Source organism: Ursus maritimus, unplaced genomic scaffold, assembly GCF_017311325.1.
Source record: "Ursus maritimus isolate PB19 unplaced genomic scaffold, ASM1731132v1 scaffold_10, whole genome shotgun sequence".
Taxonomy (NCBI): Eukaryota; Metazoa; Chordata; class Mammalia; order Carnivora; family Ursidae; genus Ursus; species Ursus maritimus.
The window spans coordinates 13,636,453-13,708,541 of NW_024423344.1; the positions used below are offsets into that span (position 1 = coordinate 13,636,453).

The 72,089-nt window shown below is 37.4% G+C and overlaps 1 protein-coding gene and 1 long non-coding RNA gene across 2 annotated transcripts; one reads left to right on the top strand and one right to left on the bottom strand.

Annotated features, from left to right (window-relative positions):
• Positions 1 to 22,206: 22,206 nt before the first annotated feature.
• On the bottom strand, positions 22,207 to 31,111 carry LOC103664363. The gene is made up of 3 exons (XR_569012.2): positions 30,954 to 31,111; positions 30,225 to 30,303; positions 22,207 to 22,343 (listed from the first exon to the last, which is right to left on the bottom strand). It is a non-coding gene; the product is annotated as an uncharacterized LOC103664363 (long non-coding RNA).
• Positions 31,112 to 31,159: 48 nt separating this feature from the next.
• On the top strand, positions 31,160 to 48,603 carry RFC3 (replication factor C subunit 3). The gene is made up of 9 exons (XM_008692225.2): positions 31,160 to 31,361; positions 33,833 to 33,970; positions 36,892 to 36,959; positions 38,655 to 38,752; positions 41,598 to 41,779; positions 42,894 to 43,030; positions 43,120 to 43,218; positions 46,741 to 46,810; positions 48,307 to 48,603. Exons 1-9 carry the CDS (start codon positions 31,275 to 31,277, stop codon positions 48,496 to 48,498), a joined length of 1,071 nt encoding a protein of 356 aa, XP_008690447.1. The 5' UTR covers positions 31,160 to 31,274; the 3' UTR covers positions 48,499 to 48,603.
• Positions 48,604 to 72,089: the final 23,486 nt, after the last annotated feature.

Here is a 72,089-nt window from a genome sequence, read left to right on the forward strand (position 1 = left end):
TCTTAGCAGGTCCTCCAAAATGACCAGTAACTCTCATCTCCCAGCCCAACCCTTGAAGAGAGTATCTGTCTGTCTCATCGCTTCGCTCTCCCAACCACAGTACATATCTTGTCAAATTCTCACCTTTGGCAAGTGTCCGTTTTTGGAAAGTTTCACATTTTATTGGCCCTTCAGGCTGTTTTATAAGCATGAATGATTATAATTTTTAACATTTAGCAGCTAAAGAAATACAGATAGACAAAATGTCCTTTCTTTTAATCTCACCACTCTCAGACACCTGCTATCTTGATGTATTCTAATTAAACTTTCATCATCGTTGTGCTTAAAGGAAAAGTCCTATTCCCAATGTAGGCGGTTTGCATTTATAAGTTCTGACAAGTTGCTTGGTACCAGACAGCCAAAAGTGATGAACAGTCTCAGCAGATTAAAATGTAAATTTGATTGAAGAAAACAACCTACAAAAATTTATGCTTCTGTACAATCTATGTGATTAAATGTTACTTGTTTCAAAGCTAATGTTTCTGACACTTTCAATTACAGCTTTTGGAAGTTTTATTCTACATCATTTAATCTATTTTAAATAACTCTCCCTTTTAAGATTCACACACAGTGATGCAGGCTTAGCATCAATCTCCAATGCAAATTTGGAAATAATCTCTGTCCAGTCTACAACAAGATTCATTTTATATGGAGATTACAGGGTTTAAAAAGCTAAACCTTCAATCTCCTTTCTTTTAACTAAGAAAATATTAGGTCTCAGCATAACTAGGATTGTCCTTTTTTAAAAACTATGTTTAGAAAATATATAACATAAATTTACTATCTTACCCACTTTTAAGTGTATAGCTCAGTAGTGCTAGCTATATTCACATTGCTGTGCAACAGATCTCTGGAAATGTTTTTTTTTTTTTTTAAGATTTTATTTATTTATTCGACAGTCAGATCTCTGGAAATTTTTTTTTTTTTTTTTAAGATTTTATTTATTTATTCGACAGAGATAGAGACAGCCAGCGAGAAAGGGAACACAAGCAGGGGAAGCGGGAGAGGAAGAAACAAGTTGCTAGCGGAGGAGCCCGATGTGGGGTTCGATCCCAGAACGCTGGGATCACGCCCTGAGCCGAAGGCAGACGCTTAACGACTGCACCACCCAGGTGCCCCTGGAAATGTTTTATCTTATGACACTGAAACTCTATATCCATTGAACCACAGCTCCCCATTTTCCTCTTCTCCAGCCCCTGGCAATCACCACTCTACTTTTGGTTTCTTTTCTTTTGACTACTTTAGATACTTCATAGAAGTGGAGTCATATAGTATCTGTCTTTGTGACTGGCTTATTTCACTTAGCAGAATGTCAAGATTCATGAGAGGGTCGGTAGCACAAAACAGGATTTCCTTTTATTTTTTAAGGCTGAATAATATTATGTTGTGTATATATCATTTTATTTATTCATTCATCTGTCAATGGACATTTGAGTTGCTTCTGTCTCCTGGTTATTGTGAATAGTGCTGCAATGAACGTGGGTGTGCAAACATCTCTTCAACATTCTGCTTTAAGTTCCTTTGGATAATACCCAGGAGTAGGACTGCTAGATCATATGATAATTCTATTTAACTTTTGGGGGAACCTCCATCCTGTTTTCTATAGAGCCTGCATCATTTTACATTTCCACCAAGCTATCGTCCTTTTTATGACAGATTATATTAACTAAATATTGAATGATGTTAGTAATTACTAGATACTAGTAAAGTCCCAATGATACAAGATCACCAGGCTAACATATAACTGAGCTTTCAGTAGTTTGCATTAGTTTCAAACAGTAAATTTAGTCACGTGCCATTTTGCGGCTGCCTAGCTTCGGTTTTGTTTTGATTCAGGGTTTTGGATTGTCATAGCACTGCTCTACCCTAGATGGATCTAAATGAGATTTCCATGTAATCCCAAGAAAATTGTAAGCCAAGGAAAGAAGGGATATTGCCATTTCCAAGTGGTTCCCTCAGTCTGAGGAAAATTAGACAGGAGCTTCTAGGGTTGGGGATGACCGATAATGCCCCCTGAAGTGAGCCCTGGAAGAAGCATTTAGTGTTTGCCTCCCTGTTTCAGGTCAGAAGGCTAAAGTAGGAAATCAAATGATTTTCAAGATTTAAGCATTCAAGATTAAAGCAAAAAGTAGAGGAAAACCAGAACTGCAGACACTCTTGTGGCCTGACTTTCTCTACTGTACTTCAAAACTGTCTTGAGAAAGCTCGATAAAATAGGCAAATGAATGCATTCATGTATTTGGCACATGAATTTGGGTACCGCCCCACCGAGGCACTGAGCTTGGCCCTGAGACCAAAAAGGAAAACAAAAACCAAACACTATCCTGAACTTCTATCTCCCACCAAAATGTCTAGTTTTCAAATCAGTACCCTCAGGAAGTATTTGTTGACAGATTGATTGAATGACTAAGCTGAGGTGATAGCATGAGGGAAACAAATAGGAACCACAGCATAGAGACTGAAGGAGATTGTTTAGACTATTATCCACCTAACAACAGAGCCTCGTCTTGTGAAAAACCTAACATTCATTCTTCAGTGGAAGCTTGTATTTGATAAAAAAACAAACAAAAACAGACAAACATAAAAACCAGGTCTCTGGTGACTAAACAGTCCCAGCCTGAAGGTTCAGGTCTCTGATACAATGACAATATAAATAAAGGGGAGCGATCTTTTCTTTGTGGTTTCATGTTGCTTAACTTACCATTCCCTGAACAGATTCTCTACCGGAGGCAGTGTGTGTAGGAGGTCACACCCTCACTGGATGTAGCAAGTAGACAGTGTACTGCAACTAATTTTCTTTCTTTTTTTTTTTTTAATTAAAGATTTTTATTTATTTATTTATTTGACAGAGACAGCCAGCAAGAGAGGGAACACAGGCAGGGGGAGTGGGAGAGGAAGCAGCGGGCTCCCAGCGGAGGAGCCTGACGTGGGGCTCGATCCCAGAACACCGGGATCACTCCCTGAGCCGAAGGCAGACGCTTAAAGACTGCACCACCCAGGCGCCCCTGCAACTAATTTTCAAATGCAGGAGTGCCTTAAAGAATGTCAGAGAAAGACGTGTACTGCCTCGGGACACATCAGGTAGAATCATAAACACTCACAACATCCTAGAGCAGCACCGAGCCTGGCCTTCTGCCTGAAGTCCTCTGGTAACTGCCCTTACATGCAAAAGGGATGTGGGGATTAGTTTCCTTAGAAAAACTGGTTTTTAGAACTCCTTAGTTGTTCTAATGGTGATTGATGTAGGAAGAATTGTACAAATATAAGTCCTTGGTCAGCCATCTTATAAAAGCATATTTTATTACCAGTGAACGGATTGTGAACAAGTATGCGTAAATCCATCAACAATACTAAAAAAAAAAAAAGTTTAAAAAGTCCATGTTTTGGTAGGGTTAACAGGGTCTCTGATTAAATATGAATTTCAGATACTTGATAAAAATATTTTGGTATAAGTATGCCCTATGAAATATGTGGGACATACCATATATATGAAAAGATTCTTTGTTACTTTTCTGTTTGTCTGGCTAAAGGTAGGAACAGATGTGATTGCAAATGAGCACAAAGAATCTTTTTGGGGTGATGAATATGTTCCAAAATTGGATTTTGGTGGTTTTACAACTGTAAATTTACTAAAAACAATTGAATTTTACACTTAAAATGGGTAAATTGTATGGTATGCAGCTAATCCTAAAAAAAAAAAAAGCTGTTAGAAAGTGCCTATGTTTTATTCAAGGTTAACTCAAGGTTAACATGGTTTTTGTTTGATGGTTGAGCTCCTTATTTCTTGTGGCATCATTGTGATGAGCAAATGGAGTGATAATAAATGGAGGGATTTTATAAATGCTAGAGTACTGTAAAAACACAAGGTAGCATACTAATACTTCTTTTGCTAATTGCAGTGTATATGTTGCTATTAAGATTACTTCATCTATAATAAACTCTTGCAAGATGTTATTCTCTAAACTTCAGATTTTGACTAATTCATAGTCACATCATGACGGGGATAGGGTCATCCCACCAGAAGTCATCTGATCTCTAGCACAGTTGTTCCAAAACACCACGGTTAATTAACAGAGAAAATAGTTATGCTTATCCTTTTTCACCTATCTTTTCATTTTGGACTATAATAAAAATGTACAGGTGGAATAAAAATATCAAGATAAGATTGTATCAAAATAACTGTGTAGGGGCGCCTGGGTGGCTCAGTCGGTTAATCGTCTGCCTTTGGCTCAGCTCATGATCCCAGGGTCCTGAGGCTCCCTGCTCAGCAAGGAGCTTGCTTTTCCCTCCCCCTCTTCCTGCTGCTCCCCCTACTTGTGCTCATTCTCTCTCTCTGTCAAATAAATAAATAAAATCTTAAAAGAACAATAAAATAACTGTGTAAAGATCTTTTATGATAGCCACCATGCCTCTCCTCCAGTTATCCAACAATTGTTTATTGCATGTCGACTGCATGTTGAGTAATATGCCAAAGATGCGGTGGTAATGAACAGGGAAAACGCTGCCCCTGTTCTTATAGAATTCCCAAAGATAAAGGACTCTCTAGAAATTTCTTGTTTTTCCATTTTGACCTATATTATTTATTCTTGTTCCTACACAGCTACTCGCTCGCTTAAAGGGTGAGTTAGAACAGGTTTTTTAAAATTACTAGAACAGTTCATCCATTATTCCCCATGAATCCCATTTACTGATTAAATTTTATTCTCCATTACATAAGAATTGTCAGTTATTGTTGAATGGGAAATCACTCCCTGTGGACTCCTCCAAGCTCTTATATTTACATATGGAGTTTCCCAGCCCATCCTTGTTGTAAAAGGCATTATCCTTTCAATGTATCTGATTGAAAATAACCCTGAGGTATTGTGGGACTGGAGAACTGCTGTGTCAAGGGAATGCTGTTTTATTCCATAGGACTCAGTGAAAGGAATCAGAAAGCTTCAGCTTCCTGTAGGCTCCCAAACAGTTATTTAACATTATCTGAGTGACAGTTAGACTTGGGATCTCTGAATTGATGTGATATGAAGTTAAAAGATCTCCAGTAGCAACTGACAAAACAATTATTATAATTTGCCTCCATGAGACAAAAGAGAAATCAAACTCCCGAAGGAACTGAAAATTTCCCCTAAGTAGGCATTTATTATAATTATTATTTTTATTGCTACTCTTGGTATTTCTAGTAGTTAATGTTGTTACCATGGAGTTTAAAACCAACTGGTGGCACTGATTGGCATGAAGATGAATGTTCTTAATAAAGAACACTCACTGAAAGAACGCTTTTCTTAGATCTGACGGGGGGAGAAGTTATTGCTTTTTTGTTCTAATGCACTTTTAAGTATTGTGTTTTCCAATTGCTCTATAAATTAAAAAATCTCCAAAGTAATAAATGTATTCTTCTTCAATACTCTTGCTTTTCTTAGTTTCATTTTTTTTTAATCTGAGATTAGTATTAATGCATGATATTTAATGTTGGTATCTTCCAAGTATTCTTCAAGGTACCATTTATCCTGTAGGAACCCAGCTTTCTTTTCTTTTCTTTTCTTTTCTTTTCTTTTCTTTTCTTTTCTTTTCTTTTCTTTTCTTTTCTTTTTTTTTCTCTTCTCTTTTCTCCTTTTCTTTCTTTCTTTCTTTCTTTTCTTTTCTTTTCTTTTCTTTTCTCTTTTCTCCTTTTCTTTCTTTCTTTCTTTCTTTCTTTCTTTCTTTCTTTCTTTCTTTCTCTCTTTCTTACTTTAATTTAAATTCAAGTTAGTTAACATACAGTGTATTATTAGGTTCAGGGTAGTTTGGTGATTCGTCAGTTGCATATAACACCCAGTGCCCAGTACATCAAGTGCCCTCCTTAATGCCCATCACCCAGTTATCCCATCCCCCCACAATTTAGAAAGCTATCTTGCCGATTCCCCTGATAACCCTCTCTTGGTATGATTTGGACAGAGTCCCATCATCCATGTTTACTGTCAGTCAAGGCTTAACTTTAATTACAGTAGCCACTAGGCATTTGTGGATTCACCATTCTCCATTATGGTTTTGACCTCAAAGGTTGATGACATGTGGAAATTTGCATACATTACGCCTGAGGCTTGTGTATGGGAATGTGTCACTTGGCCCCTGAGTGCATCTTGAATTGGCCTGGTAACCACATTTTTGGTTTCTTATTCTCTGCTCTTAAGAAATGACAAACTTGGGGCGCCTGGGTGGCACAGCGGTTAAGCGTCTGCCTTCGGCTCAGGGCATGATCCTGGCGTTATGGGATCGAGCCCCACATCAGGCTCCTCCGCTGTGAGCCTGCTTCTTCCTCTCCCATCCCCCTGCTTGTGTTCCCTCTCTCGCTGGCTGTCTCTGTCTCTGTCAAATAAATAAATAAAAATCTTTAAAAAAAAAAAAGAAATGACAAACTTTCTTCCTTTGTGGAAAAAAAGGAGACATCAAAGGAAAGTGAACTTCTAGTCCTGGAAATGCAAATAGAAAGAAAGGAAGGAAATTTTATTTACAATTTATGTTTTGCATAAGGAGTGGAATGTCAAGCTCAGTGTTGGCTCAGTTCTGTTGCAAAGGCAGGTGTCCACTAGTATACTGTACAAGTAAAAGAAAAGCAAGAAATAGATATGATGTTTATTTTGGAAGCAGAAACATTTTAAGTGCTATATCAATTACTTCAGTGCTAATTGGTCATTTCAATATTTCAGTTATATTTCGCTCTATTTTATGCAGTAGTGGTATTTACACATTTGCGTCTTTAGAACATATTTTGCTTAAATGTACATACTCTACTATGTATAACTTTGTAATTTGCTAATTCTTGTTTTATTTTTCTTGCATCCATGTTTATTGAAATAAAAACAATCAGAAGACAAAAGAACTTTAAAAATTCTTCAGAAGGTAGATCACCAAGGTGAAGAGATGAGTTCGTGACATTATTGAGGTTGTAAGAAATAATAAGCAGCTGTCTACTGCAAGACATTTTACTTTTGATATTACACTATCAAGTTCAAGTTTGGATACTTCAACAAATTTCTCAAAAGAGGCATTCTCTTTAGCTCCATAACTCCTGATGTATTTTTTAATTCCCTTTTCCCAGTCTCTTTAGTTGTTCTTGTAGAAAGAAGAGAAACCACTCAGAAATGGTTGTGTCTATGCATATTATCTTGGTGAGTGGGAGAGAGTCCTCAGCACAACTCAGTTTATTAAAGGAGCTCTTGTATTAGTTTCCTAGGGTTGTTGTATTATAAAGTACCAAACCAAAAATTAGGTGGCTTAAATAACAGAAATTTATTGTCTCACAGTTCTGGAGGCTAGAAGTCTGAAATCAAACTGTCAGCAAGCAAATGATGCTCTCTCTGACAACACCAGGGGAACGTCTTTCCTTGCTGCTTCTTGCTTCTGGTATTGGCCAGCCATCCTTGGCCTTCCTTGGCATCACTGTAGTCACATGGCTATCTTCTCCCTGTGTGTCTTCACATTATCTTTCCTTGGTGTATGTCTGTATCCGAATTTCCCCTTTCTATAAGAACACCTTGTTGTAAGTCATATTGGATTAAGGCCCACCATAATGGTCTCATCTTAACTTGATTAAATCTACAAAGACCCAGGAAGTGACATCATAAAGACGGTGGAGTAGGAACCCCCAGACACTCAAATGGTCAAAAACCACAAAGAGAGAATTTTGAAATCAGCAAAAGTGACTCATCACATGCAAAGGAACCTCTAAGGAAGTCCTTCAACATGAAAAAAAGATGCCAAACAACAAGAAATTATAAAGCTTACTAACAAAGCAATAATAATATAGACAAATGTAGAACACTGTGAAACTGTAACAGAAGTGTATACATCCTTTAGGAGTTAAAAGTCAAAAGTACAAAAGTAACTATAACTGTAAAATATGTTAATTGATACACAACATAAAAAAGCCATAATAGACAAATGGGACTACATCAAGCTAAAGAGCTTCTGCACAGCAAAGGAAACAACAGATTGAAAAGGCCTGGAATAGGAGAAAATGTTTGCAAACCATATTATCTGATAGGGGCTAATATCCAAAATGTATAAGAAACTGCTACAACTCAATAGAAAAAACAAAACAAAAAACCCAAATTATCTGAATTTTTAAAAAATGGACAAAGGACTTGAATAGGCATTTCTCTAAAGAAGACCTACAGATAGTCAACAGATATATGAAAAAATGCTTGACATCATTACTTATCAGTAAAATGCAAATCCAAAGTACACTGAGATATCACCTCATACCAGTCAGAGTGGCCACTATGAAAAACAAAATCAGAAACACCCAGAAAATAGCAAATACTGATGAGGATATGGAGAAATTTGAACTCTTGTGACTGGTGGTGGGAATATAAAATTATGAAAGCACTATGGAAAACAGGGTTTTCTCAAAAAATTATAAATAGAAATACCAAATGATCCAGCAGTCCTGCTTCTGAGTATTTATCAAATATAATTGAAGTCAGGATCTTGCACAGATATTAGTACTCTTTTGTTTAATACAGTACTATTCACAATGGCCAAGAGGTGGAAACAACTTAAATATCCATTGATGGATGAATGGATAAAGAAAATGTGGCACATATACACAGTGAAATATTATTCATCCATAAAAAGAATGAAATCTTGTTGTATTAATCCGGGTTCTTCAGAGAAATAGAACCAAAGAGACTTATTATAAGGAATTGGTTCACACAATTATGTAGGCTACGAAGTCTCAAGATATGCGTCCAGCAAGCTGGAGATACAGGAGAGCTGATGATGTATTTCTAGTCCGAATTCAAATGCCTAAGAACCCAGAGAGCTGATGTTGTAAATTTCAGTCAGAAAGCTGGAAGCCTCAAGACCTGAGAAGAGGCAATTTTTCAGTTTTAGTCTAAAGGCAGGAAAGAACTGATCTCCCAGATCCAGCAGCTAGCCAGGAGGAGCTCCCACTCATTCAGCCTTTCTGTTCTGCTCAGTTCTTCGGTGGATTGTATGGGGCCCACTGGATTAGCGAGGGCCCTCTGCTTTACTCTGTCTACTGATTCAAATGTTAATCGCATGCAGAAACACACTCACAGATACACACAGTCAAGGTGACACATAAAATTAACCATCACACCTGTCACGTACTACAACACGGATGAATCTTGAGGATGTGATGCTAAGTGGAATAAGCCAGTCAGAGAATGACAAATAATTCATGATTCCACTGATTGGAGGTATCGGAAATCGAAAAAATCATTAAAGCGGAAGGTAGAACAGTGTTTGCCAGAGGTTGGGTGGAGGGGAAAATTGGAAGTTGCTGTTCAATGGGTATAAAGTTTTAGTCATGCAAGGTGAAGAAGTTCTAGAGATCGGTCTACTGTACAAAGTTGTGCCTATAGTTAACAATACTGTTCTATGCACTTAAAATTTTGTTGAGAGGGTAGATTTCACATTATGTGGAGTTTTTTACCACAATTAAAAAAAGAGAGATGCGATGTGATGTGAATGAGTTTTGCAGTAACTATCTCCTCTTGTAGATTATTAAAGGTCCAGTTATGTTAAATCATTAAAATAAAGCCCATGAACCACCTCTAAAGTATCTGCGAAGACCCTATTTCTTAATAAGGTCACATCCTGAGGGAGTGGGAATTAGGGTTTTATCATATCTTTTGGGGGGGGAACACATTTCAACTTATAACGAGTTCGATTTGTCATTTTTTTTCATCACAAAATGCAGACTGAATTGTATCCTTCCAAATTAAGTATGTTAAAGCCCTAACCCCCAATGTGCCTGTGTTTGAAGATAGGACCTTTATGGAGGGAATGAAGGTTAACTAAGATCTTAAGACTAGGTAGGACCTTAGTCTGACAGGACTTGTGTCTTTATGAGAGGGGGGGAAGATTAGAGCACCCTCTCTCTTCACACATGCACAGAGAGGCCATGTGAAGACACAGTGAATAGGTAGCCCAATGCAAGCCAGGAAGAGAGGACTCACCAGATACTAACCCTGACGGCACCTTGATCTTGGACTTCTGCCTCCAGAAGTGTGAGGAAATTTATTTCTGCTGTTTAACCCACCCGGTTTGTGGCATTTCTTATGGCAACCCTAGCAGACCAATACAGCAACATGACCGATATAGCAAACATGACACCACTATGTTTGCTTTCTTATACCTTGCACATTTCTTGCAGTGCTCTTCAGATTTGAAGAAGCAGTTCAGTTTGAAAAAGGACAAAGCAAGGAAAGGGGGTAAAAGAGGAGGAACAATTTTCAGTCTTTTAACAATGTGTTACAGTTATGATTTCTTTTTCTATTCTGCCACTGTTAGTAATTTCGCAAAAAAGTCTCACACTCACGCGACCGATGGATTTGCAGATACAAATTATTTATTGTTTAAGGTGTCCATCAAATCAATTGCTGGGCAAAGAGAAGCAAAATGAAAGAGTTTTCCTTTTCTTTGCATATTCAATGTGACAGTGAGTAGAGGTTAAAAAGTGACAATTTGAATAAAATACCTATGCAGAATATCTGTAAATTTTACCTTACTATCTCTAATTTATAAGCTAATATTTAGCATTAGCATGATTATTTCCAATTAAAATATCTTCTTAGCATTCCTAGTTCCAACCTCTTGCTGAATCTAATTTTAAGTTGTTTTTTTCACACATAATATAGATAATGGTTTGGCAGTGTGTTAGGTAGAATTTTAAAGATGTTCCTTTGAGATTCCCATCCCCTAGTTATCCGATCAAAGACTAATCTAGGTACTTCTGTAAAGGAACTTTTGTAGGTATAATTAAGGTTAATAATCAGCTAAGCTACAATAAGGAGATGGTTCAGGATTGTCTCAGTGGGTGCCATCTAATCATGTGAACCCTTAATAAGTAGAATAGGAAGACATAAGGGTCAGTCGGAGAGATGCATCAGAAGAGGAAGACAGGAGAAATGGGCAAAAGGACACAGAGACCTTGAGAAGGACGCAACTGCCATTGCTGGCTGTGAAGGGAGCCAGGCTCCAGACATGGAGGCAGCCATGAGAACTATCTCCAGCTGACAGTCAGCAGGGAACCAGGGCCTGAGTCCTACACCTGCAAGAACTGCACACTACCAACATCCTGAATGAAACTGAGAAAGGATTCATCTCCAGAACTTCCAGAAAGGAATGCAGCCCTATTCACACCTTGATTTTGGCCTTTTAAAATTGGGAGCAGAGAACCACCTGAGCTATATGCAACAAGATTTCCGATGTACAGAATTGTGGGATAATAAATACGTGTCATCTTAGGCTGCTCCATTTGTGGTAATTTGTTACAACAGCTATAAAAAACTAGTACAGGCTGTTATAGAACTTTTTTCAGTTTCATAATGGTATAATTTTTTACCCATTTAATATTTAGCAATATATATTATTGCAAATTATAATCTCAGTTTCTTGACATACATAATTCAGGGATATGACAAAAAGAAAAAACAAGCAAAAGATCAGCAACATAATAAGAAAAAGAAAAGGAAACTCTTCTACTTTTCAAAAATTACCGTTAATAAAATGAAAAGGCAAGCCACATATTGGGAGACAAGCACAATACGTGTATCTCACAAAGGACTACATCCACAATATGTGAAGAATTCTTACAATTCAGTAAAATAAATCAACTCAACTAAAAATGGGCAAAAGATTTGAATAGACCCTTCACAAAGATATGTGAATGGTCAAGAAGCCCATGAAAAAATGCTTAATATCATTAGTCATAGGAAAAATGAAAATTAAAACCACGATGAGATACCACTTATACACGCAGTGACTACAAACAAACACACAAACAGGTAAACAAGGTGCCAAATGTTGGCAAAGATAAGAGCACCTGCAGCACTCGTATATTGCTGGTGGGAATGTAAAATGTTCCAACCACACTAGAAAACTATTTGGCACTTCCCGGTAAAGTTGAATATTCCCTTAACCTTATGTGAGCAATTTTACTCAGATATTTACTCAAGAAAAATGAAAACATATGTCCACAAAAGGCTTGTACCTCAAGGTTAGTAACATCTTTATTCGCATTAGCAAAAATTTGGAAACGACCCAAATGTCCATCAAAAGGTGTGTGGATAAATTGTGTTATAGCCATACAATGGAATATTTCTATTAAAAGGAAAAACTACTGAGACATGGAGCAACACAGATGAATCTCTAGGTATTATGTTAAATGGAAAAAGTCAGACACAGGAGACCACATACTCTCTGATTCCGTTTATATAAACCTCTAGAAAAGACAAATCTATAGTGATTGCAAGAAGACCAGTGTTCTTGGGACTGAGGGTGGGGGAGAGGAATGAAATGGGAAGGATCACAAGTGAACCCTTGGGTGATGGCAATACTTCATTTCTTCATGTGAGATATTTACGCATATGTTTATATTTGTCAATATGGACATATAAACATTTTATGGCATTTAAATTATACCTCAATATAGTTGATTTTTTAGAAAGAAAAATGGGAACCAAAAAATACTAGTAAGAGTAATGGTGATCACTGATTTGATAGTGAATAAAATTAAAAGCTTGATTTCCAAGCAAAATAAAAATCTGACCATAACTTTAAGGTCGGCATTCTGCTGGATTGTTCTATCCAGACAACCATTTGCAGAGACTGAGGTAATAAATCGGAAAGACTTTTTTTGCTTCTTTACCAAAAATTGGGCTCTGTTTTAAATCCTCCCCCTCCCTCCAAGCTTTTGTAGATTGACCCCTCCAAGCCTTAGGAACCACACATTTGGTATTATGAAACTGTGTGATGATTGTGGGTCACATAAAGAGAACAATGACGGGTTGGAGAAAAGATTCCCCAGGATTTCAGTTTAGACCCTTACCTGGAGCTATTTGCTGCTGAGATCCTGCAGCTGTCGTACCCAGAATCAATAGAATAAAATTACATCTGGGCACAGGGCCACAGGCCTGGGTCTGGAAGGCTCCTAATTAGTTTCTGGCCATACATCTAAGACGATTTCTGGACATAATGCATCATCTCTGTGTTGAGTCATCAGCTTGGAAATAAATTTTCTGGCTTCAAATCTTGTCCTGAAGCTATTTGACATCATTTCTTCTTCCTTTATATTGCTTGTGCTTAGTGTAAACGTGGATCTGGCCTTGCTAATACAATGTCAGCCGCTGCAGCAGTAGTTAAAGTACCTTTTCATCTGTTAACCTCAATTTCAGCATCATCTCTTTAGGGAGCGTTTCCCTGACTGCGTTAGCTAAAGCAGACATCCCTCACCCCATGCCACAATGTGACACATGATCACATTACCCAACATTATTGTCTTCGTTACACTCATCAATGTCTGAAATTATACTGGTGCTTATTTTTTTATCTGTCCCCTCCCACTAAAAGGATCCCAATGAGAAAAAGGGACCTAGTCAGCTTGTTCATGGAATCCTTAAAACAGTGCTCAGCTCAGAGCAGGCACTCAATGAATATTTTGGAGTGAATTTAACTACACAATTCAGGGAGAATTTTTTTTTAAAATTTATGTAGAATCTACATTTAATTTCTCTCAAACATCTCTATTCATATGCTTGATGAGTAAAAATCATTTAAAATAGAAAATTATACTCCATGTTGTCTGTCACCTACTGATGAGAGATCTATAAACAAAAGTTGCCAAAGTGCAAACTGCTTTTCTTTAAACTTTAATTCCTTTTAAAAGATCTTTTAAATTCTTTTTTTTTTAAAGATTTTATTTATTTATTTGACAGAGATAGAGACAGCCAGCGAGAGGGAACACAAGCAGGGGGAGTGGGAGAGGAAGAAGCAGGCTCATAGCGGAGGAGCCTGATGTGGGGCTCGATCCCACAATGCCGGGATCACGCCCTGAGCCGAAGGCAGATGCTTAACCGCTGTGCCACCCAGGCGCCCCTAGATCTTTTAAATTCTTAAAGTAAAAGTAAGGTTTGGTTTCAATGGTGTATTTAATACTATTTAGCTATGAAGCAGATATACACATTTACTTTATGTAGGCATCAAAGAACTTCAGTTGATTTTTTACCCTTTTCATGGTTCAGAGCTTCCTATTTCAAAACTGTAAATAAAAGTTAACTGAAATATGGAAATGTTCAGGGTAAAGTCACCAAGTGAATAAAATTGCAATACAGAGAGAAAAAGGTGTGCAAGCAAAGTAGGCAGCGTTCTGTCTTCCTTTGATTTATTGCTATAAGGGGAAGAGTAAAAGCAATGATGACCCAACAATTCCAAAAACCTTTATCATTTTAAACTAATGAAAAAGCACATTTTTATAACAGAAAAATTCAGCATGTAGAAAACTATAAAAACGGGACTCTCCGTCTCCACCAGCTTTTAAAAAAAGTGTGAACAGAATACACCGAGATCATTTATTTTCAGTAGAGTTTCCTCTTAGGTTTGTGGGTTAGATCAATCAACCCAAGTTTGGGTCTCATTGTCTCCGGCCCCCCTTGACATCACAAAACCTTGGTGTTCTCCCTGGGGCAGTTGTTATAGTGGGTAGAATTATGTCCTTCCAAATTATGTCCATGTCTTAACTCCCAGTACCTATGAATGTGACCTTATTTGGAAATAGGGTCTTTGTACATAATATTAAGTTACAGATCTGAAGACAAGAGGATACCAGATTTGGGGTGAGCCTCAAATCCAATGATTAGTGTTCTAATAAGCAAAATACAGGAGGTTCGAGACATCCAGACACAGAGAAGAACCAGAGGGAAGACATGTGAAGACCGAGGCAGAGACTGGAATGATATGGCTACAAGTCAAGGAAAGGAGAGGAATACAGGCAAACTAGGAAAAGAGTAGCTAGATGGGAGCCACGGAATGAATTCTCCCTGAGCCTCCAGAAAATACCAACCAACCCTGCAGGCAATTAGATTTCAGATATCTCACCTCTAGTACTATGAGAAAATACATTTCTGTTGTTTTAAGCCACAAAATTTGTGATAACCTGTTATGGAAATAACAGGAAACAAACATAGCTGTATAATGTTTGAAATAGCTTTTATTTTTTTTTAATTGTAATTGATGTATGCTTGACATATACTATTAAATTAGTTTCAGGTGTACAACATAGTAATTCAACAATTATATACATTACAAAATGCCCACCATGATAAGTGTATTCCAGTATTACTGACTAAATTCCCTCTGTGTACTTTTCATCCCTGTGACTTATTTAATAGACTTTTGTGTTTAAAAGTTTACCAAAAAAAATAAATAAATAAAAGTTTACCAAACACAATGTCTTGTTACTTTGCAGACCACTGTGGGGCACTATAATCTGTGTCTTTGGGAAGCAAATTCTAATGGTCTTTAATTAAAAAGCCTTCATAGGCTCTATAGCAACGGAGTTAACTTTGGGGAAAAACAGTGACAAGTTCAAGACTCAGGTAAAAGAATCTCAGCCACCCTGGGGCCAGTCGAAAACTGCTTTTTCATTTTATAACACTTAACATTCTTGGGGAAAAAGAATCATTTAGTAACCAGTTCCCTTGGAAGTAAAAGCAAATTTTCCTTGAAATGGTTGCTTAGCAGAGCTGTTCTTTACTCAGCTGTTCTGTGATATTTTGATTTTAATCTGTCATAGGAAAATTTGTTCTTCTAATTACTAATAAAACAAATTAAAGTAGAGGAGGGGCAAGGGTGAAAATGCATTCTTTAAGTGTTTACAACATTCAGTAAGGGCTTGGACTATAATATTACTTTTATAATATACTAGATAAAAATTTAGGAACAATTCTATCAATTTTAAATGCACCTGAGGTGTCCCTGGCTGGCTCAGTCAGTTAAGCGTCCAACACTAGATTTCCTCTCAGGTTATGATCTCAGGGTTGTGAGATCAAGTGCCACATCAGGCTCCACACTGGGGTGGAGCCTGCTTAAGATTCTCTCTCCCCCCCGCCCCTCCCCCAATTAATTAATTAATTAAAAAGCATTTGACCTTTCACAACTTGGAAATAACTTTGATATTATTCATTTAAGCAAGATTTTTAGAAATATTTTAGAAACATCTGACAACTACTCTCTCCACCCCCATTCTCCCTTCTCATCCAAATACCTTCTAAATATCCCTCCTCAATTCCACTGTCTTAGAAGAGGCTCACATCATCCCACAACTAGACGTTCACAGTATGTTTCTTACTGGTCTCCTCGCCTTGTTGTCTATTTGTTCCAATCTGCCATCCATGCTGCTTCTAGGGTTACATGTATATTTTAAACAAATCACGGAAATTAAATCACATGTGACTATAAATTCCTCAGCATGATACAGAAGACCTTCCCTTATCTGGCACTTGCCTAGTTTCCCTTCATTTCTCCTCACTCCCCAATCCTCACACTATGCCTGTTTTTGCAGCTGCTGGTAGTTGCCTACTGAAAATCGAATCTCTCCTTTTTCTCTATTCTTAGATCACCAGTGTATTCCAAGACATCAATATGCCCAGTTTAAAACACACACACACACACACACACACACACACACACACACACATTCACACACAACATTTCTCATCTTTGTTTCAGCCAGGAGTCATCATCTGATAAAATTCTGGCCAGAGAGAGGTAAGCAATTGCCTGTTGGAAATCTACAGGAAGAGTTTGGTTTCTTGAAATAGCACCCGCATCTTCTATTTGCTAGTTGTTTTTTCTTTTCTCTTCTTTCTCCCTGGCTGAGTGGACTGAAGCTTGGAGGTAGAACAGCCTTTTTTTTTTTTTTTTTTACCCTGAGGTCAATGAGGATGACAGCTACCAGCTACCGATGGTGGTGGGCAGATGCAAGGAGCCTGGGGTATGGAGGACAGCATGGTATTGCCACACCAGTCCTGGGTTGCCTGCCTCTGGTCTTCTTTTTTTGTGAGAAAAATCAGTCTCTGTTTGGTTATGCCACTAACTCTGGTCACTTTGACACAGAACCAAATGCAATCCTAGCAGATACAACCATTGACAATATACCATTCATCTTTTCTTGAATAAATCTTTGCTATCAAGCCTGTATGCCTCAGTAGGTTTCTCTCATGGCCTTGAAAAATTCTATTTATCATTCAGGATCCAACTCAAATGGTACTACCTTAAAGATGCATTTTTCAACTTCCATCCTAATTACTATTCTGCCTCAGTCCCCCTACCTGTTGGGGGCTTACCCTAAAATGAACATCATTCTGTGAGACATGCCACTTCCCTTATAGTACTGTCTGGAATGTAAACCTTACTTGAAATTGTCAGTGGGTCCACCTGATTTAAGTGCTCTTCTCTTAACAAAATCTGAAAAAAATTTTAACTGATAGTTTATAAAGTCAAAGAAAGAAAATAATAATTTTAAAAAGTGCTTTTATACCAACAAATTAATATAATATATACAGTTAAGTTAGCACAAGCATACATATATGTGTGTGTGTGTATATATATATATTAATGCACACGAATATACACACATCTGTACACTAGCGTATGTGCACTTACATGAGTGCATGAAATGTGCAACTCTGCACAAAAGAAATATAAATTCTATAGAAGTAGAACAATAATTCTGAACTAACATATTTTAATTGAGGTATAGGTTAGTGTTTCTCAAACTTTAATGTATATGAAAATTCCCTGGGGCTCTCATTAAAATGTAGACCAGAAGCACTAGAGTGGGGCTTGTGAGTCTGCATTTCTAAAAACTTCCCAGATGGTACAGATTGCTGCTGGTTCGGGTACCACACTTTGAGTAGCAAGGACAGAGTGAAGCCTCAAGCTACTTGTATCTTAGGAAAACGCCTCCATCTTGATACAAGTATGGTCCTCTTCTATTTCCTTTTTTTGGATTATGCAATTTATGCACAGGCACAAATATTTGGTGAGGCAAAGGTTGGCTGTGTGTTCTTTAAGCACCTTTTCTCTTATACCCGGAACATATAGCTAGGCTATTTTTCCTAGCTTCCATTTGAATTAGATATGGCTGTATCACTAAGTATAGCAAATGGGGTGCGCTATAGCCCACTCCCAGTTCCGGCCCTGACACACTTTCATATGTGATTCTACATGCTCTTTCCCTCAGACAAGCATGGCGACCTTGGAAGCCAGCTGGTGAAGATAGCAAAAACAAACGATGGAAGGAGCTTGTGACGCTGTATTGTTTCTTGGAAGAGCCACCTGCTGTTCTAGGATCACTCATTTTTGACCTTACATAAGTGAGAAATAAAGTTGTAGAATTTTTGAGCAGTTATATGTATGGGAGTTCTGCTTTTACAGTAAACTTCCTACACTACTTAAAGCAGTGGTAATTTCGTAATCTGGTGGAAAGATACCATGATATTAGTGCAAGATTGGTATTGTTTGGGACTAGCTAAGGTTTTTAATTTTTTTTGCAGGGGGTGTTTATAAATATAAATTACTGTTAAACTAAGTTTCTTTTTATTTAGATACCCGTGGTCACAGGTGGATGAACGAGGCTAATTGTATGCCATAGAAACCGTGTTTTAATTTGAATAGTGTTTTATTTAGAATTAATTTAGAATTCTTTAAAAAATTATTTAGAATGTGTCTAGTTTCACCAGGGAAATGAGGCAGAGAAGTTGCATGAACGATTTTTTGTTACAACAGGTTATAACAAATTATAAATAAGTTCAAGGCATTAATGGCTCAGGTATTGATGGCTCTTAGGAAAATATCTAAAAATACATGTGCCCTTAAAAGCGTGAGTAAACAGAACTGCTTTTTGAAACTCGATTTCTAATGAATAATATTCAAAAGCACCATAGGAAAGGACATAGTAATTCAAAATTCCCTTCATGTTAAGTAGTTCCTACAAAATCATTCTTAAATTTGAAGGAAAGGAGGGATAAGGAATTTAGCAGAATATTTGGCAAGAAAGTATCAGGGACAAAAGAAGTGTGAGGAATACAAGGAAAATCAATGGGGTTCTATTAGAAGTCATTACTAATCCTTTGCATTTTTACTTGTATAATCATATGTTCATAATAAAAGCCATTTATATTTCATAGGATTGTAACTATTGGCTATAACATATATTGTCCATCACTTAAAATAAGTGAAACTAAAGGGATTTCTGAGCCTTTTCATCCCAGAAATGAAACAGAGAATCGAATTCTATAAAACAGATGATTGTGTAAATAAATTACTTAATGGTCAGATGTGCTTTTCTTTCCATCTCTGAGCATCATTTGTGGACAAGCTGTTATTTGTAGGAAAATGTGATTAGTCTTCAAATGTGGAAAATATAAATAAATGTATTTTCTTATATAACACATTTTTATGAATGAAAACAAGCAAATCTCCTTTAACTTGTGAAACCAAAGTGGTAGCCATCCAGATAACAGTTGATCAGCTGCTGGCAATCCATGATACAGAGAGGCAGGGAGTGTTTGCTTCAGTGACAGTCAGAATGGAGTCCTCCCTTCACCTTTTGGTCAACTGTTCCAGCAATTGCCTGCCCCAGAGGTTTCCCTCCAGTATCCAACAATGGGTAATAAATCAATAAATCCGGGGGGAAATAAATCAAATACTGCTTGATTTGAGCTTTGGTTCTTTCTGAGAAGATTTGAGCAAAATGTTCCAAGTTCTGAGCAAAGTTTGCAAGGCAAGGAGTGTGGGGTGAGTCTGGTCTGCAGATGTGCTCTGTAGGTCTGCACAGTGTCCTAGCTTTTCTCAGGAGATTAGGGGGGAAAAATCTGCACTAGGACTTTTCTCAAAACATATGGAATTCTATCACCAGTAGGCTGGGATCCTGTTTTGGGGGGATCAAGTGAAGCTGAGGGGCTGTCACCCCCTTTTGGTGAGGACAGACTTCCTGTGTTCTCTTCCTGTTTTGCTCTCCCAAAGCCTGGATCATGTATTTGCTTGTCTGGCCCCTGTTGGCATTTCTATCTGTAACTCCTATGTAAAAGAAAGGGGGTGGGGTGATAGGGATATGAAGAAACTCCACAACTTAGATCTTTATTCAAGAGAAGAAAATGGAATTGATGGTGCTAGTACCACTTAAAAAAAAGGCATTTATTATAATGGACCGGATCGTTCACAGCAGCTGAACAGAAATATTAAAAAAAACAACTTTTTGGTTTGCTGATATTCCTTGACATATTATAAATGGGTTTTCTTTTAAAATGAGGGAGATAAGAAATACTGAAACAAAGAAATAACAACTGCTAACTTAGCATAAATGTATTTGTTTTTCTTTCTATCTACACTATGTGTCGAGGTCTTCCTGTCTTATTCAGTTAATAATGTACAAATTGAAAAAACTATACCTCCATCTTTATATGAATGAATTTGAAGTTTTCGTGATGAATCTTTAAATTCTTTGGGGGGGGGGCGGGCAGAGAGAGAGAGAGAGAGAGAGCGCGAGCATCTTAAACAGGCTCTAAACCCAGTACAGAGCCTGACGCAGGGCTCAATCTCACAACCCCGAGATCATGACCTGAGCTGAAATCAAGAGTTAGACGCTTTTTTCTTTTTAAAGATTTTATTTATTTGAGAGAGAGAGAGCACAAGCAGGGGGAGTGGCAGGCAGAGGGAGAGGGAGAAGCAGACTCCCCTGCTGAGCAGAGAGCCCAGTGCAGGGCTGGATCCCAGGACCCTGGGATCATGATCTGAGCCAAAGGCAGACGCTTAACCCCCTGCGCATCCCCTGTGATGAATCTCTAAATTCTTAATAAAGTGTAGAAATCTTGAGAAGAGAATAAATAACAGACTTATGACCTCTCTAAACTCTTGGTAACATCTTACAGTCAAAATAGCTGCATTTAGGTTTACATTTCACATGTTTTGAATCATCTAGGCTGTCCTCTTCCTATCTCTCTGTTTTTGTTAATGGCACTATGCCTAGGGCTTTTTAAAATGATAGCATGGCAGCCCCAAGAGGAATAAAAAAATTAAATCTTTCAAATGAAAGCTAAGGTGTGGATACAGAATACATAGGTATTGCATATTTCATGCTCTTTTCTTAACTATGACATCTAAGAACAACTGGGAACTGTTAAAGGAAATTTTCAACTTTTAATGTTTGTGGACTCTGCTCCTGGGCTCCCAGGGAAGCCACACTTTAACATTTACCAAGGTCAAAATGACTCAGCAACATCTCAAAGCAAGAGGCTCTATTTCTGCCCGAAGCACACATTGTACATCTGCTTCCTTAAAGAAAATAACCAAAAAGGAGCATTCTGAACATAGAGGATAAGAAAAGGTAAGAAACTTCCCTGGTTCCCTGAAGATTAAAGTCATACAACCCTGCATGTAATAGGAACTTAAGGTCTGCAACTTTCTGAAATGCCCTTTGTCTAATAATTTGTAACTTTTAATGTAAAAAATGTAACCAAATGTTCTTTTTCTGGAGCATTCTCTTCCTTGACAAGTTAGATTCCTTGACAAATGAGATTAGCCCTTAAGTCACACTGTTAAGTACAAAACAGTAGGATGAAACCATCGTTTATAAATTTCTTGGCTTTTTCTACTTAGTCTTTCCTTCTCCTTGGTTTTACCATTAGTGTATTTCAAAAGAAAAAGAAAACAAAACCTGAAACAATGCAGGTGCCTGGGTAGCGCAGTCGTTAAAGCGTCTGCCTTCCGCTCAGGGCGTGATCCCGGCGTTCCGGGATCGAGTCCCACATCGGGCTCCTCTGCTGGGAACCTGCTTCTTCCTCTCTCACTCCCCTGCTCTGTACCCTCTCTCGCTGGCTGTCTCTCTGTCACACAAATAAATAAAATCTTTAAAAAAAAAAAAACCTGAAACAATGCAAAAGTGCAACAACAATGACTTCCTTCAGTGTGGCCTTTCCAGCCATAGTCTCCTGGGGATCTAGTCAGGGCCTGCTCATGACTGGTTTTCTGAGAAGATTTGATTCAGTTTGAGGAAATTTCAGACTACCGTGGCCTTAAAAACTCTGCATCGGAAGAACAGTCCCTCCTAACAGAAGTAGTGATTCCGTTCCATTTTTGAAAGAGATAATTACCAAGATATTTAAATTCGCCACACTCTTGACCCTTCCAAGTGTTTGCTCTAGTTGTTTGCTGTTTTGTTTCTAAATGGCTGACGTAACATAACAACGTTTTGTGTATTTATTTATGCACATTCTGCCCTGTTCGAGAAGATTTAAGGTGGTTAGATAACTTTCAGCAAAATAAATCTTTTGTCTTTTCTTTAAGATAACATTTATTCATTTGTCAGAGAGAGAGAGCACAAGCAGGGAGAGCGGAAGGCAGAGGGAGAGGCATGTTCCCCGCCAAGCAAGGAGCCCAACACAGGACTCAGTCCCAGGACCCCAGATCACAATCCCAGCCGAAGGCAGACGCCAAACCAACGGAGTCACCCGGGCATCCTGCAAAATACATAAAACAGATGAACAACGAGGAAATTAGGTATCAAAAGTAGGACCGTGAGAACAGAGAGCATATACCACATGCATGTGGAAAGCTTTGTTGTGCTGGCAAGAGGTGGGCTGCTCACTGTTCTCTACCATCCATCAGGAGAGGGACAGAGACAGCTGTAGAACTCACTTGCCACTGTTTATCGCTACAGACAGAGGAACTACAAGAGGCAAGAAATGAACAAAACCTTAATGATTGAAATGTTGCTACCTTCCAGGAGGAGGTTGAAACAAAGGATTAAAAAGAGGCCCTGGGTTATTTCCATTTTTGAATTATTCATGCTAGCTCTGCCCTGCAGAAGCCATGGGAAACTGAAAGCAAGCTGCACCTCGACTAGCCTGGAGCAGTTAATGACAGCAGGCTCCACAGCAAACCCCAGAAGTTTAAACTGAAAGGTAAACCAATTTTGCTCAGCCTAGCTCTTCTAGAGTCCAGTTCAGGATCCTTTTCAGCCTGAATAAAGCCTAGCTTTGTATTTCCTGCATCAGGGTTCTGGAGGATCCACAACGAGGCTTTTTCCCCTCTCAAGGACCGAGCTGCATTGCCCTGTGGGGTCTTCCCCCAAGGGGCAATGTGACAGTCAGGACACAAAATCTCACCCTATTAACATTAATACATTAATGCCATGTACTTGAAATACTCAAATGCCACTGGCTTGCTTCCAAGAATTACAATGTTTTCCAGAGTCCCTTTTCTACATCCTGTATTCCTAGCTGTTGTGGAGCTTAAAATGTGTTGTACCTCATGTTGGTGACGAGCTGTTGTCAAGACTGAGCTAAGCTGGAGCGATCTGAGCTGCCAGATATTAGGGTCATCCATTAGGACAGTAACCCAAAAGGAAAGTAACCACTGAGCCTTTGATCATTGCAGTAGCGTAAGTAAGAAACCAAATAGGAGAAAGCTCTGCCCTTCTTTTCCCCACCTACAATGTCCCATTTCCCCCTGTGGAATGCTGCTGGGTGGGAGTCCTGTGGATCAGGCCGATGAGGAGATTGCCTCATTGCCAGGGGAGCCCCAGACAAGAGGCTGTTGCTGCTGCAGATGATATATGGAAACCGGAAAAATCATCAAACAAACGGGGTAACGAGCTGTTGTGATTACAGGAAAAACTTAGAATGTTGCTAAAATTATCTAGTTAATAAAAATGTATATAATGATGATTAATTTCCAAGAGAAAAAAGCAAGCTATATTTTTGAAAACAACGTTGCAATGAAGTGATTTAGTAATAGACTGACATCAAGATCATCCTAGATCATCACCTCTGCATCCCATTTGCAAAAACCAACACCCGCTGATATCGTTATCCCACTTTGTAGAAACATCTCAAGAAATGGGAAGTTGAGGAATTGCTAAGTATCATGTCAAAAAGCAGTTTGCCACAAAAGTGTGAATACTTGGAAGAACTGGGTGTTCTTCCTTCTGGCAAAAGCACAGAGGATTGCAAGGTGCTACATCAGGCTTGCAGGGCACGTAGAGGTTACCCCATGCAGCCTTTCGCTTTGCGGAAGAGTCCATTCAGGCCCAGAGAAAGCAACCTGCCCAGAGTGAAACAAGACGCCAGGGACAACGCACGGCCCCCAGCGGAGAGCTGTCCATCAGAGCAAAATCCCTGGGAAAACAGCTCAGGGTTTTAGAATTGCAGAATGTTGCACTTGGGAAGAACCAGCTTAATCTGGTTACAGACTGGGGAGGTAACCAGAGGAAACTCAGGATATAGAGCCCAAAAAATCCTTATTAAAAGCTACGAGGGCCACCAAACAGTTTCTTCATTGGCCTTTCCCACCATATCTCCTGCCTTTCTCTTTCGTGTTTACTCCTCTCTGGCCAACAAGTTTTTCAGTAGGAGCCATGAAACTTGCCCATTCAGGGCCTATGGCAAGTTTTGGTCCTTAATCCTGCAATACACTCTCCTCCTTTCTGGCTGGTTCCAACTGTAGCTTCATTCTAAGTGTTACTCTTCCCAAGAAACCCTTCCTGACTGACCTGTTTAGGTGGGTCTCCCTAAAAAATCCTGCTTTAAAAAAAATTTTTTTTAAGATTTTTACTTATTTATTTATATGTTTATTTATTTAGAGCACGAGCTGGGGGGCAGGGGGAGAGGAAGAGGGAGAGGGGGAGAGAGAATTTCAAGCAGATTCTATACTGAGCATGGAACCTGATGCAGGACTTGATCTCACAACCCTGAGATCATGACCTGAGCCAAAATCAAGAGTCGTATGCTTAACTGACTGAGCCACACAGGTGCCCCTAGAAATCCCCTTTAAAGCTAGTATTGAAATAAACAATTTAATATGTGTGGCAGTAGAGGTCAGTATATTCTTTGGGCTTACTTTGTATTAATCATTGTATTATTTACTCAATTTTTATTGAAGGACATAGTAAGAAAAGTCAAAAGGTTCCACAAAGGTTGGTATGAAATGTGGCATCCCTTATCCCTGGTCTCTGCCCCACCAATTGATTTCTGCTTCCAAAAAAACCCCACTTTCAACTCTTTTAGTGTGTGTGTGTGTGTGTGTGTGTGTGTGTGTGTGTATTAGTAATAACTCCATATTTCTTGATAACATACTTATCCTGCTTTTCTTGATTTTGAAAAGATAACCATTGATTTCCTACTATGGAAAATGAGGTCTGATCTCTCTTACACCAGTCTCTTCTCAAACACTCCCCAGTGAATTTATAGCATCATTTCTGGTGAGGTAAACATGTGGTCTTTATGTTATTTTGATTCTGTATGTGTTATTTATAGTTCAGCCACGAGGTATAATGTTATCACATTTTCTTTCTTAGACACTATATATCCTTTTACATAATGTTTATGTTTCTTGCTGTTAGTGACTGTCTTGTTTCCTCTTTGGCTTAGTTTTTAATATACCTATTGCTAACTTACCCCCAAATTCTCTTGCATATGTGTAATCCTCATTTCAGTATGTGTGAGCCCATCAGATATTAATTTCATCTTCTGGAGACAGTTGTCCTCCTGCTCTAGCCTAAAGCACTCATTTCCCAAGTGTGTCTGTTGCTGTTGCCTGGAGCTTTCCGGTGCTGAGATCCTGGAATATCCACTTGCCCTGCCTCACAATGGTATCTCCTGTTTTCAAGTCCCCTCTCTCAGAGGCTACAGATTGATCATTTTTGAAACATCAAGATGAAGTAATATCAGTGACAAGAGCCACAGAACCTCAAAGGACTAAAGGCCCTTTCTTCTTTTCATATCAGACATTTAATCACATTTTGTGTTTTTAAATTTGTAATTGGTTTCTGATGCCATTTCATGTAAAATAAATTCTCCCTTTTAACATCTATGAGTGACCATTTTCAGTTTTAATATATTACCTTTCAAGAAGGTAGCAAGGGCAACTGAAGAGGTGTTAAATATATATCACAGTTAAATCATGCAGAAAAAAGTGCTTTTTGGCTTTTGCAATTTTTGCCGCATATATAAAGGCTTGAGTAAATGGGTGACAGGTTTGTAATGTGCTCAGGGGAAAAATATATTTTATGATTTCCAAGACCAAGAAGATGAAATCTACAATGTTCAAATATAGTTAAATGCTTGTAACTAACAATCCCCAAAAGAATCCTAACCAAGATTTTTTTTGCAAAATTGACAAGCTGATTCTAAAATGTATATGAAAATGTAGAAGACAATAACTATCAAAGGCAACCTTGGGTAAGAACAAAAAGAGTCCAATTACCAGAAACAAGACCTATTATAAAACTATAGTAATCAAAGCAGTGTGGTATCTGTGCCTGGATAGGAAAATAGACCAATGGAACAGAATATGGAGTTCAGAAACAAATACACACGTACATGGTCACCTGGTTTATGACAAGGTGATCCTAGAGTGAAGAAAGTTCTTTTCAATAAATAGTGCTCGTGTGGGGCACCTGGGTGGCTCAGTCCATTAGGCATCCAGCTCTTGATTTCAGCTCAGGTCATGATCTCAGTGTCATGAGATGGAGCCCCAGGTCAGGCTCCATGCTCAGTGTAAAGTCTGCTTGATATTCTCCCTCTCACTGCCCCTCCCCCCTTTCTTTTTAAAATAAATAAATAAATCTTTGAAAAAAATAGTTCTGGTGTAACTGAATTTCCACATGGAGGAAAAAAATGCATCTTAGGAAGCCTGGGTGGCTCAGTTGGTTAAGCATCTTCCTTCAGCTCAGGTCATGGTCCCAGGGTCCTGGGATCGAGCCCCACATAGGGTTCCCCGCTCCGTGGGGGGCCTGCTTCTCCCACTCCTTCTGCCTGCTGCTCTCCCTGTTTGTGCTCTCTCTCTGTCAAATAAATGAATAAATAAAATCTTTATATATATATACACATATATATACATACATATATATAAAGATATATATACACACATATATATATAAAGAATTTTATATATATATACATTTTTTATAAATATATATATAATATATGTATATTTTGTATATACATATATGTATATATACATATACATATACTTTATATATATATACATATATACACACATATATATAAACATATATATACACACATATATATAAACATATATATACACACACACATATATATATATTTATATATATATATAAAGAATTTTCAATGAAATTATTCTTACTAGACAAAACATGGAAACACCCCAAATGTCCATCAACAATACAACAAATAATGAGTTGTAGTGATCAGGTCTGGTTACACAATTTAAGGGCAATTTTAGAATGCAATATAAAAATGCAGGTGCTTTGCTAAGAAATGATTAAGAATTTCAAGATGTCAACAGCAGAGCATTAAAGCAAACAGGAGGCTATGTGGCACTGCTCACATGACATTCCCATGAAGCCTGTCCTGATATTGATACAATGGAATCCTACACAGCAATAAAAGACGAATGACCTATTACTACATATAACAAATGGATGACTTTTGCAGATCTATGATGAGCAAAAAACCCAGGCACAAAAGAAAAAGTACTATATGATTTCATTTATATGAAGATTAAGAACAGAGAAAATAATATATGATAATGGAATTTAGAATTGTGGCTACTCTGGGGGATATATTGAATGGGAAGGGGCATGAGAGAGATTTTTAGGGTGGTGGAAATATTCTATATCTTGATATAGATTGTAGATACACAGATATGAATGTGTATAAAAACATAAGAAACAATACTTGTCAGATGAAATATAAAAGCACTACATGGAATCAGCTGCCTCGACCCTCAGGTCCCTTTCACCCAGCACACATCTGAATCTTTTGCTCTGACTTTTGTTTGGATGGGGATGTTACAGAGTCCTATTGAGTCACGTGATTCTACTAACTACAGAGGAAGCTTGAAAAATCACCCGTGTACCCAGGAAAATCAGGAGATTTGGTGAACACAGAGCATGGGCTCTGCCACAATTTTAAAATGCGTCTTACCTCTCCTCTCTCTTGCTGGGAGTTTTAAGCTATTGTTCTTAAGTTATTTGCAGCAAAATCTATACTTACTTATTTTAGAAAGATAAATTTCGTATTATTGCCACAAAAAATATGACATTATGTGAAGTTCCTGTGAGAAACCTCTGCTCAAAATTCTTTCCAGCATACTATTCAATGCTATTTCTAAAGTGCAGAGAGGGATCTGCCCATTGGCCCTTCCCCAAATGGAGAAACAGAATTATAACTGGACACTATCGCTGACAATTTCAAAGAATAAATTATAAGAAAAAAGGACCAGAACACTCCCTCACTTTAAAATAGAAGCAAGGATGCAGCAAAATTTGTTGGGTGTGTTCTCTGAAAAGGAAGGTCCAAATCTTCTCAGACATATGAAAGAGAAAACTCACAAATGTTTTGTGAAGACAAAGTGATAATACATTTTTAGAGGAAGTAAAATTACACACACTCTTTGACTAGTCTCTAGGCCTCTTGAGATCGTGACATATCTGCCTTGTTACTTTTCTTTAGAGAAGCCAAATTAGATCCAGCCTATGGAAAGACCTTCCTCCTGATTCTGTCAAGAACCAATTATAGGTTTGCCCCAGAGAGGTGCATTGGGATAAACTGCCAAGGGTTAGGAGCAGATCAATCCTTGAGCTTGAGGGTCTTTAGAAGTTTAGGTTGATTCTGTCTAGCCGTGGGTTACAGGTACAAGATGATAGCTTTATCATTTTTGTTTGGATGAGTTCAGTGCAAATTTAGCTTTGGTGTGTTCTTAACCATCTCTGTATTCATATCCCCTCATCCTGTATCACCATGAATATGTCTTTTCTCAATAAAACCTAACCACTAATTATTGAATACCTTCTATGTGGTTGCTGCTTACATTACCTTATTTAATCCTCAAATGAACTATGTAAAGCAGGTTTCATCAACCCGATTTTAGGGCTGAAGAAACTGAGTCATCGAGTTATTGGAGCTATTGTTTGCCGGCCACTGCTTAATATGCATAACCACTTCTCTGAACTTTTTTTCATTTTCTGACTCTCCCCTGAGGATCCTATTTTCCTCTGTAGCCATCTCTCACTTCCCATATATTCAAGAGTCTGGAGTAGGATTGCCAGAAAAAATGCAGGACACCCAATTAGATTGTAATTTCAGAAAAACAATGAATATTTTTTTTGAAAATACAATTTTTTTTATTTTTTTAAAAGACTTTATTTATTTATTCGACAGAGATAGAGACAGCCAGCGAGAGAGGGAACACAAGCAGGGGGAGTGGGAGAGGAAGAAGCAGGCTCGTAGCGGAAGAGCCTGATGTGGGGCTCGATCCCATAACGCCGGGATCACACCCTGAGCCGAAGGCAGACGCCTAACCGCTGTGCCACGCGGGCGCCCCAACAATGAATATTTTTTGTATAAGTATGTCCATGCAATGCTTACAGTAATACTTAGTAATAAAATGTTACCTGAAATTCAACTTTAACTAGGCTTCCTATATTTTTATTTGTGGACTCTGACAACCCTAGTTGAGCTATGGTCTTTCTTATGTATTGTTGTCCCCTCCACACCATTTCTCCTTCCTTAGACCTTCTGGTAACTTTGAAACACATGTCTACATATCTTCAGACTCTACTTTCTACTACCTTTTATAGTAGTAGAAGTTGTCTGTCATGCTCAGGGTTATTGTAAATTTATTGATTTAGCACCTGGTTCACTTTCTTTCTCTGAATAATTATTTCCATTATTATTTTTTTCAGGATTCCATTACCCACATAGATGACAATTCAATACCTTTGCTTCTGATTTCCTTTACCTTCTAATTTCAAACATTTTGTGGAAGGTTTTGTAGTATTAAATAGGGCTAGGGAGGCCTCATTGAAGAGATGACTTTAAGCAAACACCCTGGAAGAAGTGACACCTGGACAAAAGTGGTCCAGGAAGAGGAAATAGAAGTGCAAAGGTCCCGAGGTAGAAGCTTCCCAGGGTTGTTTCAGAAAGTTTCTTGAGAATAAGGACTATATCTTATAGTTCTTGGTGCTGTTGATTGTGCTCAATATTATCTTGCCCATAGGAATAACTCAGTAAATATGATGACAGAGAGCACAATAAATTCTTGTTTAATAAAAGAATGGAAGGGGGTACTCTGATAGGCCATAAAACATATTTTGAAATCAATGCCTGTCCTGTAAGAACTTGAGATCCAATGACAGCCTTCTGAGCAATATGTAAAATAAGACCATAACTTAAATAAGGAATTAATTTTATGTACAACTAGAAAAGTGCATTTGAGAGGTGCATTTTGAGGGGCACAATTCAAGTTTTATAAAGGCTTGACGTGCAGAATATTTTCCCAAGGGTTTCACATTATTCTTATTTTAATCAGAAGGGTGTTACAACATTCTGGACTTAGGGTAGCATACTAACCTCGTATCGTCTCTCCTACACGCAACATTTCTGTAGTTTTTCATGACCTTTTGATTCTCTTGCTTTCAACTCAGTGACTCTTGAAGAATGGAAGTAAGGAAAGATAGTGAAGATTAGATTTTATTTTTAGCAATTTTTTTCAGTTTTTAAACAATTTCTCAGAATGCTTTAATTTTATTTCTTTATGACAAAAAGGGGAACTATTTATTTTCCTTATTTCAAAAATAAATTACATCGGTTAAGAAAAATGTAGGAAAATACGAGCATACAGACAAGTGAGAAAGAAAAGTTGAAAATCAGGGTTTGTCTTTGAATCCCTTGCAGCAAAACAGCTGCTGGAGGAAGCAGTCGTCGTCTTTTTTTTATTTTTTTATTTTTTTTATTTTAATGTTTTTTTATTATATTAGTCACCATACAGTACATCCCTGGTTTCTGATGTAAAGTCCGATGATTCATTAGTTGTGTATAACACCCAGTGCACCATGCAATACGAGCCCTCCTTACTACCCATCACCAGCCTATCCCATTCCCCCACCCCCGCCCCTCTGAAGCAATTTATTTTAAAAAGCTTTATTGAGAACCTGCCCAGTGAGAAATGCTCAAGTCGTATATATTCTAGTGCCAAAAACAGAGCTCAACACCGGAGATATTTTACAGGTTTCTGCAGAACGAATGAGTGAATGAATGAATGAAGGAAATTAATCAAGGAACTTGTCTTCTTTGAGGTACCTGCATTTGAAGCCCGGAGTATCAGAGCCAAATTTCCAATTTTGTTTAGTAATCTCTGGACTGTCATAGACGGTAAGAACAACAAAAATGATTACATAAACAATGAACATCAATGAGTAAGGGGGGGGTGCACCAACATTGCGGCGAATATTGTCCCCATCCAGCTTCCGTAGTCTTTAGACCGAAAGTCGCTTACGTGACCCGGCCGGTAGTGACGTCACGAGATTTGGAATTCGCGGGAGAACTCGTCTCAGCGTCCGGACGGAGAGAGCGCCCGCGCGCGGGACTTTCAAGCGTCTGACCCCGGGAATTCGAGCTGGCATGAGCCTCTGGGTGGACAAATACCGGCCCTGCTCCTTGGGACGGCTGGACTATCACAAGGAGCAGGCGGCCCAGCTGCGCAACCTGGTGAGTCGACGGGACAGGGCGGGGAGAGTGGGGAGAGGTGTAGGCCCCCAGCTCCGGAGTTTCGCGCCCCTAGGGAGTGGCGCATCGCCAACCTTCTTCGGAAGGTGGTGAGTGCTGTGGTGAAAAATGAAGCAGGGAAGGGGGAAAGAGTGTGCGGGGGCGGGGGTAGTGTTGGTAAACATGTGAGGCCTCCCAGACAACTGTCCTCTGAGCTCAGACCCTAAGTGAGAAAGCCTTCAGTAGAGAAATATGAGGGAAGAGTAGAACAGGTAAAGAGAACAGCAAGTGCAGGTTTCTTGAGGCAGGAGTGTGCCCGGCCTGTTCTGGGAACCTCAAGAACGCCCCTGTAGCTGGATAATAGTAGGCCTGGGGAAGAGTGGTAGAAAATGGGGTGGGGGTGTGCGGCGGGACGGGGAGGTGCAGATTCAGTAAATCCTTATAGGGTGAGGTAGGGAGCCATTGGAAGGCTTTGAGTAGTAGAGAAGTGACATCATCTGACTTTATTTTTTAACAGGTTTACTTAAAATTTCTTGGTGTCATTGCCCTTACTTACAAAAAGGAAGGTATTTACTAATTTTGGAGGTCATTTCTAATTCTAAAATAGGTTGTATTAGGTCGTCCCTGATTTTAATTTCTTATGGAAGATTTATTTTTTTCTTCAACCTGATGTGTATTTTCGTGTTGTAGTTGGTAAAAGTGTAATGGCAATGTTTTCTGAAAAGCAAACTGAATCTTTCAGGAAATGTAGAGGGAAGAAGGGTCTTGAGAAAAATCTAGTGTCTGTGGAAGCTATTTATCCAGTCCTTTTAAGAATCTAATAGCACCATACGCTAATGAAAGTGTTTTGCTCAGCTCTCAGTTTCTTCAATACCCATCTCCTTTCAGAGTTACAGGTACTATCTGCTAAGTTTTTTTTTTTTTTTTTTTTAATGAGAAAAAAAAAAAAACTCCAGCATTATATGAAAATCATTAGAAGAATTGATAATGTTGTGAGATTGAGGGCTTTTTTCTTTTTTAATGGTATTCCAGCTATACTAATTTAAAATAAATCTATTACAGCTATATACTTCATGTTTAGACAAATTGTGTTTTCTCAGAATACCTTTCACTTTGATTTCCTTAGCCATAGGATACATTTTATATTCTATGGCCATCTTTTTGTTGTACAAAATTTGGGGTAAATATTTTGGACAAAATTTGTGTGTAATAGATTTGCTTTTTAAGAAATATTCACCCATTTTACTGTTGAATCAACTGTTTAATGAAACTATGAAATCTTTAAAGCATACCCTTTCTTTTGGCTAGATTGAGTTTATAGAGCAGAGGCAACAAGTATTTGTGAAGCACCTGCTATTTTCCATGCACTGTTTGGGGTGAATAGTTCCTTTTCTTGAAACTTTTTTTTTCAGTGCCAGAGATCAGTTTACAAAGTATTAAAATTTATTGCAATCATCACTTCTATTAAGGTACTTATTTCATTTTTTTCTGTAATGCTTATGTAGAAGCTTTTGCTCCACAAGATTTTATACTGTTGAAGTCATGGTTTGTGTTTTCATCATTTTTATACCCTTCACAGCACTCATTTCCAAACCTGACTGATATCAAAGTCACCTGGGAAGCTTTTTAAATGCACACAGTCTTGTAGTCTTTTGCGGTACTGTCAGTGCCCTACTCCATCCTATTGCTCTTAACTTGCAAGCACACACAGACTGACTTCCAGCTTCCTGGATCTGCTATTCCTGAAGACTTTCTTTTGCTGACATCCCTAAGCAGACTTGAAATACCTGAGAATTAATGCCCTCCCTTAATCCCAACCACTTTCCCAAGCAAGCTTCATCAAAGGACTGATGAGAAATAGTATATCATACTCCAGCTTCCCCAACTCTTGGATGGGTTAACACTGTGGTGTTTTTTTCACACTGACTTCAAGAGTATCTCCAGCAGAATTAAACCCCAGATGCCCAGAGTGCTATTTAAGCAGATAATACACTCATTGGCTGCCTTTCTGACCTTGCTTTGCTTCCCTATTCCCCTACAAAATTTTCCTTTACCTCAAATAAACCAGATACACTCAATTCTTATCAGAGGGACTATAGAAAGCCCAAACTAAGACAGGCATCAGTCTCAGAGTTATTGAATCATAATCTCATGGGTGGAGTCCAGTCTTTTATTTTAAGAAGTTCTCTAAGAGATTTTAACAGACTTAGTTTGGAAGTTTATGTTTTCTAGGACATGGTGTTGTATCCTGCATGTACTATGCTGGTATATAATTATATAAAATTAATGCCAGAGGAATAATCAACATTTCAGTTAATTTTAAAAAGTCTTTGTATATATACACTCATACATATATATATTTTTAAATATCTCCACCTCAGAGGTGGAGACACAAACTATTTGATACCTAAAAAGTAGTTTAATTCTACCTAGAGTAGTTGTTTGACCAGGGAAAATGCCTCCTTTTTTTCCAGGTGCAGTGTGGTGATTTTCCTCACCTCTTAGTGTATGGACCATCAGGTGCCGGAAAAAAGACAAGAATTATGTGTATTCTACGTGAACTTTATGGTGTTGGAGTGGAAAAATTAAGAATTGAACATCAGACCATCACAGTAAGCATTTTACTTTGAGGCCTCTGAATATTTATAGCAAGGATTTTCAGTCCTCATCATACAGATTCTTGTGGCCCCAGCCATTGTTGCCCAATGTGTGTTTAAGAATTTCAAAGATAACCCAGGTACACAGGATTGAGAGCTGATGTATAGACCTAACTATGAAAGCCAGATCAGAGTCAGTTAAGTTAGAGAGAAAAAGTAACAGGAAATTTTGGGTAAAATGTAGGTGGTGGAATTCTTTTTAGATTATCTAGTGAATCAGTACCTCAGCTGGAACTGGAACTCAGGTCTCTAGAATTCATTGTTCTGAGAGCAGTAGTGGGTTTGGAAAGGGAATGATTTTGAGAAAAATTTTAAATATGGAATCAGGCAACTTGGTGGAGATTGGGCAGCTGACTGATAAGAAAAGGAGGCATGAAGCTCTGGGATGTTCAGAGAATTCCTGCGATCCTGCCCTTGGCTGAGCTTTCCAGTCTTATACCATGCAGTGCATTTTCATATTCTCCTTATAGACTGTGTCTAAGATTTAGCTGAAATACCTCCTCTCATTGTGCCCCCCCAATCCCTTTAGAATTAATTTTTCCTTCTACCATCCCTATAGTTTATAGTTTTTTGAGTACTTACTTTGTTTGGTAAGAGTAGTGGTAGAGTACTTACTTGATTATAGTTTTTCATGCTTTTTTTTTTTTTTTTGACAAGATTGGGTTTGAAGTTATGTAGGGAACATGTCCTATTCATTTTTATATCCTTTGTAGGCTCTGGTGTAGCATCTTGTACATATTAGGCACTGAAAAAATGTATGTTGAGTGACTGGATGGTAAGTAGTACTATTAATAGAATCTTTAGGAAGACAAATGGATTTTAGGCTAATGTTGATGAGCTTATATTTAGACACATTGAGTTTGAGGTGCCGGTGGCACATCCTGGTGGGAATTCTTAAAAAGTATGCAGGGACAAATTTAACAAGTGTGAAATTTGTGGGAAGAAAACTAGTATTTTATAAAAGGACAAAAAACAAGAGCTGATCAAATGCAAAGATGCAGCAAGTTCTCAGAGGCTTAATACTTTAAAATATTTGTTCTACACAAGTTACAGGATAAATTTCAATGAAATTACAATTAAAATCCAACGTTTTTTTAGTTGTTTGAAATCATCTTAAAGTACATATGGAAGAATACATTTCTGAGACTAGCTAAAGTAATCATGAAAAAGATTTGTGAAGTGGGACTTGTGTTAAGAGGTATTAAATCGTATTGTAAGGCTACTGTAATCAAAACAATATTATATTGGCTTGGGAATAGGGAATTCAATCAGTGGAACTTATTAAAGAGCCCCAAAATCTGATGGTAGCTATTTCAAATCAGTATTAAAAGCACGAGTCAGCAAGATGTGCCAGCATACCTAGTTATCTACCCTGAAGAAAATAAAGTTGAATACCGATGATTCATAATTTATAAAGGTGAATTCCATGTGAATTAAAGCCTTAAATGTTAAAATGAAATACTGAATTTCTGGGGCTCCTGGGTAGCGCGGTCGTTAAGCGTCTGCCTTTGGCTCAGGGCGTGATCCTGGCATGCTGGGATCGAGCCCCACATCAGGCTCCTCCGCTGGGAGCCTGCTTCTTCCTCTCCCACTCCCCCTGCTTGTGTTCCCTCTCTCACTGGCTGTCTCTCTGTCAAATAAATAAATAAAATCTTAAAAAAAAAAAATACTGAATTTCTTAGATTAAATGAACAGCCTGTGGTCAGGAATACCTTTTTTTTTTAATACCTTTTAATAAAAACATGGAAGTGACAGGAAAAAAAATATGTGCTTGTATATATGTGAAATTTACAAGTTTGTATGACAGAAGATAGTGTATGTAAAATCAGAAAAATAAGAGATTGTCAAAAAATATTTGAAAGGAATGTGTTAGATAAAAGATTTTACAAATTGAAAATGGAAAAACAAATAACCTGGTAGAAAACTGAATGAAAGAGTCTCAAGAGAGAAATATAAGCGACCAATAAACATATGTAAAGATGTTTGACATTTGTGATAGTTGAAGAGAAGCAGTGAGTCAGTTATAAAATCGGCAGAAATTGACATTATATAAAACCTGCAGAAGGGGAATGTTGGGGAAGAGTATTTGTTGCCAGTTGAAAACTGAATTGTTAGGTTTTTGTGGTTTTGTTTTTTGTTTTTTTGAAAACAGGCTGGTTATACTTGTACACACACACACACACATAAAACTTCAAAAAAACAAATCCCGTTCATCCAGCAAATCCTTTATTGGGAATCTGTTACATAGAAATGAAGTCAGTGCGTTAGACATATGTAGAAGGATGTTAATTGTGGGATTGTTTGATATGTCAAAAAGCAAGAAACAAAATGCCCATCGGTATGACTGACTTCGGGACATCCAAGTTATAGGTCGATATGCAACTACCCTATATCAATATCGGAGGGTAATTGCCTAGATGTATTGTTAACTAGGAAAAGTAAAACAGAAATAGATAGGATTGCCTCTTTTTCTATGACTTTTTTACAGGAAACACTGACACTCTATAGAGATAGATAAAATATATAAAAATACATTTATATATAAATATACATATGTGTGTTATGGTAAAGTCTGTGAGTGGACATATGCAGACTGTTTACAGTGATGTTCTTCTCATAATGGAATGGTTTGTAGATTTCTAGAGGTAGAGGGAAAAAGTAATCATAATAAAAACAGGGTGTGTGATATGCCCCAGTTTATGTAGAAACACGTTTATTTGCACATAAAGAATGGGATTAATGAAGTTAAAATATTGGTGGTTATCTAAAATTTTTTTATAAAGTATAAATTGTTTATTTTTAAAAAACAAATACAGAAAAAGAGGAGAAATGGCCAATAAATAAACATTAAAAACATCTATTTTCTTTGTCCACAGACTCCATCTAAAAAGAAAATTGAAATTAGCACCATTGCAAGTAATTATCACCTTGAAGTTAATCCCAGGTAAGGCTACTATATAGAAATTAAGACTTTTTTTTTTTTTTTTTTTTAAAGAGTAGAACCCATTCTTGAAATAGAATCATGTATGGAAGCACAATATATACACAAATAAAAGTAAAGCTGCTCAGTGTGAAATAGGGAACCTAGAACCTTTCCACTTCTCCTTTTCTTTTTGATCTCTGAGTCAAATAATTTTAATAATTAAATTTTCTTGCTCTAGAGAGTTTAGTGTTTTATACAGAATACATTTCATAATCATTAAATTTAAATCATTAAATTATAAATTGTTATATTGACTAATTCAGAACTGATGAGCAAAGTAAAGTGTGTCTAAAAAGTTTGTAATGTCTGGAGTGAATATTTCAGAATGTGAATTTGGGTCATCAGATCTTTTTTTTTGCCACTCCTTTGTTTCAATTTCTTGATTAGAGTGTGTTATAATAGTCCAACAACCAATGTCTATATTATTTATCATGACTAAATAAGATGAGCATCCTGTGGGGAGGCACATTGAAAACTCCTGCAGTACTGCTTAATAGTGTAGAAGCGATTATATTGGGAACAAAGTTGGGTAAAGCTTCAGGGTTGTCTGGGGCCTGATAATGTTCTTTAAGGAGTACAGAATCAAGGACATCTTCAGGCAAAGGCAACCTTTTTGGGCAGTGGAACAGAGATGAGGATGAACATCCATTTCAAGACTGAGTGGATCAGGAAGAATATAGTTATAAGCTAATGTGTATTCAGTAGCAGGCACTGTGTGAGAAGCTTTACATGGATTATATTTAGTCCTCAAAACAACCCTAAAAGATAGGTGTTATTATTTTCCCCAGGTATGTCCAAAAAATTAAGAGAACTAAGATTGGTGGGAAAGGGTCTTATCAGAAAATTAGAAGTGTTAATTCGGTAGACAGAAGGGAAATGTTTTGGATTCTTGACTAGTAAATGATCATAAAAGAGATAATCAAGGTGTATTGATCTAATAGTGAATTGAGAAAGATTTGATGGCCGTTCGGGAAAATAAACTAAAGCGATTGCTTTGCCCTGTTTCTCATTGTGAGTTCCTCTGTAGCAAGAATAGTCAGTTAGAGATTGAGCTGATTTGTTTTTCAGGTGTTTGAAATTGACAGCCTAAATTAACTAGGTGACTTATGTTGGTTTGTGAGTTGCATGACTTAAGTGCCAAAGCAATAATGTTAGTATAAATGATAGATAATGCTTATAATAAGTCAACAGCCCACAGGGTTCTATGTTAAATTCCATTTGCTTATCCCATCATCTTGCTGAGACCCTGAATGAGCTCCATGCTAGTGTTGGGAACAGACTTGTCTAGGCTTGTTCTCTCTCAGACCTTTATTATTTGGGGGATGGAGATTAAATTTCTGTTTCAGACTTATTTTTACATTTTGAGTAACTACAGATAATTAAGAAACTTAAGGATTAGTTATTGCTCTTTTTAAGTTACAGTAAATTTAATATGAGAACATGTCTACTGTTTTCAGGGATACTTACCAAATTGTAATTGAATATTAGAATATTGTATTTTAATGACCCCTAAAATATTTCACTTTGAAAATTTTGTGACTGTAATTAGGTGTGAATAATTTTGATTAAAATTTTAATAAGATCTTCATAAGAATAAGGGCATAATATTTTCTAAATACTTACATCTATATTTGCCATTATTTTTGTTTTGTGTAGTGATGCTGGAAATAGTGACCGGGTAGTAATTCAGGAGATGTTGAAAACAGTGGCACAATCACAGCAACTTGAAACAAACTCTCAAAGAGATTTTAAAGGTATGTTTAAGGCAGACCCTGAAATTGTACGCAGTGAGTAAGAGAAAATGTAGTAGGAAACATGAATTCCATCTATTTAGCAAATATGTATTAACCTCCTGTTCTGTGCCAAACATTATGCTCCCTTATTTTTGGATATAAAAGTGAATAAGAGAGGCATGATCTTTGTGCTCATGACAGTGTATAGGCTAATGGAGTTGAATTTTGGTGGAAAGAGAACTATTTGTGTCACCTATTTGTTATTTTAGAACTAGATGAATAATGAAAAAACAAAGAAATAACATGATTTAAAAATAACTGTTCTAGGACCAAAGTTATATGTTCATTATCAAATTTTTAGAAGAAAATAATCTATAATTTTGCTGTCCAGAGACAATTACTGTTAACATTTTTGTCATTACCTTCCAGTATTTTTTATTATGCATATATATGTGTACATTCTCATAGAAGATCTTGTGATGATGAATATGCCAGCATTTAATGCTTTTGATATATTTTGTCAAATTCTTCATCTGAAAGGTAGACTTATCCTACCACCAGGAGTATTTGGAAGTACCATTCTCTGATATTTATCACCACTGCGGTTAATTTTTTTAATCTTTGTCAGTTTGAGTGGAGAAAATAGTTTGTGTTTGTTTTTTCTTTAGTTAGTGTGATAATTTTTTCTTTTGTTCATTGCTTATTTTACTGTTTTATGAATTGCCTGTGCATATTTCAGCCTATTTCTTATCTTTCCTCCTTAGTTCACTGTATTTCAGAATAAGTTTACATATATCTAATTTTTTTATTTCTTTATTTATTTGAGAGAGAAAAGCGAGAGTGTGGGGTGGGACAGAGGGAGAGAATCTCCAAGCAGACTCCCTGATGAGTTTGGAGCCTCAGTATGGAGCCTGTTCTCAGGGCTTAGTCCTATGACCCTGAGATCATGACCTGAACCGAAATCAAGAGTTGGCTGCTTAGCTGACTGGGCCACCCAGGTGCCCCTTATCTTTATTTTTTGCTACTATAAATGGAGTACTATCTTACATTTTCTAACTGTTGTGTACATATGTGACAGCTATTGATGTTTGTATCTTAACTTTATGTCTTACTATGTTATTACATGCTTCTGTTGTTTGTAATAGCCTTTTGATTCTTTTGACTTTTTGGATATATATATATATATATATTTATATCATCTGTGAATAGAGATAATTTTTCCTCTTCTTTCCAGTTTGTATGGCTTTAAATACTTTCTTTAACCTAATTATGTTTGCCAACACCTCCAATACAGTGTTTAATAGTGCTAAAGGTAGTGGACGTCCTTGTCATGACTCTGGAAGGAGAGCCTTAGAGTTTCCCCATTTAGTTATTTAGTTCTTGGATTTTGGCCTGAGGTGTATCTATTTGATCATAATAAGAAAGTAAGCATCAGTTCATATTTTGAGTGTTTTAAGATTTTTCTTAGCTCTATTGGTATCTTAGGTTATATTGGGTCTTCTAGTGAAACTGCTTTGTATTTCTAGAGTAAAGCTCACTTGGTCATGATGTGTTAATTTTTTAAATATGATGCTGTTTTCTGCCTACGAAGAAGTTATTTTTATATCAGTTGGTTTACAGTACTTTGTTAAGTGCTATCTTTGTTAGATTTGGAGATCAGTCTCTTTATTTCTATTTTCCCTGTTCTGTTCCATTTGGATTTCTATCTCCAGAATTTCTCCTCATTGTGAAGGATTGTCTTGGGAGGGAGTTTCATTTTGTTATTTTTAGTTTACTGCTTTGTCAAACCTTTTGCATCCAGGTTCCTTTGCTCTAACCCAGAAATGGAACCCTGTAGGTACTGTTCTCAGATTGACCCATTATACTTTACAGTGTGCTCTTGTGGGCGATTTGGGGTTCTGTAGTAAAGGCTGTAAAAACCTCGTACATCCCCGCCACTTCTTCCACACATAGTTTCTTGTTCTCACTTGCTCATATTTGGGGTTTTTAGATAAAACCTGTCACTTTGTTTTGATATAAATGTTATCGATGAGTCTTTGGTTTTGGAATCTCTGTTTTTATGGGGGAGATTCAGATCTACACTGCTACCACTACCATTTTCTAGAAATAACTTAATATGATGAAAAATACAGGGGCGCCGGGGTGTCTCAGTTGCTTGAGCGTCTGCCTTCAGCTCAGGTCATGATCCCAGGGTCCTGGGATGGATTGAGCCCTTCGTGGGGCTCCCTGCTCAGTGGGGAGTCTCCGTCTCCCTCTGCCCCGCCCCCTCCTTGTGTGTGCGCGCTCTCTCCCTCCCTCTCTCTCAAATAAATAAAATCTTTTTTAAAAAGGAAAAGAAAAATACAATAGTTGGATTCAGTTCTTACCTACATATTATTCCTAAAACACCTTAAAGCCGATCCTTTGTTATGGCCGGGTGAAATCTTACTGTGTACTTGACCAGATGTCTTTATTTCTTATTGACTATGTCTCTTTCATCAGTGTTTTCCAAAGATTATTTCTAGGAATGGTAAGATTGAAGTTCCACAGGAAGGTGCTCCCGCGATAAAGTATTTTGGGGAAATACAGCACAGTATTTCCCTGTCTTGGTGATTTTTAGTTCATATAAATATAATAAAACCTCTAGTAAATTCTACAAAAAAGTAACCTCTTTAACTTCATTTAGCCTAATGTTTCTTAGGTTTGTTTGATTGGAATTTTTAAAAATAAAAATAAAATTATTCTCACCATACCTGTGACTTTTATATGTCCTTGCCAAAGGAAAGAGTAGTATATCAAACTTACTATTTAAGATTTCTCTCTAAATAATAAGGAGGAAGAGAAAGAGATATTCAAGTTAAAGTTGGTTTTGTTTCTCCTTGACTAGTGGTATTATTGACAGAGGTTGACAAACTCACCAAAGATGCTCAACATGCCTTGCGTAGAACCATGGAAAAGTATATGTCCACTTGCAGATTGATCTTGTGTTGCAATTCTACATCTAAAGTGATACCACCTATTCGTAGTAGGTGCCTGGCAGTTCGTGTGCCTGCTCCCAGCATCGAAGATGTAAGTCAAGTGAAACTTTTCAGAAATTATTTCAGATTCTGTGAGTACTGTGTGTACATCCTTGTCATGTTTGTTTTGTAAAAACATGGTGAAGTGTATTAGTAATTCAGGAACATCTATGACCTGGATGCTAACTGTTAGTGGATAAATAAACCAATATATAGAGTAGTAAATGCCAGATAACATTATATAGAAAGTGTGATGGTAAGTTCTGTTAATAATAATATTGTGTATATGCCATCAGTATTTAGGAAGTTCTCTTTAAGTCATTTTTTACCTAAAACAAGTAGGTATCATGAATTTTACTAAACTAGGCAAGGGTTAGTTATTTTAGTGTCTTCTACCTCAAGCTGATTTATTTGGCTTTGGAAAAGACTTGAGGTTGGAGGATCTAGATTTCGCAAGGAGATTAATGTGAGAATACCTAGTTCCTAGTTAGGGGACCAAAATTAGTCTGAAACAACATAGTACATGTTTTTTTTCCTTTATCATTTTTAATACTTATAAATAAAAATGCGAATTTCTCAAAATAAGCAGCTTTCCTACTATTAATAGATTTTGGGTGATTTTATGTAAAGTAGGTATAATAGGTGACTGTGACCTTGTGTTGGTTGCAAAGTATTAAATTACCTTTTTAAATGTTTCACTTATAAACATTTTTATATGGTTAAAAATAGTTCGATATAGTAAAAACTTAATAAAGTTAAAAAGGCAGGGCTACCAGGTTACACCACTCTTATGGGCACCGTTGACATCTTAGTGCATACAAATAATACCCCTGAGTCATGCAGAATTCAGCCTGTGCAGCTCTGCTTGGCAGCCCTGTGAGTGGTGTCCTTGTAAAAGACCTGAGGCCCTGTGTGTCCTTCTCACAGTCCCCCAGGGTAGCTGGCAGGCTAGGAATTTAAGCCAGATCTTTGGTTGCAGAGCCAGTTGCTGCCCCTTCCTGACAGCTAGATTAGACCCCTGGTTTTCTGCTTAGAGGAACATGTAAGATAGGGTGGGGAATGACAAAAATAAAATAACAAGGGTCTATAAAGATGTTATCAACAGAATTGCATCCATGTGCTGTTTGACAGATTGCCCAATTTTGTTAATAATGTTTTGTTTGTAGATTTGTCATGTGTTGTCTACTGTGTGCAAGAAGGAAGGTCTGAATCTTCCTTCACAGCTGGCTCAGAGACTTGCAGAGAAGTCCTGCAGGAATCTCCGAAAAGCCCTACTTATGTGTGAAGCCTGCAGAGTACAACAGTGAGTGAAAGGGGCAGTTACCGCAGGAAACATTTTGGGACACAAGCACCCTTCCATTTAATTTATTGTGTACTCTTTTTATCATGTAGATATCCTTTTACTGCAGATCAAGAAATCCCTGAAACAGATTGGGAGGTGTATCTCAGGGAGACCGCCAATGCTATTGTCAGTCAGCAGACTCCACAAAGGTAAATAGTATCAAAGATGACCATAAAAGTTTCAACATGAAAATAGCACAGATGATCTGAGTTTTGGATTAGCTGTTTTATACTACCAATATGCCATTTAGAATTACAATAAATCTTGTATCTGAATACTAAACTTTCAAAGAAAAGATATTTTATTTTAGAAATGTAGTGGTTCAGAATAGCTGTTATGTAGTATCGTGGCTTTTATTAAGCTATTGACAGGTAAATATGGAATTTATACATAAATTAAAACAAATCTTGGAAGTTTTAGTTTTCTTTTCAGACTCTCAGATGACTTAGTATGTAACATAATGTGCCTAGTTATCTAATATTGAAAAGAATAATACTTTGTAATTGAAGCATCATATCCTAGAAAGACACCAGCTTATGGATCAGACTTTTACTGATTTTTAGCTAAAATTCTTCAGGTAACTTCATCTTAGAGTTTGAACATTTTCGTTTATGTAATGAAGATACTGTTGCTGTTACCCTGCTAGGAATATTTGGGCCTTGGTTGTGAAGAGTAAGATTGTGTGATAATGGTTTGAGAACTAGAAAACTGCTTATGTATGATGATAAGCTCTGTTAAGAACAATACTATGTATACACCACCAGTATTTAGGAAGTATTTTGTGTCATATTTGCTGAACAGTTGTTTACATTTATTTCTGTGGGTCTCTTATTCAGTAGTGGACCATACTGGAAATACTTCAACCACTAATTGTTTGGTTTAAGATAGCTTTGATTGAGAAGGGCAATCTGCTCTTCTCCAAATCAAGAGTGACTGTCTTAAGGCCCACTAACTTTGGGAAGCCTGGAGATTTTTAAGGCTCGTTGATGTGCAGTCTCTTACTCTTACTTACTGCCTGTTAGAACTGAGAAACCGTCTTTGGAGTTAAGAGAAGATAGTTGATCGCTTTAGGAAATAGACTGGACTGAGTTCAACCACTGAAGTTTAAGCTTCTTGGTTCATATGAAAATAATCGTGAGAAAAATACACCATGTTCCTCCTTTTGGATGATATATCTGATGAATTCTAATTTTTATGAAGATGCTTCAAAAGGATTATAACATAAACTCCTTGGCTCCTGTGTAGATTAGTGGAGGTGGATAATCACACATAATGGGTACTTAGTATTTCATGAGGGTTTGCTTTGAATTCCTATAATTCAGTTATTTTAATTGAAGAATTTAATAGTTTTTAAGAAGTGCCAAACGTTATAAGTAATCTCTTCAGAAAAGAAACCTTACTTTAGGAAAAAGTGTGCATTCCGTTTTGTAAAATGTTGATAAGCTGTGAAGTAATCTCAGCTTTAAAGAGAGAAAATTCAAACAGCCTGTTTTAGGAGCCTTTTACTTTTGTAAAATATTTCCACATTGAAGATGACTTTCTTGATTTTTGATTTTAAAGAAGAAAATTTGGTGGTAGTAGTAGAACTTTCCTAATTTTAAGAGAGTTCAGTGTAAGATGTTGTAATATTTGACAATTGCTAGTTGTATTTTTAAGACTTTGCTGCTACCTCTTCTTCCAATTTTCCACACAAGTTTGGGAGACTCAAATTTGTTTAAGAAGAGGTGCTGTTATTTCCTATGGAAACTAACAGTTGTGGGAATTAATTCCATTGTGTTACATAAAAAGAAATTTCAATTCCAGAAAGCTTCCAAGTTGACTGGAAATACTGGGAGAGCTGGTGTCATTCTGATTGTTGGCTCACACATTACCAAATGACTGTTTATTGTTTTTGACCCCTTAGTCTTGATTCTTGTCTGATTTGTTTTAGGAGTCATAATTTTCTAGTTTGGATAACAGCTAATATTTAGCGAGCAATTAGTATGTTGGTTCTTACACTGTGGTATCTCATTTAAGTTGTAGAACAGTCCTAGGAAGAAAAGTTTTATATCATCTTTATTTTGTAGGTAAGAGAACTGCTGTTTTGGGAGATCGTTGCTTATTCACAGATATTCGGTTAAGAATCAGAGAGTTCTATAATACCATGTTTTTCTGACAGAAGAATTTGCACTCTTTATCACTTGCAATCCCCAAGAAATAATGACACAAACATAGAAAATGTAGAATATGTTAATTTTTAAGAAGCTAAGTCATATTAGAAATGAACTCAGACTAAGCCGAGATGGATGTAACATGCATGAGGTGAACACAGCGTAGTTATGGCACACTTCTAGGGGGAAATATATCCTTATTTAACTCTTCAGAAATAAACTATATGCATAATTGTTAAAATAATTTCATACCATCTGTCGTTTGTGTCTGTTTCTTACTTTTTAATAATCAGGGTTTTTGTTTTGTTTTGTTTTTTGTTTTTTTAAAATGAGATCTACTACCATGGCCAAGAAGGATCAAGGGCTTTGGAGTCAGACTTGAATTAAAATTCTGCCTTAACTACATGAGTTTTAATGGATGCTTAACCTCTCTGAACTCTTATTAAAGGAGTGGTGTTGTGAGGTCTCAATAGCATACTGTAGTGAGCCTCTTATAGAGGAAGGGGTTAAATAAATGCTTTGACAGACATTGGAAGGGTATCGATTTGAAAGGAAGGCAGATCTATTCTTAAATCATGGTTTTGCTGTAGTCAGCTTTGTGAGGTTACTTAAACTATCTGAGCCTTAGTCTTTTCATCTAAAAAAATGGAGATAATACACCCACTCAGAGCTAGTGTGAGGACTAAGTTAAATTATTTGTTACAGTGTCTTGCACATAGCAGGGGCTCAAAAGATGCTAGTTTCTTTTTTCACTTTATTTACTTTTATTGTGGTACAGCTTCCTACTCTTAGAGTCCCTGGACAAGGATCTGAACTTCCACTTTTAAGAAGTCTTTGACGAATCACTTCTCTGACTGATCTGAAATATGGAACATCTGTGATATTATTTTAGTAAAGATTCAGAACAGTATTTTCTGTTTAGGTACTAAGTATATGTAAAGAGATAAAGATAATTGTTTTATGTGTATTTAAATTTTACTTGTCACTTTTTTCTTCCTGTTTTGAAATGTCATATGTATATTTCCCTCCTTTATACTTTTCATTTCTGAAACTATTATAAGAAGAGCCTAGAATTAAGAGCTCAGAGGTTGGAATGTTCATATTAATTTCGGCTGCCTGATTCTGTGCTTAACCTATGACCTCTTGCACTGCCCTTTCTGTGACAGGACAGCTTTGTTTCCCTACCACACTGCTTTTTTACTTAGCAGTTGAGATAGTAACATATATCATATATCATGCTTATATTCTCTTTTCTTACTTGTATAATTAGTGATTGTTTAATCTTTTCATGACCATTTTCTAGATGTCTGAATATAAATGTCTGACTAAAAGTTCTGAACATTTTTGGAAAAATGAACTGAAATTAGGAAAAGCTTAAATGTCTCTCTTAAGTATGATAAGCCATTTAAGAAACTGTCTGTATTGGATTGTTTAACTCATAAAGTAAAACAGCACAGTAGGTACTTGAAAAAATTATGTCTTATTTTCAGTATAAAATATTAATTATCTTGTTTTTTGTAGGCTCCTTGAAGTTCGTGGAAGACTTTATGAGCTTCTAACTCATTGTATTCCTCCTGAAATAATAATGAAGGTAATCTGATTTCAGATCTTGAACCCTTTATAACCATAAAATTTGGACTTTGGGTATGTGATCACAGGGCTTTTGCAGTACTGAGACACACTGTCATTTCTTTCTATCCAGCTTTCTATTCAACAGATATTTATTGAGCCTCTCCGTGTGTCAGACACCATTAGGGGAGTGTTGAAGACTGGGGAGGGCCTGCTTTCAGACCATTTATATTTTAGTGGGTGAAATGGGAAACAAGCGAAAGGGTTTCAGAATGTTGTAAGTTTTAAAAGGAAGTAACAAGGTGAAATGATAGTAATGGAAGTTGGGCTGTGGAAGGTCAGCGACAGCTTCTATGAGGAAGGTATGTTTAAACTGAGATTCGGAGGATTAAAAAAAGAGAACCATGTAAATAGATGGGAACAAGTACAGGTGACCCTTGAACCTTGTGGGGATATTAAGGCCCTGACCCCCTGCATAGTTGAAATCCGCACAGAACTTTCAACTACCCCCAAATTTAACTGCTAACAGTCTACTTTTGACCAAGGGCCTTACTGATAACATAAATAGTTGATTAACACATTATGTGTATATATCATATTCTGTATTGTTACAATAAAGTAAGCTAGAGAAAAGAAAACTTATTAAGGAAATCATAAGGAAAATGCATTTATAGTACTGTACTTATTGCAAAAAATCCGCTTGTAAGTGGACCCTCACAGTTCAAATCCATGTTGTTTAAGAGTCAGCTGTATTTCCGACAGTGATGTTTAGTGCACATGGAGAATGACATTAAAGAAGTTGGTAGAGTCTGTTCTATGTAGGGTATTGTGAGGCACAGCTTTAGGTTTGGTCTTTTAGCTACCTAGCCAGCTGTGTTGATTGACTTGGATGTTAGAGAATGCAGGGTTTTTGTTTGTATTTATTAAAATTACCTGGCAACACTTACATGAAACAATTCAAATTATACTAAATTTAAAAGAAAAAAGTGAAGGTCCACCCTTCCATTTCCACAAAAGTATGCACTTTAAACAGACCTCTATTCTAGTGACATAGAAATAAGCCCATATATATGGCCGTGTGTGTGTAGTTTCACAAAACTTCACTGTGTTCTGCACTGTGTTTTTTTATTCAACAGTGTAGCATGGATGATGTTTCGTGACAGTATGGATTTATTTTATCCTAGTGAATGAATGGAATTTCATTGTAGGACTATAGCATAGGTTTTTGAATATGACCCTGTTGGTGGAATTTCAGGTTGTCTACAGATTATTAATATAACTAATAATGCTGCAGTAAGCATCTTTGTACTTAATATCTTATCCCTCAATTTGGCATTTGGAATATGATTCATAACTACCACATTTTTACATTATAGAAAGGGTATACAATTTTTTGTTTTCAGATGAAGACTGCCATTCCATATAAAAGAATTAAAGATTTTGGAAAGCTTGTTCACCTTTTTTTTTTAAATTTTATTTTTAATGATTACTTTTTAATTATTAGTTGTCTTTTTTCAGGGCCTTCTCTCAGAACTTTTACATAATTGTGATGGACAACTGAAAGGGGAAGTGGCCCAGATGGCCGCTTACTATGAACATCGTCTACAGCTGGGTAGCAAAGCCATTTATCACTTGGAAGCATTCGTGGCCAAATTTATGGCACTTTATAAGAAGTTCATGGAGGATGGATTGGAAGGCATGATGTTTTGACATCTTGACATCTATCCTTAATTCTTCCTAGTATTTCTCAGTATCAGCATTTACATTCAGTTTATATTGGAAGAGCTGCAGGTAAAATAAACTAACTTTACTTAATCATGTCTTATTTGTGGTTTTTTTTGTAATAATTCTCCTGTGAATTATTATTATACTCTAAGTTAAATAATTACTCCTTTATATAAAGAAGTATATTGAAAGGACACAGCTTAGAAACTTTAGAGCCCAGAAACATGATTTTAATGACTTTCAAAATTTGCTATTCAAGTATGCAATGCTGGTCCTCTCATTTTCCATTCATTCTCTCATCTGTTGGAGGAAATTTACCACATACAAAAGCAGAGATTATTTTCTATCCTCCAAGGGACCATTTTTGGCCACAGGCACATAACTCTTTGCTTGGCAGGTCATTAACTTTAATCATATTTTCCCTCAATCAAGAACTGTATATTTGCAGGAAATGTAAGGATTAATTTTGAAATACAATAGCATGAGTATGAAGAAAATTGTTGGAATCATTTCTATTGAAACTACAGAAATCCAGCTTTTATTTCAGTGATTCAGATTTGGTATTAGGTTGGCTGCTAAGACGTATGTGTGTTTTCATTAAATGCTTGAGGTTCCTGAAGAACATGAGCTATGTGGCTCACAGCAAAGGTATATTAATATAGAAATTACTCTTTGAACAAGTGTATTTTTCTGTCATTGATCTATCCTTTAGAACAATTTTTCATTAGAAATTTGGTTCATGGAACAAAGAGTTTGCTTGACAGATTTGTATGACAGGTTCTGAACAGTTTCTTTAATTTGGGGCAACAGAAGCATGACTCCAAAAAAAGCTAAACCAACAAGGTAAAATAAAAGATTTTAAGTTTAAATAAGTTAAATTACCTCTATAAGGTATCAGGGAGACCTGTTCTTCTAGCAGTTAGCGATAAACAATCAGGAAGTGTTAAATTGGCGGACACAGTTGCACACATACAAAAAAGTCTAATACAGTTTTAGGCTTATGGGAAGCTGTTAAGGTCAAGAGAGGTGATGACTGCCTTTCTGGGTTTGTTTGTTTTGGCGGTACTAGTTAGGCCCCAATTAGCAGTCTCTGTCATTGAGGGACTTAGATGCCAGGAAGGGTATTGACATTGTAACAAAAGAAAGAACTGGGAAAGTGAGATTTGGGAGAGCTAAGACTTTTAATTTGGATAAAAGAAAAGCAAAAATATGGTGACTGTCTTCTAATGTTTAGAATAATGCACTTGGAAGCATGAGTGGACTTATCATTTGCATGTCTCTAGGGCACTGCTTCTCAGAGTAGAATCCCTGGACCAGCACCAGCATCACCTGGGAACTAAGAAACACAAACTCTCAATTTTCATTCCACATCTGCTGAATCAGCAACTATGGAAATGGGCATCAGCAATCTTTGTGTTGTACCATCTCTTCAGGGACTTCTGATGTACACTTAAGTTTGAGAACCACTGCTGTAGAGAATGTATGCTTAGGATCAATGGGCATAGATTAAAGAGAGACAGTTGGAGGTAAAGAACAACTTTCTAACAATGGCTATCATAATTGTATGGCAAGCTTGAGAGCTCCTTATAAACAGGAAATTTTCAGGTGGAGAATTAATGGAGAATGCAATGCTTACATATGCTAGGCATTGCACTGGGAACTTTCTATGTATTATTATAACCTTATGTCTTTAGGAGGTAGGTATTTGTTCTATAAAAACAAAGAGGCTGAGATTTAGAGAAATGAAGTATACTTTGTATAATAAAACATACCCATTTAAGGTCTATGATTTTTGACGAACAAAGTAGCCACCATCCCAATCAGGATACAGATTTCAACACCCTAAAAAGTTTTTTCACATTTCTTTATGGTCAGTCCACCCCTACACTGGCCTAAGTGACCACTGATCTGCTTGCTGTCATTATAGGTTAGTTTTGCCTGTTCAAGAATGTAGAGTCAAAGACTGTTAACCATCTTTTTGTCAGGCTTCATTGTCTCAGAAATACAATTCAGATTCCTCTATGTTGTTGAAACTTACATTTCACTAATTTCAATTTTTATTGACCGGTAATGCTTGTATATGTTTTAAATTTGTTTACTCATTGGTGGACCTTTGGGTGTCCAGGTTTTGATTATTATAAAAAAACTTGCTCAGATTATTGTATAAGTCTTTTTGTGGGCATACTATTTTCATTGTCTTGAGTAAATATGTAGGGATAGAATGGACATAAGATAGGTATAAGTTTAACTTTTAAGAAGTTGCCAAACAAGCTTCCCAATGAAGTTGTACCATTTTTACATTCCTACCAACAAAATATAAAGAGTTCTAGTTCCTATAAAATTGGCTTCATTGATTTTTGGCATTATTTTATATTTTATTGATTGCCTTTTTATCTTTATTAATCCCATCCTCTTACTTTTGATTTAGTTTGCTCTTATTTTTCTAGAATCTTAACATGGAAATTTAGATAATTGATTTTATACCATTTTTTTCTAATATTTAAAATGAAAAATTTCACCCTGCACACTGATCTAGCTTCCTCTACAAACTTTGATGTCTTTTGTTTTCATTTGTTAGTTCAGATTATTTTTTAATTTCACCTGTGATTTTTTTCTGTGATTGAATTATTACTTGGAAATGTGTTAATTTCCAAATAATTAAGATTTTCCAGATACATTTTCAGATCTTCTTTCTTGTTAATTTTCTATCATTTACTGAAAGGAATATTGAAATCTACAGCCATAAGGATTTGTCTAATTCAGTTCTTTTGTGTTTTTACCTCGTGCATTTTGAAGCTCATTATTAGGTTCAAACATGTTAAGGATTATTATGACTTGCTGATGAATTGACAACTTTGTCATTTTGAAATGTGCCTCTTTATTTCTGATAATACTTCTTGCGCTAAATCTACTTTAATATTAAGATAGCCTCTCCAGTTTTCTTTTGCTGAGAGTTTGCATGGTAGACATATTTCTTATAGGTAAGGTCTGCTAGCAATGAATTCTCAGTTTTGTTTATCTGGCATATATCTGTTTTATCTTCATTTATAGAATTCTTGATTTTACTTTTTTTTCCACAGCACTTTAAATATTTCATTCTACTACCTTCTATTATTTCTGCTGAGAAGTTGGTCAGTAACCTTATTGTTTCCTTTTATATGATGCATCACTTTCTTGATGTTTTCAGTTTTTTCATTTTTTTCCTTTGGCTTTTAGCAATGTGACCAAGATGCATCCAGTTGTAGTTCTCTTTGTGTTTATCTTGGACTTTATTTAGTTTCTTGGATCAGATTATTATGAGTAATAGCAGTATAGTTTCAGTTTGGGGAATTCTTTACCATTATTTATTCAAATTTTTTCTCTGATCTTTTCTCTCCATCTCCATTGAGATTCCCATTATGTATATGTTGGAAGCTTGATGTCTCAGATCTCTGATGCTTTGTTCATTTTTCTTCACTCTTTTTTCTCTATGATCATTGGATTGGATAATTTCATTGATCTTTACGTTCATGGATTCTTTCTTATGCCATTTCATATCTGATATCTTTCATTTTAATATTTGTACATTTTGATTCTAGAGTTTCCATTTTGTTCTTTTTAGTTTCAATTTTTCAATTGCAATTCCCTATTTATTGTCTCATTGTTATCATGTTTTCCTTTAATTCTTTGAATATATTTATAATAGTTGCTTTGAAGTCTTTGCTAATCCAACATCTGGTCCTACTCCGTATCGTTATACTTCTGTCTCTCCCATTACCCCATGTCTGATAATATGTAACTGAAAACTTTTAAATAATATATTTTAGCAACTTTGTGGGGTTTTTTTTTCTGATTTTTTGTTTTGTTTCTTTGTTTCATAGCTTACCTAGACTTAAACTGTATAATCTTATCTTCCTTTCATTATGCAGCCTCTGATGTTTCTGCTCAGTTATTTTTATTTTAGCCTGGCTTCATCTTTCTATCTGCATAGCTCAGTGGCCAGACAATCATTTGGACAGTTTGAATTCAGACATCTTAAAGTTGAGACTTGAAGTCAGCTGAGGTACATGTCGGTTGAGGAACACATTCAAGATTGCAACCAGTTCTCAGTATCCTTTGTTTTCACTTCCCCAGTTTAGCAATCGGTTGGGTGTCAATCAGGAATGTACCTTGGCCGCCATTTGGCTCTTTCACTTCCAGGATCTCTCATTTCATTAACTGATTGGTCTCTCAATGGTCATGAACTGGAATTGTAACCTTGGGCTAGCAAACTTAAAGATATTCCACATCCTTTACTGAACTTGGAAACTTTGGTTAGCAAAGCTATAGATTTTCCCCATCCTTTTTGAACCATGTCTGTCACTTTAATCTAGCAAAGCCATGGGTTTTCCTCAGTCTACATCCTGAATTGAGTCCCCTTCTGTGGCTGCAATCAGCCTTGAACTTATGAAGCCACAGTTTTTTCCCAACCAAGTGACAGGTGTCATGCACATAGAGAAGGCCATAGAGTTGCTGCCATTTTTATGTAAAGCTAAATAGTTTTTCGGCAATAAACATTTTTTAATTTGTCTAATTTTGATCAATTTTCAGTGTCCTGATTGGTTGTTTTTGACAATTTTATCCACTCACTTTTAATACTTTTCTGCAGAGGGAGATCACCTAATTTCCTCCTGTTTCACTTAGTATAAATAGCACTTCACTGACAAATTTCTTCATTGCTTTTTGTAGCTCTAAATTTCAATTTGATATCATTTTTCTTTAGTCTGAAAACTTTTTAGCTTTTCTTGTAGGGCAGTTTTGCTGGTGAATTCTCTCAGCATTCTGGTTTTTTTTTTGGGGGGGGGGTTTGGTGGGGCCTAAAATGTCTTTATTATGTAGTCTGTCTTGATAAGCATTTTTAATGGATATAGAATTGTAGTTTAGCAGGTTTTTGTTTTTGTTTTTTCTTTCCTGTCTGGACTTTAAAGATATTGTTTTGTGTTTTGGTTTGCATTGTTTCTGAAGAGAGATCTACATTCTAATCTTTTTCCCTGTGTGTTTTTGTTTCTTCTACTTCCTATGACTACTTGTGAGATTTACAACTTGTCTTTATTACTAGTTTTCAGCAGTTTGATTATTTAAGATGTATCAGGGGCTCCTGGGTGGCCCAGTCTGTCAAGCATCTGACTCTTGATTTTGGCTCAGGTCATGATCTCAAGATTGTGGGATCGAGCCCTGCGTGGGGCTTAGCACTCAGCGTAAAGTCTGTTTATCTCTCTCCACTCCTCCCCTGCTTGCTCTTTCTTTCACTCTTTCAAATAAATAAATAAATGAAATCTTTTAAGATGTGTCTTGACACTGTTTTTCTTAGTGTTTTCCTGTTTATATTGCTTCATATATGTAGTGATTCTTTGATTTGTGGGTTTATTTATTTTATCAAATTTAGAAAAATTTAGCTGTTTTCTTCAAATACTTTTCTTCCCTATCCTCTGATACCCTAGTTTTGTATCTCTGACTTCCTGATAGTGTCCTATAAAATCTGTCTTTTTTAGCAGGACTTTTCTCACTGTCCGTCAGTTTGAATAGGTTCGTTGCCTTCAAGTTCACTAATCTTTTGCACCATTTAACCTGCTTTTAAGACCATGCAGTGTAATTGTCATTTTAAATAATGAATTTCTCCACTCCGGAAGTTAAGTTTCATTTGGTTCTTTTTTATGTTTTACATTTCTTATTCTGTTCATGATTTTTTAAAATTTTCTTAAATATATTAATAACCCTTTTGAAGTCTTTGATAATTCCATCATATCAGTCATTTCTAGATCTGTTTCTGTTGACTAATAATTTTTCCTGATCGTAGGTGAGGTATCCTGCATTTTAATATGCATGAGTTTTTATTGGATGCTGGCTATTTTGAATATTACATTGTAATGTTACATTTTTGAATGTCTGAATTCAGTTGTCTTTAAAGAGTTTTTTCTTAAGATTTTATTTATTTGAGAGAGAGTGAGAGCACTAGTGGGGGGTAGGGCAGAGGGGGAGGGAGAAGCAGACTCCCTGCTGAGCAGAGAACCCCATGTGGGGCTGGATCCCAGGACCCTGGGATCATGACCTGAGCCGAAGACAGACACTTAACTGACTGAGCCACTCAGGCACCCCTGAAGAGTTTTTTAAAAGATTTTATTTATATATTAGAGCGTATAAGCGAACATGGGGGGATGGGGCAGAGGGAGAGAGAGAGAATCCCATGCAGAATGTGGAGCCGAAGGTGGGACTCCATCTCATGACCTTGAGATCATGACCTGAGACAAAACCAAGAGCCTGACACTCAACTGACTGAGCCACCCAGGCTCCCCTAAACAGTTTTGAACTTTTTTTTGGCAGCAGTTATTTGATTAGCAGCAGTTTGATCCCTTTTGCTGCTTGTTTTTCACCTTTATTTTAGTGTTTATCCCTAGTTGAGCTTTACAACTGAGGCATGATTTTTGTGGTGTTCTGCTAAATGCCCTAGAGATCACTGAGGTGTCTGTATTACGAATCACCAGAAATCAAATGTCTTCCAGCCCTGTGTGAGCTCTGGTAATTTTTCAGTTTATAGTTTACAACAGATCTTTTCCCAATAGTTTTTTTTTTTTTTTTTTTTTTTTTTGGGTCTGGCTTTGTGGAGTCATACCCAATGCATATGTGACTTAGTAATTAGCCAAAGATGCAAGGAAACTCTTAATGCAGATTTTTGTATGCTTTTTCTCTATAACTCTCTTCTTTCCAGATCTCTGCTATGCATACTCAGTGGCCTCAGCCTCTGAATTCTGCTCTTTTCTCCAGCTCATTGTTATTACAGTTGTCCACCTGGATTTGCCCTTCCTACCTGCAGGAAAATGCCTCTAGGCAAAATTCAGGGGTGATTTTAGAGTTTACGTCAATAGTTTCTTTTCTCTTACGCATCCCAGTCTTGCACTGCCTGCTGTCCAATGTCCATTATAGAGTTGCTATATACATTTTGTCTAGTTTTCCAGTTATTTACAATGGGAGGACAATGTATTATCAGTTACTCTTTTATAATTGGTAGTGAAAGTCTTGAATTAAGGATTTTAAGTGAAAGTCCTGATTTCTGTGTGTGACTCTTACACAGTTCTTTAAAACTATGATTTATGTACTTTTTTTTCCAGGGTATTGAGATACAATATTGTGTCAGTTGTATGTTGTATAATGTGTTGATATGATACACATAATTGCCAAATGATTATCAGCAGAGCTTTAGCTAACCCCTCTATCACATCATGAAATTACCATTTCATTTTTATGGTGAGAAAATAAAATCTCAGCAACTTTCAAGTATATAATACAGTATTATTAATTATAATCACCATCGTGCACATTAGATTCCGAGAACTTACTCGTTTCAAAACATGAAGTTTATACTCTTTGACCAGTAGCTTCTCATTTCCCCACTTCTTAGCCCCTGGTAACTGTAATTTTACCATCTGTTTCTATGAGTCTGGCTTTTTAAAATTCCACTCAAGTGATGTCATATAATGTGTCTTCGTCTTTTTCACTAGCATAATGCCTTCAAGGCCCATCCATATTGTCACAAATGGCAGTATGTCCTTCTTCCTCATGGCTGAATAATAATTCCATTAAATATATATATATATATGTGTGTACATATATATACATATATATGTATATGTATATATATGTACACACATATATATATACACATACACATATATACATATATATATATTTAAATCTCTCACATCTTTATCCATTCATCTGTTGAGGGACACTTAGGTTACTTCCAAGTCTTGGCTGTTCTGAATAATGCCACAGTAAACATGGGAGTGCATGTATCTCTTGGATATCCCATTTCCTTTCCTTTGGATGTATACTAAAGTGAGATAGCTGGATCATATGGTAGTTCTTTTAATATTTTGAGGAATCTCCATACTGTTTTCCATGGTGGCTGTACCAATTTACATTCCCACCAATAGTGCACAAGGGTTTCCTTTCTCCATATCCTCACCAAAACTGTTATTTCTTGTCTTCTTGATAATAGCCATTCTGAAAGGTGTGAGGTGATAACTCATTGTGGTTTGATTGGCATTTTCCTGGTGAGTAATGATGTACCTGTTATCTATCTGTATGTCTTCTTTAGAAAAATGTCTATTCAGATTGGCTTATTTTTTATTTGGATTGTTTTTGTTTTTTGTTCTTGAGTTGTATGAGTTCTTTATTTTGGGTATTTGGATATATATTTTGGATATTGGATATTATCAGATATATGGTCTGCAAATATTTTCTTCCATTCAGTAGGTTGCTTTTTCATTGTATTGATGATTTCCATGGCTGTGCAGAAGCTTTTTAGTTTGATGTAGATTCACTTATTTGGTTTTGTTGCTTTTGGTGTCAGACTCAAGATCTGTGTCAAGGAGCTTACTACCTATATTTTCTTCTAAGAGTTGATTTATGGTTTCTGGTCTTATGTTCAAATCTTTAATCCATTTTGAGTTAATTTTTGTGTGTGGTATAAGATAGTGGTTGAATTTCATTATTTTTGCATGTGGCTGTCCAGTTTTCACAACACCATTTGTTGAACAGTCTGTCCATTCTCCATTGTCTAGTCTTGGCTCCTTTGTCATAAATTAATTGACCATATATGCATAGGATTATTTCTGGCCTCTCTGTTCCATTGATCTGTGTATCTGCTTTTATACCAATACCATATTGTTTTATTTACTATAACTTTGTAATATAGTTTGAAACCAGTGAGCACAATGCTTCTAGCTTTGTTGTTCTTTCTCAAGATTTTTTAGCTATTTGGGGTTATTTTGTGGTTCCATACAAATTTTAGGACTGTTTATTTCTTTGAAAAATGGCACTGGATTTTGATACCAATTGCATTGACTCCATAGATTTCTTTGGGTAGTATGGACATTTTAACAGTATTCTTCAAATTCATAAGCACAGGTTATCTTTTGTATTTGTATCTCCCTCAATTTCTTTCATTAATGTAGTTTTCAATATATAGACTTTTATCTCTTGGTTAAATTTATTGTTATTTTATTCTTTTTGATATAATTATAAAGGGATTATTTTCTTTATTTCTCTTTCTGGTAGTTTGTTATTAGTGTAAAGAAATGCAACAGATTTTTGTGTATTCATTTTATATCCTGAAACTTTCCTGAATTAGTTGTAACACTTTTTTGATGGAGTCTTTAGGGTTTTCTTTTTTTTTTTTTTTTTTAAGATTTTATTTATTTATTTGACAGAGAGAGAGACAGCCAGTGAGAGGGAACAGAGGCAGGGGGAGTGGGAGAGGAAGAAGCAGGCTCCCAGTGGAGGAGCCTGATGTGGGGCTCAATCCCAGGACTCGGATCATGCCCTGAGCTGAATGCAGACGCTTAAAGACTGAGCCACCCAGGCTCCCCTCTTTAGGGTTTTCTGTGTATAGTATCAGGTTATCTGCAGACAGTGACAGTTTTATTTTGTTCTTTCCAGTTTGGATGCTCTTTGTCTTTTTCTTGCCTAATTGCTCTGGCTAGGATTTCCAGCACTATCCTGAAGTGGCAAGAGTGGGTGTCCTTATCTTGTTCCTGGTCTTAGAGGAAAGGTTTTCAGGTTTTTACTGTTGAGTATGACATTAGGCCTGGGGTGGTCATATATGGCCCTATGTTGAAGTACTTTTCCTCTCTACCCACTTTGTTGAGAGTTTTTATCATAAATGGATGTTGAATTTTGTCAAATGTTTTTTCTGAATCTCTTGATGATCATGTGATTTTTATCCTTTATTTTAGTAATGTGATGTATCATACTGACTGATTTGCAGATTTTGTACCGTTCTTGTATCCCTGGAATAAATCGTACTTGATTATGATGTATGATCATTTTAATGAACTTTAAATTTGTTTTGCTAATAATTTATTGAGGGTTTTTACATCTATGCTCATTAGGGATATTGGCCTATAATTTTCTGTTCTTGTAATATCTTTGTCTGGTTTTGAAATCAGCAATGCTCGTCTTATAAAATGAATTTGGAAGAGTTCCCTCATCTTCAGTTTTTTGGAAGAGTTTGAGAAGTATTGGTATTAATTCTTTAAATGTTTGATAGAATTAACCAATGAAGCCTTCTGGTCCTAACCTTTTATTTGTTGAGGGTTTTTAATTACCAGTTAAATCTCCATACTAGTAATTGGTCTATTCAGATTTTTCATTTCATCATGATTCGGTCTTGGTAGATTGTACGTTTCTAGGAATTTATCCATTTTTTTCTAGGTTGCCTAAATTCTTTATTGGATAAATCACAGATCTATGTTTCTTTAGGTTTTGTTACCAGAAGATGATTGTGATCCTTTGGTGGAATTATGTAACCTTGATTTTTCAAGTTCTTTGAAGCTTTGCATTACTTTCTTCACTTCCAAAGTAGCAGTCTTCTCCTCTGTGCTTCACTAACTGCTTTTGAGAGAGAGACCTTCCATGAGCCATGATATAGACTCTGAAGCTATCCCAGATCTCTTTTGGGTCCAGCTGTTACTTCTTGCCCCCCTCGGATGAGAGTTCTTAAGCTTTAAGCCTTTTCTGCATCCTATGATACAGCAGGCCAAGTGCTGACAGTTTCTCTTTTGTTTGCCAAAGGTGGTGCTAAAGCTCAAATTTATGATCTCTCCCTGGCCTGCAGATTTGGCCAACTTTTGTGCATGTTCACTACCCCCTTCCAAAGTTCACTCTAACTGCACAACTGTTGGGGAGCACAAACAGGTGGCCACAGGAGAGGGAGGTTTGTACGTGAGGTACACAGAGTGCTAGGGGTTTCTGTGGGCCAGGTGGGGTGATCCACAAGTGAGGAGTTCCCAGCAGCTGACAGGCAGATTTTTGATGGAGTCTGTGATGCAGGTAGGATCTGAGTACATTCTTATCCTCCAATAGTTATATTTGCAACTCTCCTGTCTCTTCCTGCCCCCAAGTCATATAGCGCATGATTCTGTACTGATGGGACAATAAGAGGAAAGGACCCTCTTTGGCAGCACCAGGTACACCTGGTGAGCCAGGTGTTTACTCATATGCTCTTCCTTTTCCCCATGGGACAAATATGGTGAAGGAAGGTATCCTTTTGGCCCAAAGTTGTGATGCTGTGGGGACAGGGTGACATGGATAAAGTTATGACCACTACAATGCATTGAAACTCATTTTTTTCTCCAATAGAGAGCTAGAACTTCTTGGAAACTTGGACTTCCACAAAGGTTCTCTTCTCTTTAAGTGATTGTCTTAAGTTAATGTTCTCCAGTGTTCTCCAGGGGACTGTTTGATTGGAGAGGGCCTGGAGCCTTTTTATAGACCACTGCAGGGTCAACAACTGGGACCAAGGACTATCTGTCTATTACTCCATGCACAGGTGTGTGACTCCTCTAGGGTCCCTTGGCATATGTGGCTGAACCCCACAACTTTCTCAAGGCACGTCTGCCCATGACTGCTTAAGTTTTGTTGTGGGTGGGTGACAAAAGTAGGGAGATCCTAAGCTGCAATGATGCTGATATCTCTCTCCTTTCATTTTATGTTTTTATAATATAAATTAAAATTTTGTTCCTGAGATTTGAAGTTGGGCAATATACATCACAACAAAAAGTCTTGCTGTGGTGTTTGTAAAGTTCTGTTTTATATCTAGATATATCAGAGCTGAGTAATAGGAATTTAAGTGTTATTTCCAAATTATAGCACTCAAAATTGTGAAACACAGTTCTTAAAAAGTAAAAAATCAACTCTTGGCAGCAATTTTCCTTGTACCTAGCTCTCAAGAAAAACATAATCGTTTCAAATTTTTCAAATTGATGAACTAGATTTCACTAGCTATTTGGCCCGGTTTCTTTCCTGTTTATAATTCATATGGAAATATGGAACATTATCACAAGATGCCCTTTATCAATTTGATTGTGGTGTGCAAGACTTAGAACAAATTACTTTCCTCTCAGTAGCTCTGCAAAAATAGTGGTCCCTATAAACCTTAGCTCATGTCCAAATTGCAGCCTAACGCTGGTTATAAACACTATATGGTACCTTTGTGGGTTGATACCTTCCGTGCCTGTTGCTGCTCTTGATTAGCTGATTGCATACTGAAGTTACTGTCTCTTTAATACAGCAGCGTAAGAAACTTCAGGAAGGTCCTGAAGAGCAGCTGTACAAAATGAGGACTAGTAGTAGGCACGTAAAGATTTCCACACAGCCTTTCCAGGATAACACGAAGTACTTTTGTGTGAGGCGCTGTACTAGGTTCTTCATAGGCATCCTCGTACTTAACTCTCCTACAGTCTCAGAGTAGGCCTTGTTATCCTGTTTTGCAAGTGAGGAAATGATCCAGGCAGCTCAGCACAGGCTCCACTCTAATAAATTCAAAGCCACCAACCAAGAAATAGGCCTTCGATACTGCCCAACAAATTTACATTTCTCTAATTAAGTCTCCACAGTATCTCTTTCAAAACTTATGTCCTTATTAGCCAGCTAACAACACCAAATGTGTATGCATTCTGTATTACTATATGTTGATCTGTATGCATCCTATATGCTTTATATCTATTCATATTCTCAGATATAAAGAGAAGCTGCTTATCTCCTTTTAAGCCTGATCTGCAATTTTAGCCTGTCTCGAAAAACCTGACATCTGTCCTTTCTCTCTCTTGTATTTTCAGTCCTCTCAAAAGTAGATCCTTGCTTTGATTTTGATTTCCTAATATTATTAAAGTTTCCAACATACAGAAAACTGAAAAAAATTGATAGGGAGCATTCATAAAATATTTTACAGTGAAATTTAACTGTTTACTTTATCATATATCTATCCCTCCCTCCATCTTTCAGTCCTCTTATGTTTTTGCTGCATTTCAAAGCAAGTTACAGACATCAGTACATTTTCTCCCAGGCTTGTTAGCATGTATGTCATTAACAAGCTAGTTTAATAAGGGAAGAAAAATATGTAACAGGCATAATAAGCAAACAAAATGAGGGAAGAAAATTCTTTGTATTAGACAAAATGATTGTTTTCCTAGAAAAATTCTAAATAACAATTCCTTTGACAAATGAATGAATTTAGTAAGATCATAAGATATAAAGTTTATGGAAATCAATCTGTTTTTATTTAGTAGCAGTAAACTATTGGAAAATAAATTTTAAATAATTGATTCAATTTATAATACATCACAAAACCCCCAAAATAATATGAAATAAATTTAAAAAACCATCCTTAAGACCTGTATATTGAAAATAAATTGTTAAGAGAAATTAAAGAACATGATATAGATGGAGAAATTTGTCTTGGATTTGAAGACTCCAAATATCAAGATGTCAGTTCTCTCCAAAGTGATCTATGAGTTATGTTATAATTATCATATGTTACATCTACAACCTTGTAAAACTTACAGTATAATATTATTTTTGCTTTAAACAAAAACAGTTCCAAGTACTTTAAAAGAAACTAAGAGCTGGGTGCGTGGGTGGCTCAGTCGGTTAAGCATCCAACTCTTGATTTTAGCTCAGGTCATGATCTCAGGGTTGTGAGATCAAGTCCTGCATCGGGCTCAGCACTGGGAGTGGAACCTGCTTAAGATTCTCTCTTTCCCTCTCCACCTGCCCCTCCCCACCCCCCCAAAACAATAAGATAATAAGAAGAAAAATAGATTCTAACATTTACTATTTACCTTTCCTGAAATTTTATTTTTTTCCCTTAATATCCAGGATTCAGTCTGTTTTGCTTTTCATTGAGCCAGAATCATTTTCTGTAGCATTTTTTATAGTGTAGGTCTAATGGCAGATTCTCTTAGTGTTTATTTTGTCTTAATTTTTTGAAGGACATTTTCACTAAATGTGAAATTCTAGATTGACAGGTTTTTCTTTTATCACTTTAAAGTTGTTGCTCTGCTATTTGATGATGGTGATGATTTTAGTAGCTTATCATTCAGTTCTGGGGGTCAGAAGTCCAAAACAGGTTTCACTGGGATAAAATCAAGGTGTCTGCAGGGCTGTGTTCCTTCTGGAGGTTCTAGGGGAGAATCAGTTCCTTGCCTTTCCAGATTTTAGAGGTTGTTTGAATTGTTTGGCTCATGCCTTTGTCCTTCATCTTCAAAGCCAGCAATGTAGCATCTTCACATTTTTCTCTGACTCTGCTTCCATCCTCACGTTTTCTTCGATTATCTCCCCAGGCTTATATAACTGACATATAACACTGTAAGTGTATAATATGATGACTTGATACACATATATATTGCTAAATGATTACCACAATAAGGTTTGTTAACACATCCATCATCTACATTTTTTTCATAGTGGAAATAAGATCTATTCTCTTAGCAACTTCCAAGTATACAACACATAGTTAACTATATTCACCGTGCTGTATATTAGGTCCCCAGCACCTCCTCATTTTATAACTGGAAGTTTAAAGGAAGTATGTTTTCACCTTCATTATTTTTGAGAAGTCCTTGGTCATACATGTCCTTGTCCTCATATGTGTAATTTCAGTTTTCTTTGCCTGCTTTTAAGATTTTTCCTTTTAAAATTGTTTTATCATTTTTAATTGTGGCAAAATACACATAAAATTTTCCATCTTAACTATTTGTAACAATACAGTTTGGTGGTGTTAAGTACATTCCATGTTGTTGCAACCATCACCACCATCCATTTCCAGAACGTTTTTCATCTAGGAAAACAGTAACTCTGTACCTATAAGAAACTCCTCATTCCCCCTTCTTAGCCCCTCACAAACACCATTCTACTTCCTGTCTTTATGAGTTTAACTACTTTAGGTACTTCATGTAAGTAGAGTAGGACTGTATTTGTCTATTTGTGACTGGCTTATATCACTTAGCATAATGTCCTTAGTTAAATATTTTCTTAACTTTGGATTTCAGGATCTCACTATGATATGCCTGATGTTATCTTTGTAATCATCTTACTTGGGGTTCATTGATCTTCTTAAGTCTGTAAATTTTTATATATATATATATATAAAAATATAATGTGACAGAGAGACAGCCAGCAAGAGAGGGAACACAGCAGGGGAGTGGGAGAGGAAGAAGCAGGCTCCCAGTGGAGGAGCCCGATGTGGGACTCGATCCCGGAACACCGGGATCACGCCCTGAGCCGAAGGCAGACGCTTAACAACTGCGCTACCCAGGCGTCCCTGTAAATTTATATTTTGCACCAAATTTTGGATGATTTTCAGCCATTATTTTATGAAAAAGTTTTTTCCAACTCATTCTCTTACACCTCTCCTACCAGGAATCCAATTACACATATATTTGACTTGTTGCTGTTGTCTCCTAGATCCCTCTGTCTTCGTTTTTTTTTTTTTTTTTTAAAGATTTTATTTATTTGACAGATATAGAGACAGCCAGCGAGAGAGGGAACACAAGCAGGGGGAGTGGGAGAGGAAGCAGGCTCATAGCGGAGGAGCCTGATGTGGGGCTCGATCCCATAACGCCGGGATCACGCCCTGAGCCGAAGGCAGACGCTTAACCGTTGTGCCACCCAGGCGCCCCCCTCTGTCTTCGTTTTTTAAAACATTTTTGATTCTTTGTTTTTCAGATTGGATAATTTCTATAGAATCTTTCCTTGAGTTCTCCAGATCCTTTGTCATCTTATTTCTCCCATTAAGACCATCCGTTGCATTTTTTAGATACTGTATATTTTAGTTCTATAATCTCTGTTTTGTTCTTATTAACAATGTCCATTTCACTACTGGTATTTTCTCTTATTCATTATAAACATATTTTCCTTTACATCCTAGAGCCTGGTTATATTCACTGCATCGAGTTCCTTTTCTGTGAATTTCACAGTCTGGATCCTTAAGAGGCTGGTCTGTGTGGATCGTCTTTTCTCTGATAATAAGTCCTGTTTTCCTACTTCTTGGTATATTGAGTAATTGTGAATTGTACCAGAGGTTCTGAATGATTCAGGCATTAGCCAGAGTGTATATGCAAAATTGGAGCTCTGGCTCTCTTGTTCTCTCTTTTCTGAGATTGTCTCTATTAACTTTCTAGCAGTTGTGGTTACCCTAATCTTCTAGTTCTTCAATCCAGTAAAACTAGGATTTCCTTGAGGTATTAGATACCCATCTTAACACAGACCAGGGCCTGCTCTTAGTAAAAGGCCTAAAAAATAGGAAAGTCTGCAAGTGCTCTACCCATATTTCAATTGTTGACTCCCTTCCAGTTTCTATTTTTCTTCTCTGCCCAGCAACTGCTTTTTATATTTTGTTCACTGTCTATCATTGTTATCTACTGGAAGTTTGGCCTGATAGGAGGCCAAAAGCAGAAATTTCTTCCCATTGTTTGTAAATATATTCAAGTCTCTCCTATTAAAAAAAATTTTTTTTTTAAGATTTTATTTATTTATTCGACAGAGATAGAGACAGCCAGCGAGAGAGGGAACACAAGCAGGGGGAGTGGGAGAGGAAGAAGCAGGCTCATAGCGGAGGAGCCTGATGTGGGGCTCGATCCCATAACGCCGGGATCACGCCCTGAGCTGAAGGCAGACGCTTAACCGCTGTGCCACCCAGGCACCCCTAAAAAAAATTTTTTTAAAAGATACCTATATATGTCCCATCTTTCAGCCTTTTTTACTACTCTTTTTTTTTAGTCTAGGGTTTTATTGACTTTAATTAAATTTAAGCTTCTTTTTTTTTTTTAAATAATTTTTTATTATATTATGTTAGGCACCATACAGTACATCCCCGGTTTCCGATGTAAGGCTCAATGATTCATTAGTTGCGTATAACACCCAGTGCACCATGCAATACGTGCCCTCCTTACTACCCATCACCAGTCTATCCCATTCCCCCACCCCCCTCCCCTCTGAGGCCCTCAGTTTGTTTCTCATAGTCTATAGTTCTCATGTTTCATTCCCCCTTCTGATTACCCCCCTTTCTTTATCCCTTTCTTCCCCTACTGATCATCCTAGTTCTTATGTTCCATAGATGAGAGAAATCATATGATAGTTGTCTTTCTCTGCTTGACTTATTTCACTTAGCATTATCTCCTCCAGTGCCGTCCATGTTGAAGCAAATGTTGAGAACTCGTTCTTTCTGATAGCTGAGTAATATTCCATTGTATATATGGACCACAACTTCTTAATCCAGTCATCTGTTGAAGGGCATCTTGGCTCCTTCCACGATTTAGCTATTGTGGACATTGCTGCTATGAACATTGGGGTGCATATGGCCCTTCTCTTCACTACGTCTGTATCTTTGGGGTAAATACCCAGTAGTGCAATGGCTGGATCATAGGGTAGCTCAATTTTTAACTTTTTAAGGGACCTCCACACTGTTTTCCAGAGTGGCTGTACCAACTTGCATTCCCACCAACAATGTAGGAGGGATCCCCTTTCTCCACATCCTCTCCAACAATTGTTGTTTCTTGCCTTGTCTATTTTTGCCATTCTAACTGGCGTAAGGTGGTATCTCAGTGTGGTTTTGATTTGAATTTCCTTGATGGCTAATGATTTTGAACATTTTTTCATGTGTCTGTTAGCCATTTGTATGTCTTCATTGGAAAAGTGTCTGTTCATATCTTCTGCCCATTTTTTGATTTGTTTATTTGTTTCTCGTGTATTGAGTTTGAGAAGTTCTTTGTAGATCTTGGATACCAGTCCTTTATCTGTAGTGTCATTTGCAAATATATTCTCCCATTCCGTGGGCTGCCTCTTAGTTTTTCTGACTGTTTCCTTGGCTGTGCAGAAACTTTTAATCTTGATGAAGTCCCATAAATTCATTTTATCTTTTGTTTCTCTTGCCTTTGGGGATGTGTCATGAAAAAGGTTGCTTTGGCCGATGTCGTAGAGGTTGCTGCCTATGTTCTCCTCTAGAATTTTGATGGATTCCTGTCTCACATCGAGGTCTTTCATCCATTTGGAGTTTATTTTTGTGTATGGTGTGAGAGAGTGGTCAAGTTTCATTCTTTTGCATGTAGCTGTCCAATTTTCCCAGCACCATTTATTGAAGAGACTGTCTTTTTCCCACCGGATGTTTTTTCCTGCTTTATCAAATATTAGTTGCCCAAAGAGCCGAGGGTCCATTTCTGGGCTCTCTATTCTGTTCCATTGGTCTATGTGTCTGTTTTTGTGCCAGTACCATGCTGTCTTTGTGATCACAGCTTTGTAGTACAGCTCGAAATCCGGCATTGTGATGCCCCCAGCTTTGTTTTTCCTTTTCAACAGTTCCTTGGAGATTCGGGGCCTTTTCTGTTTCCATACAAATTTAAGGACTATTTGTTCCAGTTCTTTGAAAAATGTCCTCGGTATTTTGATCGGGATAGCATTGAAAGTGTAGATTGCTCTGGGTAGCATGGACATTTTAACTATGTTAATTCTTCCAATCCATGAGCATGGAATATCTTTCCATCTTTTTATGTCTTCCTCAATGTCTTTCAAGAGTGATTTATAGTTTCTAGAATATAGGTCCTTTACGTCTCTGGTTAAGTTAATTCCAAGGTAACGTATGGTTTTTGGTGCTATTGTAAATGGGATGGATTCCCTAATTTCTCTTTCTTCGGTCTCGTTATTCGTGTATAGAAATGCAACTGATTTCTGAGCATTGATTTTGTATCCCGCCACGTTACTGAATTGCTCTATAACTTCTAATAGTTTGGGAGTGGCTTCTTTTGGGTTTTCCATATAGAGTATCATGTCATCTGCAAAGAGAGACATTTTGACTTCTTCTTTGCCAATTTGAATACCTTTGATCCCTTTTTGTCGTCTGATTGCTGTTGCAAGGACTTCTAGTACTATGTTGAATAATAGTGGCGAGAGTGGGCATCCTTGTCGAGTTCCTGATCTTAAGGGAAAGGCTTCCAGCTTTTCCCCATTGAGAATAATATTTGCAGTAGGCTTTTCATAGATGGCTTTTATGAGATTGAGAAATGTACCTTCTATTCCTACACTCTGAAGGGTTTTAATCAGGAAAGGATGCTGTATTTTGTCAAATGCTTTTTCGGCATCGATTGAGAGGATCATATGGTTCCTGAGTCTTTTCTTGTTGATATGATGTATCACGCTGATTGATTTGCGAATATTGAACCACGCTTGCATCCCAGGTATGAATCCCACTTGATCGTGATGGATAATCCTTTTAATGTACTGTTGGATTCTATTAGCAAGTATCTTGTTGAGGATTTTGGCGTCCATATTCATTAGGGAAATCGGTCTGTAATTCTCCTTTTTGAGGGGGTCTTTGCCTGGTTTGGGGATCAAGGTAATATTGGCCTCATAGAATGAGTTTGGTAGCTTTCCTTCTGTTTCTATTTTTTGAAATAGCTTTAGGAGAATAGGTATTATTTCTTCTTTGAATGTTTGGTAGAATTCCCCAGGAAAACCGTCCGGGCCTGGAGTTTTGTTATTTGGAAGGTTGTTTATCACTGACTCAATTTCTTCATAATTAATTGGCCTGTTTAAGGAATCAATTTCTTCCGGTTTCAATCTTGGTAGTTTATAGGTTTCCAGGAAGGATTCCATCTCTTCCAGATTGCTTAGTTTATTGGCATATAGCTGTTGATAAAAATTTCTAATAATCCTTCCAATTTCAATGGTGTTCGTCGTGACCTCTCCTTTTTCATTCATAATTTTAATAATCTGGGTCCTTTCTCTTTTCTTTTGGATAAGTCTTGCCAGTGGTCTGTCAATTTTATTGATTCTCTCAAAGAACCAGCTTCTAGTCCTGTTGATCTGCTCTACTGTACTTCTGGTTTCTGCTTGATTGATTTCAGCTCTAATTTTGGTCAACTGCTTCCTCGTGCGTGGATTAGGCCTGTCCCTCTGTTGCTGTTCCAGCTTCTTGAGGTGAGAATATAAAAACTGCATTTTAGATTTTTCTATTCTTTTGAGTGAGGCTTGGATGGCTATGTATTTCCCCCTTAGGACTGCCTTTGCAGTATCCCATAGGTTTTGGACTGTTGTATTTTCATTCTCATTGGTCTCCATAAATTGTTTAATTTGATTTTTGATTTCCTGGTTTATCGAGTCATTCCTGAGCAGGATGGTTCTTAGTCTCCAAGTGTTTGAGTTTCTTCCAAATTTTTCCTTGTGGTTGAGTTCCAATTTCAGAGCGTTGTGGTCTGAGAATATGCAGGGGATAATTTCAATCTTTTGGTATCGGTTGAGACCTGTTTTGTGTCCCAGAACATGGTCTATTCTTGAGAATGTTCCATGGGCATTAGAATAGAATGAGTATTCTTTGGTTCTGGGGTGTAGTGTTCTATATATATCTATGAGGTCCAACTCGTCGAGTATGGCATTCAAAGCCTTTGATTCTTTGCTTAGTTTTTGCCAGGGTGTTCTGTCTATTTCTGAGAGTGGAGTGTTGAGGTCCCCTACTATTAATGTATTTTTATTTATATGTCTCTTTATTCTGGTTAAGAGTTGGCTTGTGTATCTTGCTGCTCCCCTGTTGGGGGCATATATATTTATAATTGTCATATCCACTTGTTGAATACTTCCCTTAAGAATAATATAGTGCCCTTCTGCATCTCTAACTATAGTCTGTAGTTTAAAATCCAATTTATCTGATATGAGAATTGCTACCCCAGCTTTCTTTTGAGGTCCATTTGCGTGAAAGATGGTACTCCATCCCCTTACTCTCAGTCTGAATGCATCTTTGGGTTCGAAATGAGTCTCTTGTAGACAGCAAATGGATGGGTCATTTCTTTTTATCCAATCTGCAACCCTGTGGCGTTTTATGGGATGGTTCAAACCATTTACATTAAGACTGATTACTGAGAGATATGATTTTAATGTTGCCATGTTGCCAGTAAAGTCTTTGTTTGTATTGGCTGTGACTTTCTGTTCTGTATCACTCTTGGGGCCTTTTTACTTTTATAGAACCCCCCGTAATATCTCCTGTAGGGCTGGTTTCGTGGTTACAAAATTGGTTAGTGACTGGCGATTCTGAAATGTCTTTATTTCTCCATCAATTCTGAATGACAGCCTTGCTGGATAAAGGATCCTTGGCTGCATGTTTTTCTCTGAAAGAGCTTTAAATATGCTCCCCCAACCCTTTCTCTCATTCCAGGTCTGTGTAGACAGGTCTGACGTAATTCTGATGCTTTTGCCTTGGTACGTGAGAAATTTCTTTGCCCTGGCCGCTTTCAATACTGTATCCTTGCATCTAATATTTGCGAATTGCACTATGACGTGACGTGGCGTAGGTTTGTCGTGGTTGAGCTTGGGAGGGGTCCTCTCTGCCTCTTGGACACGAATGTTTGTTTCCCTTGCTAGATTAGGGAAGTTTTCAGCTACAATTTGTTCAAATATCTCTTCTAGACCTCTGTTTTTCTCCACCCCCTCGGGGATGCCGATGATTCTAACATTGGATCGTTTCATTGAGTCAGTAATCTCCCGTAACCTACATTCGTGGGCGTGGATTTTTTTAAGACCATCTTCTATTTTCATTTTTTCCTCTATTAACCCATCCTCCAATTCACTAACCCGTTCCTCTGCTTCTGCGACCCTGGCCGTCAGAGCCTCTAGTTTTGCCTGCATTTGGCTCATAGAATTTTTAATTTCTGTCAGATTCGCTCTCATTTCTGTCCTTAGGGATTCTATATTCTCAGTAACCTTTTCGTTAATAGTTTTTTCAATTCTACTCATCATTTTGACCATCGTTACTCTGAATTCCATTTCTGATAATTTGGTTACATCCATATCCATTATTTCTGTGGCAGAGGCCACAGAATCACTGTCTTTTCTTTGCTGGGGGGGGCTTCTCCTTCTTGTCATTCTGATGAAGAGAGGTTGCGGGGTTTCCAGAGCCCAAATTATTGACTGGGTCCCAGGCCGTGCCCCTTGTTTTATAGGGATCTTAGGGATGTGGGCTTCTTCTTTAAAGATTTTATTTATTTATTTATGTGGCAGCCAACCAGCGAGAGAGGGAACAGAAGCAGGGGAGTGGGAGAGGAAGAAGCAGGCTCCCAGCGGAGGAGCCCGATGAGGGACTCCTTTCCGGAACGCCGGGATCACGCCCTAAGCCGAAGACAGGCGCTCAATGACTGCGCCACCCAGGCGCCCCGGGTTGTGGGCTTCTTGATTTTTCAGCCTGCCTTCTGTGTTCTGGGGGAGGGGCCTGCCGCGCCGATACTCAGGCAACCCTGTTTGGGTAGAGTCTCCGTGTCCCCTGCGAGGGAGGATGGGGATGGGCACTCCCTGAGCCGGTATTTCCAGGCTTTTGTTCTCTGGCGGCTTTCCTTGGCGGTCGGCTATGCCTCTTCTGAGAGTCAGAGCAGCAGAGGCTGCATTGTCACAGAACAGAGGGATTGCGGCCCGTTCTCCACTGATGTTCTGGCCACTTTAACTCTGTTACTGTTGGTGCTGCTCAACCCTGCAGCGTCCTGGGATGTGCGCCCCACACCCGGCGTCCCTGCCCTCACTTCCAGGGCCGGCGCGTCTCTGTCCTTTGTGTTTCTAACGCCGCCAGCCGCCAGCCGCCCGCCCCCACGCGCTCCCGGGTCTCCCGGTCTCAGTCTATGCCCGGTGAGCACACCGGGATTCCAGTGTTCCGTGAGAAGCCTGGTGGCGCGCGCACCCGGTTCAGGGTCTCAGTCTGCTGTTTCCCGGGTGCCGACCGCGAGTCCGCCCGCTCCCCCGTGCAGGTGGCCCGCCAGCTGCCAGCCGCCCCGCGCACGCTCCGGGAGCTCCTGGTCTCAGTCTGGATCCAGTGAGCGCACCGGCATTCTGATGTTCCGCGAGAAGCCTGGTGGCGCGTTCACGGCTCACCGGTCTCAGTCCACTCTCTCGAGGGTGCCGTCCGCGAGCCCCGCCCGCTTCCCTGTGCAGGTGGCTACCGCTTCCTGGCGCCCAAACGCGGCGGCTCCCTCCCCTTTCCGTTTATCTTCCGATATCTGTGCACGGTTTACAGCTCCCCTCTTCGTACCTCAATACTCAGCGCTGGAGATGTTCATTTGTAGAGATCCAGATGTATCTTCCTGCGTCTCAGGCTGATTCTGTGGTTATTTAGGCTGGTCTGGTACCTATCCAGCTCGACTCAGGGGACTGGCTGAAAAAGGGGTCCCCTACTCCTCTGCCATCTTAACTCCTTCCTCTTTACTACTCTTTTCAAACTTCTAAACGTTTTCTGTTCTCATCGCCACAATTTTCTCACTTCTCAACCCATTTCAACCTGTTTTTCCCTCTTAATTTCGAAAACCCATCTAGTCTAAAAACAGGTATGTATATGTGTCTTCATCCAATGAATTTCTGCTCTACATCCAATGGACTCTTTTTATTTGACGTCGGCAATATTTGTTACTTTTTGTTGAATTCCTCTTTTTTTCATAGCTTCCCTGAGACAAATGTCTCTTGTATTTTTTACCTATTTCTTTGGCCTCACTTTATAGGCTATTATTACTGAACTATCAAATGTAGAATATGGCTTTATCTTTCACACTTCTGCTCGTAAAACTTCCTTGAGTGACTTTATCCGAGCTTAGGGCTTCAAACACCACTTCTTAGCCAATGATTTCATTTATATAAGCTCAGACTTTTTCTGAATTTCAGACTTCTATATCTAAACACCTATCTCATACTTACCCACAAATACTTCAAAGACATCTCAACTTGAACATGTCTCAAACTGAGCTTTTGATCTTCCCAGCTCC

Coding starts and splice junctions, on each gene's coding strand:
- RFC3 (XM_008692225.2), top strand. CDS start 31,275: ATGAGCCTCTGGGTGGACAAATACCGGCCCTGCTCCTTGGGACGGCTG. Junction 36,960..38,654: donor CACCTTGAAGTTAATCCCAG/GTAAGGCTACTA, acceptor TGTTTTGTGTAG/TGATGCTGGAAATAGTGACC. Junction 43,031..43,119: donor GAAGCCTGCAGAGTACAACA/GTGAGTGAAAGG, acceptor TTTATCATGTAG/ATATCCTTTTACTGCAGATC.